Raw genomic sequence first — 69767 nt, 5'->3', positions numbered from 1 at the left:
AAAGCAGCCAGAGGAAAGGTAGCATTTTCACTCAGCCGTGAAGGACCCCAGCCAAGGAGAACAGCATGAACACAGCCTGGAGAAAGGCAGGATCTGCATTTTTAAGGAACTGGACCAAAAGCCTGGGGTTGGTCAGATATGGGGGTTGGAAGACACTGGAGGTGGGCCAGAAAAAGCTGGTGGCGGGCAGGTGCTGAAAGTCCCTAAGTGGCTGTGACTTCACAGAAAGAGGAGCCATCAGGCATTCAGAAGCAAGGCTGAGGGTGGATGGGCTGGCAGGAGGAGGAGAAGAGAGGTTGGAGACCAGGGAGAAAGCAGGTGCAGACATCCCGGAGAGGGGTGATGGAGTCCTGGGTTGGGGACAGTGGAGCAGCAGCACTGGGAACAGACATTGTTGACTCCTGGCCTGAGGGAGGAGGAGGGAGAGAGAGGGGTCCATATGCCCTGAAGTTCCCAGCTTGGCCACAGGGATGTGCCAGCGCCGGGACCTGTATCACATGGCCCCGCCCTATTTCCTCAGCCACAGTTGGTTGGTCCATGTCCAGGCACCTGATCCAATTAGGTGACGAATCCGGGGGTGAGAGGGGCAGCACTGAGATTCTGCCAGAGGTCTGCTCTAGAAGATTTTTTGCAAAATATGTATAACTAAGGCCTCAGCCTTGATACCTGCACCCTCTTGGTCCCAGCACGGGACTGGGGACTCAGCCCTGTAGTCAGAGGAAAGGAGGGCAGAAAGGGCTAGTGCAATCCAGGAGGACCTCCTAGAGGAGCCAGCTGGATTTGGATGGGCAGAAGGAAAAGCAGAAGCCATGCAGGAGCACAGGACCAGACAGGCCCTCAAAGTCCATCTCTTCCTTTCCAGTCCTCTTGGGGGAGGAGCCCCAGTGCAGACCAGCACCTCCGGGAAGGGGCTCCAACTCCCTCCTCCTCACCCTTCTAGCCTGGGGTCCCAAGAGTAGCTCTGGTAGGGAGTGTATGGCCTCTCAGCAGATGGGGAAATGAGCCCAGAGAGAGCAGTATCTTAGTTCATTGTGTGTTGCTATAACAGAATACCACAGACAGGGTAATTGATAAACAATAGAAGTTTATATGGTTCACTGTTCTAGAGGCCAAGAAGTCCAATATCAAGGTGCCAGCATCTGGTGAGGGCCTCCATGCTGTGTCATCCCATGGCCAAAGATGGAAGGGCAAGAGGGCACAAGACAGAAAGGGTAAGAGGTGGCTGATCTTGCCTTTATAACAAGCCCACTCCCGAAATAACTAACCCACTCCTTCAATAATGATATTAATCCATTCACGAGGGCAGAGCCTTCATGGCCTAAGCACCTCTTAAAGGTCCCACCTTTCAACACTGTTGCATTGGGGATGAAGTTTCCAACACATGAACTGTGGGGGACACATTCAAACCCTAGCAGGCAGCAACTCACCTCAGGTCACATAGCCAGTTAGTGGTCCTACAGGACCCCAAATTCAGGCCTCTTTCTCCTGGGGAGGTGGCCAGGCTAGGCAGACCTCCATGTGGCAAAATCTCCCAACCTATATAGGACATAGAGGACTGGCCCAGAAATGCTGACTGGGAGCCCCGTGTAGACTTCCATGGGCACCGAGTCTGAGAAGCCCTGCACGCCTGGTGCACCCCCTCCTAGAAACTCCTTCAGCTCCAGCCTGGGGTGGGGGTCAGGAGGTTAGCAGCACCGTAGTCTCACAGCATCAGACAAATGCCTTCCTGCTCCCACTTCCAGCTACCTCCCATCTGGCCTGGGGGTGGGTGGCAGGGTTCTCTAAACCCTCCTTCCAGAGTGCCAGCCACAAGCTGCCTGCCACATGGGGAAGAGAGGGAAAGCGGAGAGAAAAGAGGCTCTGCTTGTGCCAGCCCAGGTGCCTGTAGACCACTGCTTGGTGGCAGGGAGCCACTGCTGTGTCACAGTGGAAGTGACAGCAGTGACAGGGACCTAGTCTGATCCATTGGGATGCAGATGGATGGTAGCATGCTGCATTAGAAGAGGACACAGATGCCCCTGCAACTGGAGTCTCCCCAGGTCAGGACCAAGCCCACTCAGGGCCTGGGTGACAGCAGGAAACCCCAGTTCCTCTGTTTCCTGCCTCGCTGTGTACCAATTCTCCCTCCCACCACACACTCTATCCTTCTTTCTTTTCTCTTCCTCCCATCTCTCTCCCACCTCCCTCAGTTCCCCTGCTTCCCTGCCCCCTCCCTCCTCCTCCATGGTTGTTATTCCTTTGGGTTAAGCAATGCCCTCCCCTTGTGTCCTCTTTGTAAATCCTCCTGGAGAAGTCCTCAGGTTTTTTCAGTGACTTCCCTGGAAGGACACAAATAAGAACACAAAATGGGGGGTGAAGAGCATCTCCCTCCATTCTCCCATTTGGCCTCTTGAGCCCTGCCTTGGGACTGCAACGACAGGAGAAGAAGCCAGAAAAAACAAAGGGGAGGCTGGGAAGCGGAGAAAGCGCCAGGACCTGCCCACAGGGAGGAGTGGGGACGGGCAGGGGGAAAACTGGGCCGACCCCAAATTTCAACCCCGGAAGTGCCCAGAGCTCCACTCTAGCAGGGGCAGGGACCTGGGAGAGCCACCTTCCTCCACATCCCTAGCTCTCTCTTGAGCCTGAAGAATATGTGTCACCTGCCTAATGAGGCACAGCAGGTGGAATGGGGTTACGAGGTGTCAATGAAGCCATTCCCCACCATGCACAGCAACCAGATGCGGCAGGTCTGTGGCAGGAACTGGCCCGTGATCCCTGTCACCTCACAGTCCACCTCCTGGGGAGCCTGAGGCCACTGCTGTTCATTCCCCAGTGGGTGCTGTCAGCCGGCACGCCCAGCCCCATCTGACTCGAGAACTGTCAAAGATCTCCTACATCGCACGCCAGCTGAACGCGGCCTGCAGACTGAACGTACTGTCCCACACACTTGCACTGCCATTTTTCAGATGTCTAAAGATGCTCTTGTGATTAATAAAACGCAAATGCATCCAAAACGTTGCTGAACCCATAGTGGATTTTTGTCATTGTGAATTTCATACACAGTGACTGGTACTGAAAGCTCAGTTGAAAGTTTTTATTTTCAAAGTGATGCTGGGTTTTATTCTTTTTTGGTTTTCTTTTTAACTTTTTTATTCTGGAGAATTTAAACAAACACACACACACACACACAAGCAGAGAGAATTGGGGAGCCCCAGATACCCCTTCCCTAGCATCAGCAGCCCTCAGCTCCTGGCCGGTCTCATTGCATCTACGCCCCAGCCATGTCCCCTGCCTAGTTATTTTGAAGTAAACCCCGGACACCGTATCATTTCCTATTTCAATCTTTTACTATAGATCACTAAAAGATAAGGACTTTGTTTTTAAACAGAGTCAAAACACCAATATCACACTCAAAGAAAAAAGCTTAATGGTAATTCTTTCACATCCAGTCGTGTTCAAAGTGGTTGAGACTTTTTTGTCAACCATGGACCTTCATGCTTGAAAAGGCGGGATCCACCGGCCTGTGTGTCCCTCTCGTTTGGTCGTAACTGTGCCTGCCTTTTATTCCTCCCAACCTTCTCCCCATCGTGGCGGGTAAGAACAATCCTGGGCCAGAAACCAAATCAGAATCCTCTTCCCTTCCAAACCCCTAGAGGAGAAGCGAGTCAGGGCCGCTGCTATGGGCTCCACAGTGGCTGTTCCATAAACACGTGTTCAGTCGAATTGAGCTGCATTTTGATGCTGCAACACAGGTATAGATCGAAGGCCTCAGCTCAGAGCATAGTGAAAAGCAGTGGGCATCCCACCACCAGCAGGAGCAGACACTCAGGGAGAGGGTCCAGGTCCAGCACGGGGGTGGGGGCAGTCAGCTTCCCCCTCTAGGTGTCCGGAACAGAGCCCACAGCCTCAACTATTCTACTGAAGGGTCTTGCCTGCCTGACCTCTGTGCCACTCCATCAGGTCCTGTGAAAAGTTGTGCCTAAGCACCCTCCTCTCTGCTCTACATCGAAATGCCACCTCCTCCTGGGAGCCCTCCTGGAGCCCATCTACCATGAAAGGCCCACTGACCTTTATCCTCTGTGTCCTCTGGACTTTGCCTGGCCCGCCCTTTACTGAGGTTGTGAATCATTTGCTTCCCCTTCGATGTAGCTGTGAGCCCCTGAAGGGCAGGGACAGTGCCTTGTCCATCTCCATATCCCCCATGGAAAGCTCTCAGCAACTGCTAACAGCTGAACAAACAGCAGACCATATTTCTACCTGGAGATGTGCCTTCCTTGCTGAGATATTTCCATCCTTATTGATTTTCTCTACCCCTTTGATCATTTTCTCCCTTTTTAAGCCAGAGCTTCTCACACACAAATCCATTTATTTTGCAAGCTCTTAGTAAGCACCATTGTGTCCCAGGTGCAGGGCTAGGCAGTCACTCCACTAACAGTGAGGCCAGCAGGGGTGCAATGACACGAACAGCGTCACGCATGTGTAGGTATGTATGGATGCAGGTGGCTTCTCCAAACCCTCCACACATGGGTTAGATCCTGCAACCCCTGGGTTCACACAACCCCAGGCCTGGCTCTCCTTCACCTTCAGGTGTTGGCAACTCAAACCTAAATCAGACAGCTGGTCCCATCCTTGGTGGAGATGACATTTAAGTTGAAGAAAGATTTTCACATCCATGTCTCATTCAATTCTCAGGTCAACCAGGAAGTGAAGGATTGGAAGAGACAAATATGCCCAGTCATCAGTAGATGAAAGTGAAACACAGAGAGGTTGTTCTTTGCCCAAGAAGCACACAGCACAGCAGGGAGGGAGAGTGCCTGGACCTGAATCCAGCTTCAACACATTTCAGGGTCCACGAAGCCAGCCTCCAGGAGACCCCACGTGCACAGTGCTTGGTCTGGTCCCACCCCCAAGCCCTTTGTCATCACCCAGAAAACTCCCTCCTCCCTGTATCTGGTACTAAGAGAGTTGGGAGGGGCCTCCAAAGTCCCCAGCATGGCCTACCCCCTTCCTTGCATTAATATTACAGTTGAGGTAACCGAGTCAAGATGGGGAAATGCCTCAGCATGGATTGAGCACCTACCAGACACACCAGCCTCTTGGCATCCATTGTCTATTTAATGCTCACCCCACCCCAGCAAGGCAGACCTTGACCCCATGATCTATATGAAAAGGGGCTCCAGCCAAGCCAAGCCCCAATATTTTTGCAACCTCATTGGCCAGAAATGGGAACAAACTTCTATATCAAAGCTGTCAGCACTTCTCTGATTCATGTTGTGGAAAGACAGCTCTTCTGTTCTGAGAAAAATAATTTAGCAGATTTTTTTGTGTAAAAGTGCAGCTAAACTCCTCTTCTGGACTGGAGAGAGTGGATTTGATGAGAAGCACATGATTTTGGAGGCAATGTGGCCTCTCTCACTCTGTCTCTCAGCTCAGCAGAGGTTGGGGATCTGGACCCTGGGTCACAGGGTTAGGGCCAAAGGCGCTTTCACTAAAGGTGTAAGTGGCCGCTTGGTATCGGTCCAACCTAAAGTGAGAGCCACCCAGTGGGAGAAGGGTTGGAGAGGTGCCCGTGGAGGCAGGATCAGGGCACCTGCCAGCCAACTTTTCTTTACACTGGCTAAGCCCTAAGTAAAGCTTGTTTAAACCCCAGAGCCTGGTCTTTGCCAGACTTTGCAAATTAAGGGAATTAGGCTGTGTCCCAGCTTGGAAGGAAGGGGTTGAGGAGGAAGGAATTGACTTGAAAGTGCCCACAGTGAAGACATGGCAGGCAGAGACCAGGAACAGCTGTCAGTGGGAGTGAGATGCTGGCAGAGCTGCCACCACGGATTTTGGGAGATGTGCAAGAATTCCTTAGGGATCCCTAGAACTACTTGGGAGGGAAACCTGAAAAAGACTGGACTTGCCACATGGCGGGAATGGGAGGGGCTCAGAGTATCGTCGCCCTGAAAATCACAGACCCCATAGACCGGAGAAGTCGGACACATCTGGGTCACTACCGATGAGAAAACTGAGGCCCCTGAGGCCAGATGCATTGCCTAACACTCTCCCAAAGCCCCTGCTCTTCTGGCTGGAATACAAATGCAGCTCTTCTGCCTCAGCCCTGCCACTTCCTCAGGAGAACCAGTTTCCCCCAGGCTGAGCGGCTGGTTGGCCCAGTTCCTTTGCTCACCATCTCCTTGCCTCTCAATCAGAGGCTCCTCCACCTCAAGAAGGCAAGGGGTTCTTAGCAGGGGCAGCCCGCCCTGACATGTGTGTTTGCCCTCCACCTTGGCTCTGATTGACTTTTTACTTCCTGCCTGTCCAAGCAATAATTAGGATTCCTTTTTCCATATTAAGCAGCTGCTGTCATCACCACTTCACAGCTCTCCTAATCACATTTCCCCTTCTTCTCTTTATTCTGGAGGCAGGTTTCTGACAAGTCCCGTTTCCATTCCCTGCAAATAAAAAAAAAAAAAAAAAAAAAAAAAAAGAAAGGAGAAGGATGTTGAAGATAGAGACTGGAAAGGTGGGGATGGAGGTGGCAGATCTGGGGGTGGCTTTCTTAGAATATGAACAAGTCCAGCTCTGACTTCCAAGGCAGACTCAGCCTGGATGGAACAAAGATCACATCCTGCAGAGGAACTAGGAGGGACCCTCATGAATCCATGGCCCCCAGACTCACCTGTCCCTGATACCTGAATCTCCTCATTATAGATTTATCCTTTTGAATAGGGCTTGTTAGAAATACAGATACTCCTGGGCCAGGCACGGTGGCTCATGCCTGTAATCCCAGCACTTTGGGAGGCTGAGGCAGGCGGATCACCTGAGGTCAGGAGTTCAAAACCAGCCTGGCCAACATGGTGAAACCCCATCTCCACTAAAAATACAAAAACTAGCCGGGCGTGGTAGCACACACCTGTAATCCCAGCTACTCGGGAGGCTGAGGCAGGAGAATCACTTGAACCCAGGAGCCGGAGGTTGCAGTGAGCCGAGATTGTGCCAGTGCACTCCAGCCTGGTTGACAGAGCTAAACTCTGTCTCAAAAATGAAAATAAAAAATAAAAATAAAAATAATACAGATACTCCTGGAGGAAGACTTGTCAAACTCAGAGTGATTTTTGGTGGCATCTGTGAGGATCCTGTGCGCCTGCCCCCTTCCCCTGCTCTGCAGTGGATCACAGTGTGCTGCCCCCACAAACTACATTTCCCAGGCTCCCTGCCTACTGGCTTCCTGTCAGGTTAGACCAATAGCAGTCACTGGCTGGAGGCTGGTAGGAGGGAGAAGAGGAGAAGCCTGGGTATTTCTTCCCACTCCTCTGATCTGTGGTGTCTCTGCCAGTGGCTGTTTATTGGCTTCCAGAGTTTGTCCCTCCACAATTCCAGTTCCAGTTCCAGCCTGGGAGGCCCCTGGGTAGCCCCTTCTCTGCATCCCAGCTCCCAGTGGGCAGCCCAGCTCCCAGGCTGTCCCTATTCCTCCAACCTAGGGTGGAGCAGATTCCTGCCATTAGCAATCTTCAGATCTTTCTTTCCCCATCTCCTGCTCAGCTCCCCCAGCACCTCTGTAATTTTTTTGCATATTATATTCCCTGATTGAACTGCCTGGCGAAAGCTCCGTTTTCATGCTTGGACCGTCACTGATAGAGCTTCTCACCATTAAAATATTCAACACGGAACTGTGGATGCCACCTCGCCTAACACATATCTCTTCCTTCCTCAGTTTTCTCCAGCTGATTAAATACCACCGCTGTCCACACCACACTCAAGTCAGAAATCTAAATATCACCCTTGATTCTTTCATCACCAAATCTGCTTCCAAGTATATATTCTGAATCTTGGGTTTCCACCATCACCATCCTCCCTCCCCTGGCCTGCGGCCTCCCGACTGAGGTCCCTAATTCTCGTTTCCTCCCACAATCTTCTTTCCACATGGTACCCCGACCCACACCATGTCTTCTCCCCACCGTCTAATGTCCCTCAGTGGCACCCCCTTCAAACTATCCAGGGTCAACCAGGATGTGTGCCCCCTGTGGAACACCCCCTGCTTCTGGCTATCTTAAGAAAAGAAATGGGGGGCTCAGAAGTGATGACAGGAGGCTCTAGATTTGGAAAACAGGTAAGAGGCATCTGTTAGTGGGAACAGCCTATGCAGAACACCCCCAAAGCTCCCCCATTACCACTGAGAGGGAGTCTGACTTTTTTCCATCTTTGGCCACTTGAGACTCAAAGTCCAGGGCAGAAGTGAGCAGTCAGCCAAGCCAGGTTATGTGGCAAATCCTAGCTGAAAGGGAGAGAGAGAAAGGATGAGTCCAGTCCCTCTGGCTCGCTCCCTCTGCCCCCAGATGGGAGGAAGGGTGGCTGCTGATGGTGGTCAGGGAATGATAAGTGTCCTCATGTGGCCCTTGGGGCCTTGTGGGATGGCTTCTCTCTCCTCCTCCCCACAGCTCATCCACCCACCCCACTGCCCCCCCAGGCCCACTCCATACCATGTGGAATGTCAGTTTCTAGAACACAGCCAAACTTCTTCCTGCCTGTACAGTTTCCCGGTAGGGCTGCTCCTGGTAGAGGAGTGGCACCCATGGCCCTGGCTGCCCACAGTCCTCTTGCTCGCTCCACTGCCCCTGCTGGAGGGAGCGGTAGGGAGGGTGGGAGGGCCAGGTCTTGCTCCGGTTGGCTGTGTGGGGTGACCCTCATCCAGCCTTTGGGCCAGTGCGTGTGTGAACCTTCAGTGTTGTCAGGGCAGCGCTCCGGCTGCTCCCCCAAGGGAGCGTCCTCTGGTGCCCGCCACCTTTCCCCAAGGCCTGGGATCTGCAGTTGGGGGGGCTTCTCCCAGAGGCACGGCTCACCTCACTGGGTGTGGAAACCCTGCCTGTCTGTGTGCCATCTCCCAAACACATCCTCTCCCGCCTCCCCCAACCTCCTTTACCACCAACAGCTGCAGAATTTCAGCCGAGAGCATAAAAGACAGGTGATTGTCTTTGCCTTTGTTCTTTTAAGAAGAAAAACAATGAGGAGACAAACCCTAGGAAATCAAGTGGGGGAAAAATCCAATCCTGCTTTCTGAGGAAATGTTAAATCAGCGAACTGAAATGCCGACATGAAAGCAGGAAGGCCGGTGGAACCTGTCACACCCGGGCCAGCAGGTGGGTGGTGGTGGGATGGGGCACAGCTGGGGAAGGGGCCTGCAGCAGCACCAGGCTGAGGCCCCAGAGTTCATACCCCGTGGCTCCCCTTTGGCACTCTCTGGCCCCTGGGCTCTCATAGTCTCTCCCCACCCAGCAATACAGCGTGATTCAGGGAGAACTCTCTTGCTTCAGCCCCTCCCATCACCAAATTATGCTTAAGTCCCCTGCCCCACCCATCGTGGAGGAGAGCACTCCCTCCTGGTGGCCTCAGTGAGTTTGGCCTCCTTGGCCCCCCAGGATTGGCCCCTTAGGCTGCACCTCCTGAGAGAAAGTGGCCCTGTTGCCCTCCGTACCCCCCGAGAGAGTTAGCCCTTGAAGAGAGGACTGCATTCCTGTTTCCTGGGCACCCACCAATGCTCAGTGCCCTGGTCAGCACCTTACAACTTTGGACCTGCTGGACACAGGAGGGATCCGAGTGAAGCACACAGGGGCAGTGAGGAAGGAAAACGTGGCTGCGGTCTGTGAAGAGGGCACATCGGGGGTAGCCACTCAGTGCTAGGCTGTCGGATGGGGTGTGAAGGAGACCAAACGATACTTGGAGAAGAGAACAGCAACCAGGGAGGCAGCACCAAGACGGAGCAGGGTCAATGGGAGGAAGAGGAGGCTGGGGCCCCCTCCCTGGTACTTGAGCTGGGCCCAGGCCTGAAGAGGGCATGCGGGACCTCAGGGATGGCAGCTTGGGGGTGGGAGGGCAAAGGGAAGCCCCTCCGTGTGGTTATCGCCATGCCCAGGCTGTTTTGTCCTCTAACGAGCCATCTCCTCCCCATGCAGCATTGGTCCGTGTGGTTCTGTGTAGAGCTGGCCTCTGTGGGAGCCTCCACACACTAAGCCGGCTGGGGGTCTTTTAGGAGTCCTGGCCCTGTCATCATGAGCTTTTTGGAAAAACACTGGGGGGACAAACTGGACCCCTGTAACAACCTGACAAAGCCAGTGGCTGAGGGGAGGGCTGGACTCGCCATTTCAGCAGCCCCTTCCCTTGGGAGCTAACAGCAAGCCCCCGCCCCCCGCCCCCCCAGAGGGAGGCTGAGCCCGCCCACGCTCCTCTCTCCAGCTTCCTGAATCTCTTGTTTTCCTGAGTACCCTTGAATGAGGGTAATCATTCCAGAGACTCAGCAGGCGACGTTTGGCTGCCCTTAGGGAAAAGGGAAATATGTCCAAGTCTATTTGTTTAAATTATTCAGCCCTCCAAGTTTCAAAGCTGCGTGAAGGGTGGCCAGGGCCATCAGCACCACGGACAGCGCACTTGGGCCCAAGAGGCCACCAGGTGCCTGCAGGCTGGAAGCTGGGGAGGGGGTGGCTTCTAGGCCTAAGAAAACCTCACTGTCGAGGCCCCGAGAGCACATCCCTTTGACTGCAGCTTGAAGGGACATCGGATAGGGAATGTCACCGGCGGGCCCAGTTGCCTGGTAATCAACCATCCTCAGTGCCCTGCATGGAAAGGCAATTTAGGCAAGAATTTAAAAGCCATCGCATCATTTAAAATCCAATAACACAGCTGGCCTGAAATGTGTCCCCAGTCTCTGGGGAGGGTGGAGGTGGGGTGTGGGAGATGCTGAGGGCAGAGGGATGTGACAGCGAGGGAAGAGAGAGGCGGATGGGGAGAAGAGGATGGCATGGGCATGGAGGTTCTTGAGGCTGCACACCTTCTCACCAGCCAGCTGAAGTCTGCTCACCCACCCCCTCTTAAGAACCCTTTCTGATGACTCCAGCCTTAAAGATATTCTCTTCTCTGGAGTCCTTCAGAGCTGGCTGCCCATGCTAAGTGCCGTCTCCTTGTATTCAGCATTGGTTCCTGGCTGTTCATCTTTCCTTCTCGAGCAGAACAAGTTCTCCTGCAGGGCTAGGCTGTGCTTACAACATCCGTGTGCACACCCTCACCCAGTGCCAAGCACAGAGCTCAACACTAGGTAGTAATTATTCACCACTCACCAGTGGGTCCATTGCTGCACCTTTTACATACTGCTCTGAACTGAACATAGTCCTGACCCACTCTGCATTACCTCTCTGCAACCCAGCAAGGCCATCCCCAAATGAAAATAATAAAACTTGTGTTAATCACAAGTCTGTGTGTTAAATGCAAAACAAGTAAGGGAATTTCCCCGTTTCATTGCCAGTGTCTAAAAAGGGTTCATGCACATTCCTTCAGGTAAAAGCTCTGAATTCACTTATCCCTCCTAAGAGAGCCAGAGAATTCCTAATCTACTAAGACGATGTTAACCCTTTTCACATCAAATAAAGCCCTCCTGCAGGTAATCTTCCTGTCACAAGCTGACTGCCTTGATGTGACTTGGAAGTGAGTGGGGATACTCCATTCCCTTTCATATTCCATCCTCCTTGGTAAAACCTGAAAGCAGGAGGATTCAGGTTTGATTGGATCTGTTCTTGCAATTTATGCCTTCAGTCCCTCGAGGGCTTACACGTGTCTATTTTAAATAAACTCCCCTTTTTTATCTCCTTTTTACAAAGAACAACTCAAATCTTCTCTGAGGAGAGCTTTACTTTGGGATGGATTTCAGTTCTGACAGTCCAACATTCATGAGACAGGCCCTGGGTGAATAATGATTGAATGAATCATCTCTGTGATGGAGTCTTGCTTGAGAGCGGGGGATATTCTCTCAAGGTCCTGCAGCGTTTTTGGCTGTAATTTCCTAATAACTTGGTTGCTCTTTCAAGGAAAATCTTATTCTAAGAAGTGGAGAAGGGAGAAAAGGGATGGATGGTGTCAAGGGAGGGAAGGGTGAGCTCTAATGCCCCTGTCTTCAGAAGTGCTTTGGACAGCTCTTTCTTGTTTTAGATCTAGGTAAGAGGAGCTGAGGCTTGCCACTATCTAAACTGCTGTCTCCAAATTCATCCTGCCTGCGTCCTGGATGCTGCAGTGTGAACACAAGATCATGCCTCTGGCTCACCCTACTATCCTGCCTGAGATTTCCGGACCTGCCCATTTGCTGCATAGTTAGATGTGGCACACACGAGGCCACAAGGATTAGGAATGGAGGATTGTGGTCATTTATGGTGGCAGATCTGGCCTCTACTTAGCCAGACATCTGTGAAGGGGTTTGGGGCCTGAGGTCCCCAGGGAATGGAAGGTGAGACTGGCCCCTTATACCAGACCTGACCAGCAAACAATTTCACACTCAATTCCTTGGTGAACTCACCCTCCTCCTCCAGCCTCTCACACTTCCCCAGATCTCACCCAGCCACCCAGCCCTATCCCTGGACCCCAGAGGAAACAGAATCCTCCCCTTTCTCCTGCCACTCCAGAGTGGGCTGGTTGAAGGAGACCCATGTGACTGCCACCCACAGCTGTCAACGGCAGAGGCTGCATGTGGCCCGCTGTTTCCATTTGCAGCTGCTGGCAGCCCCCCAAATCCAAAAGTCATCAGCCCAGCAGATGTGGGGAAGTCAACAACTGAGGTTTGCTGATGCAATGGAAGAGAAAAAAATTGGACAGCTTGAGTCTTCTACCTGAATCCACCCTGGATAAGGCTGACATTTGAAACAACTTTGGCTCCCATCTTCATGGCCTAAAACCTCTACCAAGACTTCTTCCCTTCTTAAACATGAAAGCGCAAACTTTTCTCAACCACAGACTTCAGACTTCCTTAATCATTTATGAAAATGTGTCAGCTGTCCCTGCCTCCTGTTCTAGCGCCTGGTGCCCTCAGGTCAGGGAGCCAGGAGTGCTGCCTGCCCTGAAGGGGTTGAAGAGAAAGAAGAGGCTTTGGCTTACAAGAGGCCAACCTTTCCTTAGAATTAATTCATCACTTCCAAAGAAATCTGCTTTCTCTTCACACACATCCATCACTGCCATAAAAATATTAAAACTCGATTAAAAGGAGATCTGGTACCACAAGCTCAATTCCCAGAAGAAACAGAAAAAAAAAAAAATCCCATAGAAGTCCAGTGCATAGACCCTGCTCTTAGCACCCACACCCCGTCCTTGGAAAAAAAGTTATGTGATCTCTTCTTGAAGTTTTATAGCAGCAGCTTTGGTGATAAGCCCCCATAAATAGAAAGGAAACCCAGAAGCAAGTTGGTAGCGGGACATTTCTAGGAGTATTTTAACCCCCCGGGGAAATATTGACTGGGAAATCGGCAGGGATGCTATTGTAAAACTCAGCCGAGTCCCCAGGTTGTGTGCACACTGTCAATAGTCCTTGAGGCTGAACGAAAAAGAAAAGCATTTTATTGGATTGTTTCGGGTCCAGGTGCACATTGAATGGACTCAACAGGAAATTGGAGATGCAGGAATGTTAATTCAAGTAGCAGATGTAACACACAAACAAGAAGCTCGGAAAATTGGAAATTAATCCTGGCCAGACCCTCTCTGTGTCAGTGTTTTCCTCTCCACTTGCACTGAGTCTGTATCATGGGGCTCTTGGCGTATGGTTTCTGCTGTGTGTCATTTCTCAACAATCATTTGTGAGTTCTGAAAAAAGATCCTGAGCCATAGAAGGAAAAGAATAAAAATACTCCACAGGTCACCAGAGCCTGTGTCCCCTGGGCCAGGACAAAGTCGTTGCCAAAATACATCTCTCAGAGCTTTGCTTGACCCAGTTTTAAACGTCGTCACCATCAACTCGTAATTTTGCTTATGAGTCCAGTTGCACACCTCTGGCTCTGTAAGGGACATCAAGGACTTTAGATGCGAGGGCTCAGCAACAACTCTCTCTCCTCCTGCCCTCCCTCCTACACCTGGGTTGTTTGCCTTGCTTTAGCCTTTGCTTAACATGAGGGATGCACATTTAATTGTTACCAGCGTTCTGGACAAGCCAACCTTTTGAAACCTTTCATTTTTCATTGTTATTCCTTCAGCTTTGGCACTCCTGCAATCCTTAGGCTGTTTTGGCTCCTCTGAACTCTGCCTTTGTCTGGCCGCTGCCCTCTGGCTCATTGAGGAACCCACCTGGAGAACAGGGTGGTGTTCAAGCTGCCCCGCCTGCAGGAGCCCCCAGTTGCACCTTTTCTTCTTGGCTGGTCCCTCCCTGTCACCCATATCCTCCATCCTGTGTCCTCGGGGCCTTGGTGACATATGTCCAGCAGCCCACCTGGCCATTTCCAGCACGCAGTTCTAACTCCCGACGTCTTCTTGTATTAGATCTCTGTCCTCCCTGATGTTTGCTACATCTCCCAATTTAGTATCATCTACAAATTTAATTAACATGCCGTTGCCTCCCTGTTCCAGACCATTAATGAAGATGTTATGGCAGTACCTGGCAAACAATATTTTCAAGGTCATGAGGAGAGGAGAACTAAACTGCTAATACCTCTGCCTGCTGTGGGAGAAAGACGCAATCAAGTGCTCACATGTGGTTTGAGCCATTTCCTCTGAGTTTTGTCAACTTCCTTTCCCAGATTGGGGTTAGGTTTCTACGCCTCCCCTCTGCCTCGGCTGCTGCATATCCGTGGCAATTCCCACTTGGAAAATGAAGAACATCAGATTATGCCTTCCTTTTATTTTTGTCCGGTTTCTAGCAGGAGAGAAACAGCCACTAATTGAGCATTTGTAGGGAGAGCCAAGGTACATGGTAAAGACAAAGTAGTTGTTATTAAGCTTGTTATCTACCCAGCTCCATTTCTAAAGCACTAATCGTGGCAGTGGAAAATGCCCAACGAGGACCAAGGCACAAACAGGGGAGAGAAGACGTATTCCTGGTGAGATGGTTCCCAAAGGGCTGGCTCACACAGCCTGCAGCCCAGAGGAGTGTGAGGGGAGGCTACTGCATCCCAGCAGCTTGTGACCCCAAAGCAGACCTGGAGCCCCCTGTGAGTCTACATTCCCCTTCTGCATTAGCAGGCATAGCTCATTGTGAACCCTGGTTTGCCTTCCTTCCACACCAACCTGCAGATGTCACACTGTAATACTGCAAATTACTTGGGTCAGAAACACTGAATCATGGGAGCGATCCAGGTTAGTGCTATTCACGCCCAGAAAATTGATCCCGGGTTATTTACTGTTTCCCGCACTTCCCTTCTCCCCATCCCTCACTACAGGCCTGTCTTGGGCTTGGAAGCTCCTAATCATTTCTCAGACAGAGTGCCTTGGAGGCATCTCTGGACCAGAGCCCAGACTGGCCCAGCAGAGGCAGGGCACGGATCTCAGAGCTCCAGTGTGGAGGGGCCCTGGGAAAGTGGCCTCAGATGTCTCCTTGTGCTCAGTGGATAGGCCTGGTCCACCAATCTGCAGTCCTCCTCCCAGCCCAAGCCTGGCATCTCCAAGCCTAAGGACACACAGCACAAGCGGCACTTGTTCCGGTTGGTCAGCTCAGGTTGCCTCATGCTCAGAGACCTCGCAGGGGATGGCTTAAGGAGAGAGTGACAGGTTTGTAGAATTGGTACCAGGCCACTGTTTTGTGTCTTCCCCAGCTATAAACATCCCTATGCACACTCACCAAACAATGAGGGGCAGGAGAACACAGTTATTTAATAAAAAAATAAAAACTTGATTCTGAAGCCAGACTCCCTGAGTTTGAATCCTGGCCTGGCCATTTGAATAGCTGTGTGACCTTGGGTCCGTTGTTCCACCTCAGTTTCCCCACATGTAAGTTGGGATAATAACCACATGAACCTCAGGGCTGTTGTAAGGTTTTAAAAAGCAGATACGTGTAACATCTGGCTGTTATTTATCACATGCTCCAGACACTGTTGAGGTCAGGACCAGCAAACGTTTTCCATAAAGGTCCACACAACAAATATGTTCAGCTTTGTAAGCCATAGGTCTCTGCTACAGCTACTTAAACTCTGCTGTTACAGCCCCAAAGCAGCCATAGGTAACCCAGAAATGAATGAGTGGACCTGTTCCAATAAAACTGTATTTATGAACATGGAAATTAAATTTGCATGTCACTAAATATTCTTTTGATATTTTAATTATTAAAAATATAAAAACAGTTTTTAGCTCACAGACTATAAAAAGAAGTGGCAGGCCGGTTTGGCCCATTTTGCCTGTCCTGGTCTAGGTGCTAGAGATGCAGGTGTGATGTGTCCCATCACAGCAGCCCGTGCTTATGGATGGAGCTCCCCAGAGCATCCCAGAGCCTGAGAAGCTGATAGACTACTTCCCAACTCTCAAGGGACTACTTTGCCCCCCTCCAAGGTCTGTGACCTTGTCTTTCGGTTTTGTTTTGTTTTTTTTTTCAGACACAGGGTCTCACTCTGTTTCCCAGGAGCGCAGTGGCATGATCATGGCTCACTCTATCCTCCATCTCCCAGGCTCAAATGATCCTCCCACTTCAGCCTGCCGAGTAGCTGAGACCACAGCGCATGCCATCATATCTAGCTAATTGTTTTTATTTTTTGCAGAGATGAGGTCTTGCTATGTTTCCCAAGTTGGTCTTGAACTCCTGGGCCTTAAGCAATCCTCCTGCCTCAGCCTCCCAAAAGCTGGGATTACAGGTGTGAGCCACCTTGCCCAGCCTAGCGACCTCTTCCCAAAAGCCCCTCTTGAAACAGGCACAGTCAGACTCCAATGAGGCCCAAGGTTAAGGGATGGTAACTCTGCTGCAAACCCCGGCATTTGGAGCTTTAATTCCTGACGTAAGTCTCAGACTTCAGAGCCACACTGCACATCTCACAACAGCCGCTGGTCCAGTGTGCTGGAGTTCTAATGTGGGTGCTGTACACAGAGACCCTGCTGGCAGGAAGCGAGGACACTGAGCTGCCATCTGTTTTCATTAAGCCTTGCTGAGTAGGGAAGGTAGAAATTATCTGTGTCGGGTTTGAAGCACTGCAAATATTTGTTTCTGAGTGGAAGGGCCAGAGCAGACCCAAGGACTGGCTAGGCAGGGTCTCCTGGGCAAGAAATAGTGCCCCTCTGGATGTGTGGGGCAGCGTCTGGATGTGTGGGGAAGGTGCTACTGGCCAACGTATGTCGCCTGGGAAAATGGCCACTGCCCACCCAGACCCTCAGGATTCCACACCCAGACTGTACCCCACCTCAGCCTCTGCCTGGTCCATGACCGGTACCCAGAAAACTAGACATCTTCCAGAGTGATGTTTTTGCCCTAACATCCCCTTCAAGGTATCATGAAGATGCCCAATATTCCATTTCCTCCATCAAATCTAAATCCTTCTGCTTGGTTGCTAAGGGTCCCTACACTCAGACCCGACTGAGCGGCTCCCAGCCCACACAGGGGACCTCCTGTGACACCATTCTAAGCCTGTGCGTGCCCCAAATCTCCAGAAGCCCTCACTCCTGCCCTCTGCTGCACCTGGCCACGTCTGGCCTTCACCCTAGTATAAAGACACCTTGCAGAGGAGTCACAGATGAGCTATTTAGCAGTGCCTCCGTTTCCTTATCTATTGAATGGGGGAAATAAATGCACCCACCTCACGGGGTTGCTGCGTTTAATCAGAACGTTCGTGTTCAGCATTTCCTGGGTAATGCTGCGCTCTGGAATTGGCCCCGCCCAGCCCCAGCAACAGCGAGCCAGGTCTGACTCCAGATCACATTCACCTCTTCCCTCTTCCCTCTTTGAATCTTTACACATACTGTTTGAATTGCATGATTACCATGAAACATTGCCCAGGTAGGTGTCTTTCTCCCCGTTTAGGCTGCAGCGTGCAGACCTCCTACACTGTCACCCCTCTGCATTTCCTCGGTTCCTTCGCGGCATCTGGCCCCACACAGCCTTGGGTCTGGACTCAGTAGTTTTATTTTCATTAATCCACTGAAATGCTGTCACAAACTCCTGAACACTTTCTTTCATGAGGGGCTTCAGGGGGAAGACTGAAGAGAAGTTATCTTTCTAATACAGCGCTCTGACAGGCCAGCAGAAAATCTGATCACTAGAGCATTGGCCTGTAGACGCTCACCAATGTCATATATTTAAGGAACAAAAAAAGAAAAGGCTTTGTTAAAATGACCTCTGAGAGGCAGCTGAGTTTTCAGTGGACGGGAGAATGCCATCTGGGTGGGGGCTAGCTTCCACCGAACCCTGACTGTTGCTGTTCCTTCCAGGAAAGCCCTGGAAGCCCATAGCGTGGCTAGCCCTGCCTGGAGTTTCCACGAGCTTCAAGAATCCAGGCTCCCCCTCTGAGGGCCCCCAAAGCTGTGGTCAAAGGTTAATGGGCTCCAAGAGCAGCTCCCAGGGTTGGGAGGTATATAAGAACCCGTCAGATCAGCTGGACACCAGAAGACAAGCAGAGAGACTCCTCCAGACCCACTCAGACCACGTGCACGCCGTAAGTAGCCCTTGGAGAAAGTGGGTGGGGAGTGGTCAGCATGAGCCCTAAAGCAGAACGCTGGTGCAAGCCAGAGCCAGCCTGGTCCAGGGCCCTCTGCCACCTTCCAGTGCCCAGCCGGGCTTCGCACTGAGTGCCTGAGCTGATTCCCAGGGCATCAGTGAGCAGAGGCAGGGCTGAGGCACAGACGCTGGAGGCAAGCAGGTGGGTACAACTCCTGGCAAAGCAGAGGCTGTTGTGGGTGGGTCTGGCACATCCACGGTGGGCTGGGAACCCAAGCCAGAGCTCATGATGGGCACAGGGCCCCTCTTGGCATGGTGGCTTTGCTCTGGAAAGGTAAGAAAAATTTGGCCCTGCAGTGGCTCATGCCTGTAATCCCAGCATTTTGGGAGACTGAGGTGGGCGGATCACAAGGTCAGGAGTTTGAGACCAGCCAGGCCAATATGGTGACACCCTGTCTCTACTAAAAATACAAAAATTAGCCATGCGAGGTGGCACATGCCTGTAGTCCCAGCTACTCAGGAAGCTGAGGCAGAAGAATCGCTTGAACCTGGGAGGCAGAGGTTGCAGTGAGCCGAGATCGCGCCACTCACTGCACTCTAGCCTGGGAGACAGAGCGAGACTCCATCTCAGAAAAAAAAAAAAAAAAGAAGAAAAGAAAAGGAAAAGAAAAAGTTGACCCCGAGGGAGAGCACATGGGGAGGCAAGGCTAGCCCGGCCAGCGGTGCTGCAAGGGAGGGCAGACGGTCACCCCCTTCATGCAGAGCTGGACACTTGAAGGTTGAAGCCCCCCATCTCTGATGATGGGAAAGGAAAGTTAGTGCCTCACTGTACAATGAAAAGCTCCTTCTCCCACCTCCAGCTCACCAGAACACATATGAATGTAGGTGACATGCCGACTGCCAGTTGGATCAAGAAAATGAGAAGCAATTGGATTTTGCCTTTTTTTTAATTTAAAGTTTTTATTGATTCCTATGGAGTGAATTAAATACACCAGAATGAAACAGGATCTATAGCCTCTCTGTGAAGGAAATGGGATGCCATAAATGTGACACATCTGTCTCTGATGGGGGGAAAAGCAGGCCCCAGAGACTCTTCAGGGAACGCGCAGGAATGAGAAGGGAAGAACAGTGATGGGTCCCACCCACCTCAACCCATTCTCCGTTCAGCTCAAGCTCCTCTGGGGCTGCACACAAGGCCTCGGCTTCCCGGGAGGTGGTCTTGGGTGGGCGGGTGGTCCTTTCAGCCTGCTGGGAATTTGCATACAGCTGGGATGGGGAGGCTTTCGCTGTCTGAGCTCTGTTGTTCTTGTTCATGGAGTTTGAACAAAATGGAGAGAAAATAGGAAGTGGGAAGAAGAGAGAGCTGGAATAGCAAGAAGGCAGAGGGAGCGTCTGGCGTGGTAGGGTGGTTTCAGATGACTGAGGAGACAGGTCTTGGCTGAGAGGCAGGGTGCAAGCCTGCAGCCTTGGAAGGTTCTGTTCAAAGGGGGAGCCAGGTTGAGACCTGCAGAGGAGCCCCGAGGCCTTTCCAGGGCAGACCCTCTCCTGCCGACAGAATCCAGGCTGCCTGGGGACTGGAGGAGCGCTTTATCTGAAACCTTGTAACTACCTCCACCCCTACCCCTACTGCTGGAGGGGCTGTCCCGGCCTCCCCTCCCTGCTTGGAGGCCTGGCCCCTGCACTCAGCAGTCCACCCAGCGCAGGAACAGTGGTGCCCAAGATGCCTTCAACAGGCCTGCCCCCTGTGCCTTCCTCTGCCTACTATGGGCAGAGGCAACGTAGAGTGGGGTATTGGGAAAAGCACTGGGCCTCAAAAGGCCAAGGTTCCAGCCCCTGCTGCCTTTGAATGAGTCAACCTTGGCTGGCACTCAGCTAGGCCATCCCACTCCCACCCCAGGACCACCCTGTCCCTGCCCAAAGTCTGCCCAGTGGACCCTTTCTCAAGGCTCTGCACCCCTGCAGTCACCATGCCTACCTGCTCCCTGCCAGGACCCGAGCTCCAAAAGCCCACTAAAGCCCAATGTCCTACCAGCCATTCCACACATACCTGCTTCCTGGTCAGCAATCACTGGGTTCCAGGGTGTGAGGAAAGAGGAAGCCTGCTCCCTGCTGTTTCAGGATGGTGGCCAAAGGCAGCTAGATGCACTGGAGCACGGGGCGGGGGGCTTGTTCCCAAGCCATCGCTCCCCCAACGGGGAAGGGGGTGCCCTCTTGGCTCAGGGATACAGCTCCATGCTGAATTTTTCCATCTGGCTCATCCTTTGCAATGGCAGAGGCTCTACAGACCCAGGGTCCTGGCCTGGCACTTCCAGGCAGAGCCCTGGTCATCTGGGCTTGGGTCCACCCCTTTTGTCATTCTAATAGGCACTGGGGCAGGGAGGTCTCTCTGGGTCTTGGGGCACAGTTCTGTTGATAATCTAGGCATTCCTTCTCTGAAAGATGAGGTCCCTCCTGCCTTATGAGTCCAGCTGACCCCAGAAGACCTCACCTGTAACAAAAGAGAAGAGTGGACAAGTGAAATGATTCCTCCCTGGTGTGTGGCAGGGAGCTGGATGGCCTTTCCCAGGAGCTTGGCCAGCTGCCACAGCTCTGGGGCAGAAAGGTGCTCAGAGCTCATCTGCTCAAGCTCTGATACCAGGCCCAAATCCAGACAGGCTGAGCTTTGGCTGAAGATCACACAGCTGGAGGTAGGGCATGGGCCAGAACTGAGGGCCCCTGCCTTGGACACAGCAGTCTGCCACTGTACCCCAAACTTAGTGACAAGAGCTCCTTGTCATTGTCCAGCTCCAAGATGGTATCCCGTAAGGCTGTGGCTGCTCTGCTGGTGGTGCATGCAGCTGCCATGCTGGCCTCCCAGACGGAAGCCTTCGTCCCCATCTTCACCTATGGCGAACTCCAGAGGATGCAGGTAAGAACCCCCTGCTGCCTGCCCTGCTAGCAAGGCTGAGGTCACTATGACCTATGCCGGTGATACCAAGGAAAGTGTAAAGGACCAGGACCCAAGATAACCCCCAGTTCCAGCCGCCTCTCTGGCCACCTTCACGCCTTCACTGGCATCACTCAGATATGTCAGTGGCTCGTATGAGCAACATCTTTCCCACCCCTGCCTATCCTTTGGAGGAAATTTTAAATTAACAAGCCAATAAATATTTACCGAGCTGCTCTGCAGTACAAGAGGCCACCCTGGGCGATGAGCCCGAGCATGCAGAAGAATCTCAGCACCTCCCCATCTCCAGGGAGAAGGCTGGGGTGCCAAGACACGAACATATGAAAAATTAACTAACAGTCGAAGACAAAAGAGAGATGTCACAGGCAGGACATGATGAATTGCCCCATCAGTGGTGCTGATGCTAAGCGCTCAGGTTCAAGGAGGGAGAATCACCAAGGGCTGGAGCGTGCTTGGAAGCCTGCAGGGAAAAGGTGGAACTCAGCTGGGGGCCTTGAGAGATCAAGAGCGAGGGACCAATGGGAGCCAGCGCCCAGAGGCGGGAAACAAGGCTGCGGTCCATGTAGCAGTGGCCAAAGCCTCCTCTTTAGGGCCCAGAAGAAAAAAAGGCAGGCCTCATGGAACTCAGGCAGTGGAGCCTAAGGAAAATGGAACTGCTGGCTCTGCCTCCCTGCTGCCTTTTACTTTAGACTTCAGGGGACGCTGAGTATCTATGCAGATGTTTGGTTCCCTTTAACCTAAGGAGATGAAGAAAGGGACTTTCATGCTCCACCCTGTCTGAAACTGAGACTCCAATAGGGATGAATACATGAGTTAGTGCCCAGGGAGGTCTCGAGGCTCTGGGGCACAGCCTGTCTGCAACTGCCCACTTTATGTGGGGAGGTATGTGGGGATCCACATTCCCAGTGAACAGGGCTCTTTTTAGAGGCAAGGCTGAATCCAGCTCCCCTTCTGCAAGCAGACATGGGAACTGGGTAGGTACTGCAGCAGGCCCCAACACACTTTCCTCCACGCCAGCACGCTCCCCACAGGATGACTGTTTGTTCTAGAATCACCACGTCTCAGGGCAGGCCAACAGCAGAGTCCCAAGAGTGTCATTAGAGAAAGCAAAGGAATGAGGATCTCAGTGCTCAGGGACCTGGCCAGCAGCATGCCGGGCAAGACTGGGGGCTGGACAGGAACAGTCAAACCCAATGGAACATAAACTAGCAAAATAGCAAGCAAAGGACACTGCATTAATCTACTCCATGGCTTTTCTCCTCATAATTGCCAGGCACCAGGATTTTTATGAAGAAGCTACAAACTCCCTCCTCCATAATTTATCTCGTCTTGCCTCTTATAAATCACCTCCCAGGGACTCTGAGTTCCTGGGCCACCCCATGGCACCCTCCCAGGCTAGGCTGTCTCGCTACCTTTTTTATAGGCTCTCTGCTAAGAAAGACACATTTTCACACTTAATATGCATGAAGGGCAGGCATTATTTTCAGCTTTTTAAGTTAATTAACAGTAACAATCTGGGTGCAATGTTTTAACTACAAAGGAATGGATTCCTCTTCAAGTTGACCTTGAAGAGCAAGGCCCTTGGTGGGCAACCTCAAGGGACATCCATGAGCCACTAGTTAGTATCTGAGATTCCTCGTGCAGGAGGCTCCTGGGGGAAAGGGTTCTTTCAGTCTGTAGGGAGCTCAGGGCAGGTAGCACCCTGGGCAGATGGAGACAGGCAAGGGGCCATCAGCGTGGGTTGAGGGAGGGCGGTTTTGTGCAATTTTCTGTTCTGCCCCTAGGAAAAGGAACGGAATAAAGGGCAAAAGAAATCCCTGAGTGTATGGCAGAGGTCTGGGGAGGAAGGTCCTGTAGACCCTGCAGAGCCCATCAAGGAAGAAGAAAACGAAATGATCAAGGTGAGCAGACAACTGGGACAAGGGAGAGAAACTCAGAGCAGGGCATGCATTCCCCTGCCTGGCCTGGAGGCAGAGCCCACAAGCCACAGTGAGCCTCAGAGTGTCCTAGGATATCGCAGTGAGCAAGACATCCAGGCAATGAGCTCCATCCTCGTAGGGAGAGACAGACTCCAGCAACGAGATAAATCAACCATTTCAGGCACCAGATAAGGAAGTAGGAGAGTGACTGAGTGGGGTTTGGGAGACTGCTTTGTCCCTGAGATGGGTCAGGGAAGGCCTCTTGGAGGAGGTGACATTTGATTTGAAACCTGAATGAAGGGAAGGAGCCACCTGTGCAAACAGCTGGAGCAAGGGCCTCCCGGGAGAAGGAACAGTGAGTGCAAAGACTGAGGAGCACTGGTGGGCGACAGGCCCTTGTGGCAGGGGTTAGTCAAGTGGGCGAGAGGTCAGCACGGCCAGCCCAGGCAGGGCCTGCATGCAGCGCCACTGGGGATTCAAAGCAGGGAAGCCACTGGAGCCCTCTTAGAGCTGGGGCAGCATGAGTGGAGGCAGGAGGCCAGGCAGGAGGCGCTACAGTCTTCGGCAAAGAGGTGGCGAGGGTGCCAATTCCTCCCCTCCCAGACAGAAACCCAGGAGCCAGCCACAGGCCTCAACACCCAGGGCCAATTGTTGGGGCTGGGGAGAACCTTGAGCTTGTCCCGTGAGCTCTTTTATTTCACAGACTTGTTTATTTGGGTGATCAATAAATGAGCCCCTACTAGGTCTGAGGCACTGTTCCAGTCACTGGGGACAGGGTAGTGAACAGACAAAATCTCCGCCCTTGTGGAACTCACATTCCATAGGAAAGAAGAAACAAGATCCTAGGACGACTGAAACAGACGACAAACAAGGTAAAGACAGGAAGCAAACTCAGCAGTGTGGCAGGCAATGACATGTGCTATGGAGGGAAACAGAGCCGCAAGGAGACGCGGTGGGTTATGGATCTCAGTGGGCGACAGCAGGTGTCCTAGGAGACGGTAGCAGCACAAAGACCAGAAGAGAGCAAGGCATGAACCACAAGGATTTCTGGAGGAAGAGCCTTCCAGGTGGAAGCAACAGCCAGTGCCAAGGTCCTGAAGCAGGAGAGGGCCTGGTGCATTCAGGAAGAATGAGGAGGCCAGAGAGACTGGTAGAGGGGTAGGGGCAGACTGTGGACTTCACAGGCCACTGGACTCTCCATTCATTCTGCTGAAGTGGAGCCCTTGGGGGTTTTGAGCACAGGAGGGATGGGATCTGATTTACATTTTAAAGGGGTCTCTCCAGCTGCTGAGAACAGACTGAAGGGACCGGACAAAGGCAGATTTAGGGAGGCCACTGAGGAGGCTGCTATAGTCTAAGAGAGACAGAGAAAAAGAGAGAGAGAGAGTTTGGCCTCGGGCGGTCTTGGAGGAGGCAGGGCAAGGAGGTTGGATTTTTAAAATATTTTGGAGGTAGAAGCCCACAGGATTTGCTAAAGAATGGATATAGGATGTAAAGAAAAAGTGAAAATTGACTTCAAGGGTTTGGGCCAGAACAACTGAAAGATGGATTTGCCACTCATGGAGACAGAGTAGCCTGTGGTTGGCTGCAGGATGGCAGGAGGAAGATCAGGGAGTCAGACCAGGCCTGAAAACCGAGATGCTCTTGGGCATCCAGGCAGAGACATGGCCCAGGCAGGTGGACACACAAGTTTGGAGTTCAGAAGAGAGATGAGGGCTGGAGGCTCACATGTAGGAGTCATCCGTGGTTAGAGGGAATTTCAAGCTAGGCCTGGGTGAGCCATTTGAGGGGACAGGTGTGGATGGAGAAGAAGAGGCCCAGACCTGAGTGTGGGTCGCTACCACATAAAGGCGCCTGAGGGGCGAGAAGACTGACATCCAGAGAGAGCAGGGGCCTTGTCGTGGTCACACAGGAGTCAGGGCAGAATCCAGCTGGACTCCCACCTCCCACTGGACACAGGCCAGTGATCTTTCCCGGTGCTGTTGGGCCCAGAAAACAACCTGGGTGCTGTTGCCGCACTCGGCACTCAGCAAGGTGGGGCCCCTTTCCCCCCACATCCACTCCGAACTCCCTGGGCTCCTGAGGAGGGAGCTGGGAGGGAATCCAGCAGCTGGTGAGCAGGGAGCACACTCAGAATCACCTCCTAAATGCAGCTGAGTCGGAGTTTGAGGCACTAACTCCAAGGTTGCCCGGGGTCATCGTATGTCCATGAAGCCTTCTTGGGGAGGCTTGGGTGGGGCACCTCTCACCTCTTTCCATCTCCTACAACCACAACATACAGAGCTGAGAGGGCCCTTTGGGATTGTCCAGTCCAGCCTCCTTGTGTTAAGTAAGGACCCTGCTGGAGGGTCTAGAGGGAGAGGCATAACCACAGCTGGGAATGGCACAGGCAGAACTGGACTGGGGCCCTTCAGATGCCCTTCAGGCACCCTGAGCCCCCAAGCATCTAGGAGACCCATTTCTGGAACCCAGGGAGCCCGGTGGGAGGCAGGGGAGCCGGTGCTGGGACTCCTCCAGGGCAACTCTCCCGAGAGGCCAGGAGTCTCCCAGTCTGCTGGCTAGTTTGTGCAGCAAGAGCATTGATCCAGGAAGCTCTGCGGGGGGCGACGTGGAGATCAATCAGCGCCCTAGGCTCTGCCTCAAGGCTGCAACTACCTCTTTGGTGGAGAGTCTCCAGACAACAAGAGGAAAGGTAGCCTGGTGGTCGTAGGCACAGACCGTGGAGCCAGGCCCCTTGGGTGTACCATCTTCTTCCTCTGCTCCTTACCATCTGTGCGGCCTTGAGCAAGTTACTCAATCTCATTGTCCTCAGTTTCCTCATCTGCAAAATGGGAACACTAACCATCCCTACCCCACAGAGCTATTGAGAGGTTAACATACATAAAGCACTTAGAATAAGCGTAAAGCTTAGAATAAGCGTAAGACTCCACAATGTTGGCTATAATTGTTGAGGGGGGAGTGAATTCCCTCCCCATGAGAAAAGCCTGCTGGGGTTCCTGCTGACCCCACCCCTCCTGTCCCAGCTTCCCCATTATGGAAGGTGTATTGATCCCCTCAGCAGGACTCAGTGACCTTCAGGATCCAGCCCTCTGGTTAGAATTAGGGGAAGGTGGCAGAATTCCCAGCCATCCCTAGAGGCTCTAGTGGGGTCTGCAGGGTGGTGTGGCTCCCAAGGGTCCCTCCTGCCACCTGTAGTGCACCCAGGGGTTAAGGGCCTTCTCCACCTCTCCCTCGTTGTTAACGCTGCCTTATTTCACAGCTGACTGCTCCTCTGGAAATCGGAATGAGGATGAACTCCAGACAGCTGGAAAAGTACCCGGCCACCCTGGAAGGGCTGCTGAGTGAGATGCTTCCCCAGCACGGTACGGGGAGGGCGGGCATCTCTGTGGCTTGGCCGGCCTCCGCCCACCCTGGCGTTAATACTCCAGAGGCAGGGTTTCAGGGTGGCAATTTGTTTGGCTGCTTTGCACTTGAGAATGTGGAGCCGTCTTCTCCCTGGGCTATGCTGTGATACCTGCTGGTGGCTGCAGCAGTTCTCCAGGGAGGCGGGTCTCAGGCTGGGTTCCCAGCTACCCACCCCACTCCCCTGCTCCAGATATTTTCACTCCCTTCCACAACATCACCACATGGCGGCTGCTCCGAAGGAAACCTTGGTGCGGCTTTCCCTTCCCCCATTCATTCTGCAGATTAAAGTCCTGAGCCCCATTTGGCCTTGCCCAGTTCAAGGTCTGCCCGAGTTACCTGAGCAAAGCTACATCTCCTCTGACAAACAGCCACTAATTACTTCTCATAGTCCCCAGGAGGAGAGGAGAGACTCGAGGAAGTGCTGTTAGTGATGGAGAAACTGGGAGGTTAAATGACTTGCCCCAGGCTACAGACAGCTTGCAGGCTCCTTGCAAAACCTCCCACCTTCCCACCCAGCCTGCCCTGGTGCCCCCTCCTCCCTCCGACCTGCAGGCAAGTTTTAGAGGGCAGTTTCATAAGCAGACCTGATGATGGTACTGAGCGCAAACCTCTGCTTTTCTCCAGCAGCCAAGTGATGGTCACGCTGGGGAGAAGGTGGACAGATTTGGGAGGCCCCTCCTGCCCAAGTGAGGCCCTGGGAATTTACACAGCCTGCCAGCTGGGCTTGGAAGGAAAACACCCTTTCCAAAGCAAATTCCCCTCCAGCAAATAAAGCATGAAATATACAGAAATGACTCTTATTTAATATTTTAATTCCCAAAGGGCAAACTCAGGTCGCAAGAAAAAGGGGGGGAAAGTAAAGCTCAGAGAAAGTTGGCCATAAATGATGCTTACATTAGCATTGTGTGCCTTTTGTGAGGTCTAAGTTCAAATATTAACTCAGATCCAAATAAGTGGAAGAGTACCACTGGCCCTTCCATTATAGGTGAGGAAACTGATCATTTTTTGCCCACACACTGAGTCAGTGACAGAGTGAGGACTGGAATTCAGGTCTCCTGGGTCTCGGTCCATTTCTAGTTTACTGACTCGCTCAAGGTCTAATGGGCCAGAGAATTTTAGGGCCTCTGCACTCAACCCCTTGCCAAGTAACTTCCAACCAGCCCTTTAACCTCAATGAGCCTGTGCAAAACCAAGGTGGTAATATCTGCCTCGAGATCTGGGATGGAGGCACAAGCAAAGAGCAAATTACTATTAGCACCTTGTGACTACCAACTCCAGCATCTGCAGCAAAATTACACAGCCAACCCACTTATTTCTGCCTTCTAAACAAAACTGGATGGGAAATTTCATTCTAATTTAATTTTACATTAATGAATGTTCATTTATTTATAAACTGGGGCCACACTGGAACTGCAGCTCCCTCCATCCATAGGTTACCAGCAATTAGATACAGTGTCCATTCTGCATTTCCACCCAGGCTTAGCCACAGAAAGTAGTTACCAGAACAAGAACTCCACTGCTGAACAAGGCACCCTCATTTGAGGCACTCTGAATTCTCCTGAGAAACACTCAAACCATCCATGGGCTCCCACCCCCGCCACGCTGAACATTCACACGCATTTCCAGCACATATACCGATGAGCCCCAGAGCAGGTGCAGGTTCCCGGGAAATGCTGCCAAGATGCCCGGTAATAGAGAGAGAGGGCTGCAGCAGAAGGGCATGCGGGGGGCAGCGGGGGAGACACAGAAATCTATAAAGCCTGCTGCTGGGAAGATCTGTATCCAAGGCTCTTCCTTGCCCTTCCGAGCTCCACCACGCCAGTTCACCCCATTTTCTGTAACACACTCCAAGAAGCAGAGAAACGAGATGCTCATTGTGGTCCCTTTCCCTGTAGAAAATGCATTTTGTGTCCTTCCCTCACCCTGTGCTGGAATCTGCCCCTGTAGGGAGACCGCCTTCCCCTATCACCAGAGGGGGTGCCCAATTCTGGCAGGGGGGTGCCCAGCACTGGCTGGGGAATTTTCCCTGAGATTCTGGGTGTTGAAGAGCCTCTCGCTGAAATAGACACCCACCATGGAGGGACATGGGGCCCCCAGGAGACTCTGCCCAGGAGGTCTGCACTGTTTAGGTGGGAATTGTTTCAGCAACTACAGCACTGGGGAAGGGAGGGGGTGCTGTCCGTTCTGCAGAAAAACCCCATTCAAAGCTCAGCGCTGCCGCCCGGCAGCCCCAACCCTCACCCCGCGGCTTCTGATGTGCTTCTCAGTAACGAGCCGCAACAGGGACCCAGCTACCACCTACATCTGTATGCACAGTGCCCTGGCTGCTTGTTTAGATGTGTCGGCTCCTTTCTTCTCTCGTTTTCCTCCTCCTGCCACTGTTCGATTTCTCACAATCGGCTCAAATAATTCTTTTTTCACCAACAAGCTCCTCCAGTTTCCAGGACAGCCGACTTGATTGCTTATGGGATATCCACAGCTTTGGAAGAAATTAAAATTGGGAGGAGGTTGGGGAGGATTCTGTGAGCTGAGTGAAGAGAAAATGACTATGTTTTCACAAAACAGAAGAAAAGGAGACATGCTCCTGGTTAAAGCAATAGAATGAGTAGGACCAGAGACCAACCAGGATCAGAGACAGGGAGGGTAGCCAGAGTAACCAGGAGAGCAAAGATGCCATTCCTCTTCACACCTCACCCAGGCTTATCCAGCAACATCTGCAAGAATCTTTCCAGATATCTGGCAATTACAGAGAGGTACGGATTACCCCGTGTTCATCTGGAATGTACTTTACACTTAACAGGACTACAGGTCATTACAGTGCAACTTGAACCTAGCTTCACAAAATGGAGATGATGAGGTATTTTCTTGGTAACCACATCGGTGTGATTTTAGCATTACTGAGCTATGTGGATTTGCCATGAAATTGAATAGTTAAAAGCAAAGAGTAATTGCCTGGTATCTGTATGCTGTAATTTAGTGTAATCTAATCATGGACAAAGCCCAAAAGAAAATATTCTCAAAGCATTACATTTTTCTTCATACACAATTTGTTATTGACATTTGGTAATATATTCCATGCCTTTGAAGGAACCCTTACTCATGGATATCGAAGTGTGAGAGCAGTCAAAAGAGTGAGAGATTTGTTTAATTTTCAACAGATTATGAAATACCATTCTGGCATTTCTCTGTGACTCCATTTTCCCCCTTAGCTGATGCACTCTCAGACCTAGAGAGAGGAAAAGAGTGCCCTCCTCTTCCATAAGGCACTGAGATGGAGCAGTGAGAAGCTGGGTGTTCCTGGGTCATTCCAGTCAAAATCTGAGCCCCAAATGGCCCCCACTTTTCAACCACAATCTCCCGGTGCCCTGCCCCCACTGTAATGCCACCTATGATGTAGTTTGAAGGAAGCCCTGAATAGCTGAGGCAATAATACGTGAGGCCCTCCATGAGGTGGATCAAGGACGAGTCCGTGGTCCCTGAGTATCTTTGAGGACCTGATAAATGTGTGCAGGGCTTTTTGCAGGAGGACGAGGAGAATGGAACCCACTAAAAGATTTATGGCTGTGATTATTATAATGCTCTGCCAAGACAGAGAGAGGTCAACGGGACGGAAGGGAGTATGGCAGCCCCCCGGGAATCCAGAGCGTGCTCAGAGCAGCCCTTCACCTCTGCTAAATGTGTGCATGTGGTTACTAAGTAGATTTAGATATTGGAGCTTGTTTTTCCTCTTCTGCCTTTAATACATCAGGAAGACTGACCACAGCCTGAGCTGCTGCTCACCTTAAAAAAAAAACCCACAGCAAAGTGATGAGAAAGGAGGGCATGCAGAGCAGCCTCTGACTTTGCAATATTGCCCTTTTCTTTACAATAAGCCTTCCTGCCACGGACAGGCCCAGCAGGAGAGCCAGGCTGAAGGCACAGAAAGGCTGGCTGCCAGAAGCCCTGGCGGGTTTCGTGGGTAGCTCCCGAAGGGGCAGCAGTGGCAAAGAAGAGCTGAGGTCGAGCCCTTCCAAGTGGAGGGCAGCATGTGGATGGTTGTGTGGAGGAAAGCAAAAAGCAACACGCCAACTTCACTAAACCAAAGAGGGGCTATAAATCTGGGCAGGAACGTGACTGGAGCTGGGAATTCAGGATGAAATGGAAAGGCCCCAAAACTGGGAGGAACGCCTGACTAACTTGTGAGGTTCCTTCTCAGAGGGGGTGGGGAAGGGGAGCATTGATCAGCAAATTCGCAGTTAAGTGGTCACTGGGTGCCCCTTGGTGCACACCCAAAGCCCTGCCTGTAAGATCCTGCAAGACAAGGCCATCCACAGCCAGAAGCCACCATGGAGGTAGAAGGGCTGACCATGGGTGGCCAAAGGCCACAACTCCAAGCACAGTGGGTTCTACACCACAGGGAAGACAACAGGGTTCTGGGGGAGGGGCTGTGGGCCACTTGACCCTACGTGCGTGGAGCGGCAGCAGTGTCCCCAAACACAAGGAAGCTGACAAAGCCCACATTGCGTGCCACCACTGGGGGTGGCTCCAGTTCAGTCCATATTTTTAAATCGCCCTGAGATCCATTGTTATAAAACAGACCATAACTCTGTGAAATGCTGTAACGATAACTTTGTTTAAGCATTAGTTTCAAGCCCTCTTAGAATACATGGGGCCAGTACTGATGCCGAAAGGCTCATTCTTTATATATTGAACCGCACAGCTGCAAGGAGTTGCACAAATGTTACCAACTCATTTGTCATGCAAACAGTGCTTCAGAAAGAAATAAAATACTATTATGTGGTATATGTGTTAGGCAATCACTATATCAAATTCATGGCATTCCGTGCAAACACAGGCAGGGAAAAGGAAAACAACACTTGGTGAGAGAAATCACACCACATGGGAGCAGCTAAGTCAGGGGAGATGGGGAGGCTAACAGTGGAAGCTGACCAAGCCGAGGCTGTCATTTTCCCAGCAATTGTGGCCAGTGTTGAATACCCCTGAGGTGGAGCAAGTGGCAGGAATGCAAAACCCAGACAGAGGAGCATAGCATTGCCCAGGGTGTCAGGGAGGGAAGGGAATAAAGTGGGGAATGGGCAAGGGGGCTGCTGGGACAGATACGGGGCAGTTCCAGGGAGGAGGGGCCTGGGGGGAAGGGGAGAATGGAATGGCAGGGGTAGAAATGGATGGAACCTATTGGGCCGGCAATAAATGTTTGGGAATGGGAGTTGAGGGATGTGGAAGGAAGATTATAAACTGGTTCTATTTCCAGTTGCCACATTCCCTTGCTTCCCTTAGGGGTTTCCTGCTAAGAGCCTTCATGTAACCAAATCACCTGCCCTGTGGGAGGCTCTACACAGCACTGACACTGCAAAGATGTGGGTTAAGTATAAACACGCATGAACGTGTGCCAGGCACTGTCCCAAGCACCTTAGCCAAACTACCTCTTCTAATCCTCACAGCAATTCTATTGAGGTTTACTGGCAAATAGGCTAACAATGTTAATTGAATATGATCACACATCTAATAGTTGTGAGTAGGGATTTGAAATCGAACTGTCTGGCTCCAAAGCCCACAACCTAAACCACCAGTGAGGCTGCAAGACCGTGTATCTCTGGAGTCTTCTCTCTCCCATGTCTCCTTGTAAAAATCCCATTACGCAGACACAGGCCCTCCGCAGAGAAGCCTCAACTGCCCACTGGAACCCAAGGGCATTTTGCTCCTCTGCCTCCACCATGGATGCTGCGTCTCCTCCAGGCTGGCGCTCCTTGGGGGCCAGTGTCTGTCCTAAGGCAGGGATCGCACCTACTTGGTGCTCAGTGTTGCCCAGTTAACAAGCCCGAAGTCGGGACAGGGTCTTGGAGCATGCCTGGAGTGTACTCTAAGGCCCAAATAAAACCAGATCACATATCAGTCCCCAAGCCCAGAGAGGCAAATCATCCTGTCTCTCCATTCGTGGCAGTGGCTTCGTTCACCATTAACCAATTCATCTATTAAATCAACGCTGACTTTACTGAACGCTTACCACCTGCCAGAGGCAGAGCTAGGGTTGGAGGACTCAGAGATTAATACTGCTTGATCTAACAAACAAAGGGAAGTGGGAGAGCGGAGAGAGAGAGAAAAACAAAACAAAACAAAACAAAAAATTTAATCCCCCTTGGACCTTCCCACCATGGCGGCTCTAAGAGCCACGTCAGACCGCCTCATCATGGCCGACCAAAGGCCAAGTGCAGACCTTCCCAACATGGCGACCGACCTTCCCATCATGGCGCGTGGCCCCGCCCGCTCCGCCGCGCCTGCGGGAGGGAGCAGTTCCGGGTGCGGTGCGCGCCAGGGGCGGGCGGGGGGCGGCGTCCTGGCCATGGCCGGCCTGTCGGACCTGGAACTGCGGCGGGAGCTGCAGGCCCTGGGCTTCCAGCCAGGACCCATCACCGACACCACCCGGGATGTCTACCGCAACAAGCTGCGCCGCCTGCGGGGCGAGGCCCGGCTGCGCGACGAGGAGCGGCTGCGGGAGGAGGCCCGGCCGCGGGGCGAGGAGCGGTTACGGGAAGAGGCCCGGCTACGCGAGGATGCGCCGCTGCGCGCCCGGCCCGCCGCGGCCTCTCCGCGGGCGGAGCCCTGGCTCTCCCAGCCGACCTCGGGCTCGGCCTATGCGACCCCTGGGGCCTACGGTGATATCCGGCCCTCCGCGGCTTCCTGGGTAGGGAGCCGCGGCCTCGCCTATCCTGCCCGCCCGGCGCAACTCAGGCGCCGCGCCTCGGTCCGGGGCAGCTCCGAGGAGGACGAGGACGCCCGGACGCCCGACAGGGCCACGCAGGGCCCGGGTCTCGCGGCCCGCCGCTGGTGGGCAGCGTCTCCCGCCCCGGCGCGGCTGCCTTCCTCCCTCCTCGGTCCCGACCCGCGCCCGGGCCTGCGGGCGACTCGAGCGGGCCCTGCTGGCGCGGCGCGGGCCCGACCTGAGGTGGGGCGCCGGCTGGAGCGCTGGCTCTCTCGGCTTCTGCTCTGGGCCAGCCTAGGGCTACTGCTCGTCTTCCTGGGCATCCTTTGGGTGAAGATGGGCAAGCCCTCAGCGCCGCAGGAGGCGGAGGACAACAGTACGTCCTGGGCCGGCGCAGGGGAGGGCCCTGGGCGCGCGTGTGTCCGCCGGAGGATCCCCCGTTCCTGTCGGCGCCAGGCCGCGCACTTCCGGCCTTGTCAGCTGCCTCTGACTGTCTTCTCATTTCCAGGCCCGCCTTCTTCCAGCTGTGGGAAGAGAGGGCCAAGGCTCCTGCATCTGCAATAATTTCTGCCTTCACTTTCTCCTGTTCTCCTTTTCTGCCCCAGCCCTCCCTTCTAACGTCTCCCTTTCAATCACAAGCTGTAGTCACTGCTCCTCCAACCTCTGGTTTTCTCCCTGGAGAGGAAGCCACACCCCCCTCTAACAGATTCACCCCATCCGTTTGGGTTCTTCCCTTTTGACCTCTGGCTTACACATTTAGTGCCTGTTTGAAGGCATTCCAGATTTCAGTGGCCCACAGATAGGATCTGGTTGGGGGTCCCAGATTTGTAGAACCAAAAAGTCCACTCTCCACTTCTTTGAATCACAGGGCCGCCGCTTTGTCAACAGGAGAATCTACCAGCCTTGCTTGCCAGACAGGTTAAACTGATCGCAACTGGAGGCCCTTATCATTGCTTGTAGCACCCTCATGGAGTGTGTTAAGAGAGAGACTATGACTCAAGGATGCTCACAGCCATCCTTCTGGCCACATTTAAGTTACATGGTTAGATATGCCAATGAGAGGTCTGCAGGATACAGTATGTATCCGGAATAGCTGAGGATTGTGTGTTTTCTGAAAGGAAACATAGAGATCATTTCATTATACATTTAGGTATAAAGGGCCACTGTAGTTCACCAACTTTTAATACTCTTTACAAAGCACGAATGTGACTAATACTGTTCCCAGCTTCCAGCCAAGGCCACATCCTTTCATGCCTAGCAGGAACTGCCAAAATACAGGAAAAAGCTAAAGTATGTCTTAGCTGGCGTGGCAGATGGATGTTTGGGAGTGTACAAGTCTGTGGGCAAGGGTATTAACAGACTCGTGTGCAAACACCCAAATGATTTCCCCACTATGAGAGCATTTATCAACTATGTGAATAGTTTGTCGACCTGCTAGAGAAATTAAGGAGACCTGGGAGTGTCATGGTACTATAACTACACTGGTGATGTCAAACAGTATCACACTGGTACTCACTGCTGAGATGCTTTAAGACAACAGCGCTAGAATGTATGCTGGTATTTACCTGGACTTCCCCTCCGATTATGGTGTTAATCTCTGTTTAACATATCATTGTTTACAAAACTCCTATATTTTGTTTTGTTTGGGCCTAACTCCCTGAGTTAAGCAGGGAAGGCCCATTTGATCCCATTTTACAGACGAGGAGACAGAGGTTCAGAGTGGTTGAGTTGCCCAAGAAACTTGAGCTAATCATTTTCAGCTGGGACAAGGACCCAGCTATCGTAATTCCTAATCCAGGATTTGGATACCCTTACATTTTGCTGTCTGCATTTTAAAAGTGCCTTCCTTAGATGACATCTTTCTAATCCCCACCCTTGGCTTGGTAATGCTTTACTCCCTCCGAATGTTGTGAGTAGTCTCTTTTTGTATTCCTTTCTCAACCCACACTTAATTTCCTCTGTGTTTCTTTTCTTGGTCTCAGTGAAGTTATTGCCAGTGGACTGTGAGAGAAAAACAGATGAGGTGAGTTTGAGTTTCTCTGGTTTTTATTATTCTTCCTGAGGATATTAGCCTCCATCAGGAGGTAAACTTCCCCAGAAAAAGAATAGGATCATTTTCAGGGAGTGCTTCCTGTAATGTACCAGAGTCACATTGTGTTCTGTGATGTTCATGTCAGGCTCAATTGTGGCAGTGAAGGAATACTTGAAATAGAATTGACCTCCCAAAATCCAACCCTGGGCTTGTTATGGACACTTTCCCATCAAATGTAGCATCGGGGACTTTGATCTGCCTGAGTCAATCTAGGGGGATGCAGTAAGTTGTTGTTGAAGGACCCTCAAGCTCCCTGGCACTGGGAGGAAGGGCCGGCGTTTCTAAGCATCAGGAGGCCAAGTTCTCAATTCCACATTCTCTGTCTCCAGTGGTGCAGCTGTGGCTCTGAAAATGCTGTTCTGATTTGAAACATAGGGAGTTTGTTTGGAACACATCTTAAGTGGAATTAGCCCTCTTAGTCTACATTTAGATTTGTTTTATGAAGCTCTAATATTCCCTACAAATAATATTTGGGGAAGGCGAGCAGCCCCATCCATTTATGAATCATGAAAGCAGCATTATCAAGGAGCTGGGATGCTGCTTCTGGTGACAGTCTGGAGAAGATATGGGGCAGTAAATTTTCAGGTCTTAAATTGTACCAGGAGGAGTCTTGTGCTGCCAGAGGGCATGACTTAGTAGTCTAATTAAGTGTGCAATGCCTGGCCTCCCAAGTCCTTAGTTAACATCTCTAGTAGCCCAGGGGCTGGGAAAGAAAATGACGCATGGTCCTCTGGCCGCCCCTGCATTGACTGTCTTACTCATGTAAATGAGGGGGCATCCTGGTGCAGATAACGGCTTTTATTTCTCTTTGGCTTCGGGTGTGTCATAGTTGGGGGTGTTTTATTACATCCATTTATTGCATTCATCCACCAAATATCTTTGCTTCCCAATTGTTTTGTAAAAACAGATTCATAGTAAGTTTAATCTGCCTTCTATCATAAAAACTGTAGTTGATGATGAGAGGAAGTGGCCCAGAAACACAGGCAGCCAGAGGGGAAACTGGAATTTGAAGACTTAAAACAAAAACAGGAAAAAATAACTTTCTGTAAGACTTCTCAGTGATGTTAGTTTTGTTTGTCTTTTAATTAGAAAAAAGTTCCATGGTTTCTATTTCTTGGTCCTTCACATCTCTAAATGAATCAGACCCACAAGTGAATGGCACATTTGTTCCCTGGCCTTCTCTGATCTGGACGCACTCAGGCTCCACTTGAGTGAGCCCAGACAGGTACCCTCCAGGTCCTAGCTACAGATGCGCTCCGTGGGCAGACGGCATTCAGCACCTGCCAGCGAGGGCTTCAGATGCAGATATCCTTATTTGTAACCATTCAGACCTTCATCAGAGCATCAGAAAGCAGGGGCTGGGCCATCTCAATGCAGGCTTTGTGGAGCTAAGATTTCATGGGGCACCCTTGGCCTTTCTGGAGGGTGGACACAGGAACAAGCAGGTGGGGACGTGTTTCTTGGCTTTGGTGAGGCTCTTGCTGAAAGTCTTATTCTTTGCATGGCTCCAGGCTTACCGAGATCACAGACGGGCATTTGAATTTCAGATTCATGTTCTTTCCCTTTTCGGTCGTTGAAGACGGTGACACTTTGTGTTTTTCTTTCTGCCTTTGTGCTGCTGAAAACGTGGGGACAGGCTGGGAGTGGGTGTGTTGTCTTAATCAGGCCGTCTCGTTGTCTGGTACCGTCTGTCCTCCTGTTTCCTTTAGGTGGTAGCAGCCTCTGCTGAGTGGTTTGTGTGAGTTCGCACTGAATCCTACCACAATCCTTACTCAGATGAGGGCTCTGAGATTCCACCTAACGGGAGACGAGATGGCAGCTGCTGACATTCTGCCCTGTCTGCAAGCTCTCCTAGCTCTTCCAGCTCTCCCATCTCTGCAAACTCTGACGGCAGTTGCTCTTCTGTCTGAGGAAGCGGAGCGACTGCATCATCCCCCGACCACGTCGCCTCTGCTCAGCCCTCTTAATGGCCGTCATTCCAAGGGAAAGGCAGGAGCCAGGAGCCTCTGGGATGCAGCCCCTTGGTTACAGTGTCTGCTTTCAGCTTTGCCTCTGCTTCTCCAGGGTCTTTCTCAGGCAGTTAACCCAATATTTATCAACTCTCTCCCTAGGCCCAGCACTTGGCAGAATTTTTTTCTATTTTGTAAAAGTATGAGATATTCCTTGCTGTTTAGTATTTGACAGTGTGGCTGGAGAAGTAAAGATGGGACAGACGGACCCCTCCCACCCACCCCTCCTTGCTGACCACTTGTCCCGTGCCTTTCCAGTTCTGTCAGGCCAAGCAGAAGGCAGCCTTGCTGGAGCTGCTGCATGAACTCTACAATTTCCTGGCCATCCAAGCTGGTGAGTAAGTCACGTAAGTCCTGAGATTCCTCTTGTGAGAGCTATGGGCGGCTGACCCGGTTCATCAGGCTTAGTTACACTGCTGCTGGCCAGCGAGACACTCCCTGGCTGTCTCCCAGAAGGCATATTCAGAAGCCGAGTCTCACCTTCTCGCCTCCTCACTCAGGCACATCTTTTATAAGCCTTGTGTTTGAACAAAACATATTTGATTCTTGCTCCTCTTTAAGGGAGGTCCTGGCATGTGAACAGGCCTTCCTGCAGGTGTTCTTCCTTCTTGGGGATGCCCACTACCTAATGCTTTGGGGGTCTCTGTTGGCATGGGAAGGGGCCAAGCCCCAGGTGTTGTCAGAATTTGTGTCCTCCACCCTAGAGGGACCCTCTGAACCAGGTGGTTGGCTGGGCCCGGGAGAGGCCTCTTGCCTGTGCAAGTAGCAGATAGTCTGTGTAGTGGGCCCTGGTGTCACATCTGGTCCTGATCACCATGTGGCTGTGGGACCTCAGACAAAGTCCCTGATCCTCTCAGGGTCTTCATCTCCCTGTCTGACCAAGGGCTCTTGGGTCTATCTGTTCTCTACAAATGAGAGTCAAGTGCTGTCCTCTAAAGGAGGGCATTCTCAGCACCTCTGTGAAATGCCCCTGAAAATGCATCCAGAAGATGCATCCCCTACTGTTTTATTTGGTGAAGTTATTCCTTGAGGCCAGAGATATCACCTGCATTATTATGTCCTGCCCGACGCCTGGCATCCAGGAGGCTCTCAAAATCACTTGCAGTTGACATAGGTGAATATCAGCATGTGCGCCTTGTGTTAAATGCGCTGGACACAAGAACCAGACAGAGCAGTTCTATCTTAAGGGATATTCAAGAGGCGCCTCTTACCTGTGGGGTCAGAGGACAGGTCTTAGGATTGTGAGGTCAACCCTTGTCTAAGGTTTCACTGGGAAATTAGGGTCAGGTGGACTTCTCCTGGGCCCTCAGTCCTCAGGGTCAATCTCATGAGCATCAGCTCTTCTGCCTCCTCCCTCTTGAAAGTGAGAGATGAGATGGTAGGGGAGGCATCCATGAGCACTTGGAGGAGAAACAGGTACTGGGGCTCCTGCTCACAGCATCATAGGAATTCCTCTGTACGGCCCAGGTGCTTGGGATGTCAATTCTGACCTAAGAGAGTGTTCCAAACCTTTGTGTCTCAATTGTGGTCCAAGGACCCATAGCATCTGCATCACGTGGGAGCTCACTAGAAATTCAGAATCTCAGGTCTCATGCCAAACCCAGTGAATCAGAGTCTGTATCTTAAGATCCCCAGGGGATTTGAGTGCACCCTAAAGTTGAGAAGCACTGCTCGAAATTGGGTCCTAGTAGATATTTCTCCTTCATCCTACCCTCCATATGTGGTCTTGCCTTGTGCCCTCAAGGGCCCTGGCACCTGTTGCCCTCCGACAAGCCTGGGGGGCCGCCTTGAAGGTACATATCTCATTGAGACAGGAGTGTGCCTCACAGAGGCTCCCTAGTAGTCCTCAACCCCTTCCAGGCCTCTCCTGTTAGGGATCCGCTGTGGGCTGGGCACTGTGCAGGCCCTTGCAGTGAGATGACTCAGCTCCAGGTCCTGCCTGCAGGGCCCAACCCCTGCTTGGGGTCTACTAGAAGAGACAGGCCACCTACCTCCCTGACCACTGGGTGATATAAAATGTGATTAGACAAGAACCAAGAGGCCAGAAGTTCTGGGAGGCACAATGCCTTTTAGCTGGAGCAGTCAGGAGAGCGTCACAGGAGGTAGCATCTGTGCCAGGCCCTGAAGCCCAGGTAAGACTGGTTACATGTATGTGGGGAAGGACAAGGCAAAGCGGCAGGAAATTACATCTTGGGTGGGAAGCAGCACCTTCATGGAGGAAGGGGAAGATGAGGGAATGAAGTTTGGAAGTGTTGGTTGGGCCCTACCATAGATGGCCTTGGATGCCAGGCCACCAGAGCTTGATCTGGCAGGCAGTGAGGGCCAGAGAGGCTTTGAGCAAGGGAGTATCATGCTGAGAGCCAGGTGCCAGGAAGGCGAATGCGGCAGCAGCTTGAGTAGCGCAGTTAAGCAGAATCATTTTCAAGTGTTATTGACAAAACAACTGGATTGGGAAAGGGAGAGGAGGAACCGAATCGAGAGGCTATCTACGTGGTCCAGGCAGGCCTGGCAAGGGCAGGAAGAGTCCTAGTGGGAAAAGGAGGATGCTAGAAGCCACCTGTCTCTCAGGGGACCCCTGGGGTCAAGATCAACTTTGAAGTAGGAGGATCTGGCTGTGTTAGGGGAAGGGGACAGGCTTCAGTTCAGTTTCAAAGTTTTAAAATATGACCTTCAGCTGCTCCCTTCCCCAGCACGCAGAAACACACTCACTGGCCACCCGAAGTCCCCCAGGCTGTGCTGGGTCAGGGCAGTCAGGCCACGCACACGTGTTAAATAGCGTATGCGTGCCTGGCCCTGCACCCTCCCTGCTCTCGGGGAGTCAGGCAAACCACAGCACAGGAGCGAGGACCAAGGGCTATGGCAGGTCACCAAATCTGGGGCCATTTCATTAAACAAAAGGCCCCCAGGGGCTGAGGGCTTCCCAGGGGAGATGGCCCCTGGGCTGGACCGGGGAGGTTGGGCAGGACTAAGTGGGAGGCTGCCAGCTCCATCCTATGGGAGCAGGCCTCCAAAGCCACTCGGGGGAGCTGCCCCTTGGCGTGCTGTGCTGAGGCCCCACTGCCCAGCACACAGACATCCTCTTCCTCCAAGGGGCCCCTCAAGACAATAGACCTGGCATTCCAGGTCGCCTGCCTGTGTCATGAGTCAGAATCCCCGTGGTGCCCATGGCCTCCCTGCCTTTCTTTTTTCTCAGGCTGTGTTTATTTATAGTGCCATTCCGGTACCTTCCGAAGCTATCTGTCTGATCCTTTTAGGGATCAATTGCAAAGAGACCTTGCTATTGGGCAGCTTTTTAGTCATTTAATACAAATCGCCACACTGCTTTGCAGGTCAGGTTTTAATGATCTGGAATCGATCCAAGCTAAGTGGCTTTTGATCTTTGTGCAGAGTGAAGATGCCCCACAGAAGCCAGGAGCCACTGGGCAACATGCTCCTTATTAGAGCTGATGGCTTGATTCTTGCTGCATTTTTTAGTCTGTTTCAGGGTGATTTTTCCTTTGTGTTTGAGCATGTGTGGTTTTTTTCTCCTAGGTAATTTTGAGTGTGGAAATCCAGAGAATCTAAAAAGCAAATGCATTCCTGTTATGGAAGCCCAAGAATATATAGCCGTAAGTAGGCTTCAGTGCTTATCCATTCCTGGGAGGGCCTGGTGCTTTCCTATTGGTCTTTCAAGCCCTGTTGGGGTTTTTGTTTTTTGTTTGCTTTGTGGCTTTTGTACTAGGCTACCTTAAGTTAGGGTTTGGTTTATGGCTTTTTGTGCTAGACTACCTTCAGTTAAGGCAGCCATGGTAGTGACTGCCCCAGAGCCAGGCCACCATGTGCAGTGGGGCGGCTCACTCCTGACTGCTGCACTGTAGGTGTGCCTGTTACCTGCTTCTCCCTTGGTTCACTTTGCTCGTCTTGCCTTCGGCTTTCAGGAGAAACATGCTGTCCCTTCTCCCCCGTATGATTAACATTCAGACTGCCCAGGGGCCGTCTGATTTCCTGTGTGGCCTCAGGATGGTAGATTATAGAACTATGGAGCTGGTATTCCAGGTCGCCTGCCTGTCCAGGAACTTAGGGGTCATCTGGTTCCATTTGCATTTCACAGATGAAGAAACTGAGGCCTGGAGAGGGTCAGGGACTTGCCTGAGGCCAGACCACTTGCACCGGCCACTGGGCTCACCCACCCCCAGCCACAATGCTGTTATTCGCTTTACCCTAAGATGAGCTGCCAGCTCTCTGGCCTGATGCTTCCATCCTCGAGAGAATCATATTCTTTTGGCCGCCTCAGACCCGCACTGTTTTCCTGCTTGTGCTTCCGCATCACCTCCTCTGGTTATAGCCTCTTCCTTGGCTTTCATCAACCCCCGATTTCCTTCCTGCCAGTTTGCTGTGCTTTTAGCAGAACAGGGTTTTGGGGCTGTGGAGGACACGGGAGAGGGCTTCCTTAATCCAGCAGCAGAATAATGTTCCAGCTGCTCCGCCCAGACGCCGAACTAACGTTCTCCCGCGCCCTCCCACAGAATGTGACCAGCAGCTCCTCCACCAAGTTTGAAGCCGCACTGACCTGGATACTGAGCAGTAACAAGGACGTGGGCATCTGGTGAGTGTGGGCAGGGTGGCGACGCAGCATGGGTGCCTGCAACCACTGTCCTCGCTCGTCAGCTAACACCCGTGCTCCAACAGAGCTGTCTCAGGTCTGAAGCTGGAGGCTGGGTCTCCCAGCAGAATCATGTGGGTTAGGATGGAAGTGGGGCAACAAAAGCAAGAAGCATTTGGAATGCAGTGTAAGGAGCAGCTTCAAGATGAGACACAAAATCCAGGTGTTAGGATGTTAGCCTGGTGTTCCAGCTAAATCCTGTCTCAGGTAACTCAGTCTGTGCCTTTCTCATTCATCAACAACACCACATGGTTTGTTGGGGAAGGCATTTTTCTGCACTTCCCCTCCTCGGGAGCTAGTTTTTATTTGTAGATGAAATTATTCTTTCTGTATGTTGGTTTTACTTACTATGGAAATCGCATAAGGAAATACTGGATTTTATTCTGACCAGGCAGTTTCTGCCTCATTTTTATCACTGGTGAGCACTGTTAGAAAAGGTAGCAAACCCTTTCATGAGGCTGAAAGGCTGTATCTGGCGGCTCAGCCCACGGGGAGGGGCGTGTCAGCCAACAGCCAGGCAGCCTCGAGAGACCTGTCCCTTGCTGGCAGAGCAGCATCACTTCCCCACTTCCCACTCTCGGTGTTTGTGGGGGTCTCTGTTCAGGTTATAGCTCTTGATATTAAAACGTCCTCTAGAGTTTTGTTCTTTTCCTCTCTAATCCACCCAAATTACTAATTCCATCAGCACTGCATCCAGCAGAAGCCCCTCGGGCAGTTCCACCTCAAGGTGGATAACTGGATGCATGGCACGATTAAAATTTGTTGGCTTAAAAAAAAAAAAAAAAAAAGCTGCCCTGAGTAGCTGAGCAATTTTCCTGTGTTAGAAAAGGCGGAGGAGAATACGGATTTTATCCTCAGCAGCAGCGCTCACTGAAGCTGCTAACACAGAAGAATGATGACACTCACCTTTTCATGTTGGGGAAGGCAGCCTGGAGGGTGGCAGAGCCGCTCAGGATGACCATATTGAAAGTGGGTCCTGAGAAATCAGGACACTTGGGATGCCAGCCATTCCAGCATGCAGCCTTAAGAGCATGACATTCTCGCCCTGGGTCACCTAGCTGGAAGAAGGCTCTGGTGTCCCCACCTCTGCAGGTCCTGACACCTCCTGGCCAGAGACCATGGTGGAGGCGCGGTGGCTGGGGTCTGGCCTCGGAGAGCCTGGTGGTTTTCATTCCCCATGAGCGTCACGGATTCCCCATGAGCCTCATGGATGCCCCATGATCTTTACGCTTAAACAGCTTATGTGCCTCCTCGTCACCGAGGAAAAGTGCAACCTCCCAGATTCTGTCTTTCAGTTCTTGCCATGCAATTGCAAAGCTAGTGATTCAGTAAACATTTCCATTTCTCTATGCTGGGAGGTGGGAATCCAATTTACAGTTTAATCTCCTACACGCTGAGAGAGGCTGTCAAAGACCTGACAGAGGGGGACGTCGCTTTAGCGGTAGGGGTTCAAGCCTGCTGCCGTCTTTAAAGCTTTATTCATTCTAAGTAGCCAATGTGGGAAATTTCTGGAAAGAATGCAGCCAGGATACCAAGCCTATTCTATAAGCAAGTAGAGGCCTTGCGTCCCCACTTTCCTTCGCTTCCTCCTGTTTGAAGTGGGGCTTGCACTGCCTCTCCTTGGAGCTTTCCAACATGTTTAGAGCCCTGTGTCCTCTTTCAGGTTGAAAGGAGAAGACCAGTCTGAATTGGTGACGACCGTGGACAAGGTGGTCTGCCTGGAATCTGCCCACCCCCGCATGGGTGTTGGCTGCCGCCTGAGCCGGGCCCTGCTCACTGCTGTCACCAATGTGCTCATCTTCTTCTGGTGTAAGTCCTCGGCCGCCTTCCCTCCCCTTCTGTGCAGTCAAGCATACTCCTAGGCATGAATGATGAGCTATAGAAATTCCAGGCCCGGAGGGTTCATTTCTGTCTAGTGAACCTGAGGTCTGTCTCATAAAACAGAGGAGATGAACAAGTCAGCCTCTGCCCTGGGTTGTATTTACCTTTGGAGATTGGTGGCAGGAATCCGTGAGGATAACTAGAAAATGTCCTTGATTCAGGGCAGGGGACTGTCAGATTTCCTGAGCGGGAGCCTGGCCTGAGCAGGAGCTGGGCCCCACCCCTTCTGGGCTCTGCAGGGATCCCAGTGTGGACCAGCTTCGAGCAGGAGGCACAGCAGGGGCTTGGCCTACTTTTACTCCCTGAAAAATATAAATATCTCCTGGAGAGCTACAGATACCTGATGAAAGCAAGAAGGACTCAGGGTGCTGCACTGAAAGGAGGGCACCAGTCTTATCCCCTGACATCGGGGGCCGCCTTTGAGCAGAGACCTCAGGGCATCTCTGAAGGCGAAAGGCCAAGTCACAGAAACCACGGCTTTCCAGAGATAGTTGGAGCTACAAATCACAGACCGCCTCAGTGTGCACACAGCTCCCTCCCCCGTGCCATCAGGCACAGAAATCATTATCGGCAGCAGCATCTCGGAATACAAAGGGCCCTGGCATGTATATATGTATGAAACACTGTGTTCTGGTTCACAAGGGAGGAGATGAAAGCCCCAGAATGAGGTTGGGAGGAGCCGAGAGCTGGACGGCTGGGGATGCCGCTATGGTGACAGCCGGTGGGAGGAAGATGATCACTTAATAATCTGTCGTCCCTCTGCATTTCTGTATCTTTTGTTTCTCGCATGCTGGCCCTGAGCCTGACACATAGTAGGTACCCAAACCCATGTGGCGGATCCCCCACAGCATCCATCACAGCATCTTGTCCATGGTGAGACCCACTGCCAAATGAAGTGTGAGGGATTAACAGTGTTTTGTTCCCTCACAGGCTTGGCTTTTTTGTGGGGGCTCCTAATTCTCCTAAAATATCGGTGGCGAAAGTTAGAAGAGGAGGAACAAGCCATGTATGAGATGGTGAAGAAGATTATAGGTGCGTGGCCCCCTGGTGAATAAAGGGTTGCCGACACCAGCCAGAGGGTCCTTGCCCTAAATGGTGTGCTCTCTCCTGCAGACGTGGTCCAGGACCATTATGTGGACTGGGAGCAGGACATGGAGCGCTATCCATATGTAGGCATCCTGCACGTGCGCGACAGCTTGATCCCTCCACAGAGCCGGTGAGTCCCTGGCTGGGGCGCTGGGTGTGAGGTAAGATGGGGTCCGACCCCACTGAGCTCCCCAGAAGGAAACCCGGAGCCTTGCATCAGATGTCAGCTGAGGGCAGTGCAGACCCCAGGGCCAAGAGTGGCTCTGCTCCCACTCCTGCTGCTCCCCAGCATGCTCGGCTCTTTATGGCAGGATGAGCTAGAAAAGACATATGAAAGCACAATCCCACACCTCTGTAGAGAGAACACTGGCAGTGGTGATACCAGTTAGGAGGCCTTGGGCTCCAAGTAATAGCAGCTCCCTCCCCCAGGGCACAAGTAGTGAAGGATCTCCTCAGTCTCTGTAAGTGGAAGTTCAGAGCTGCATGGGCTCCAGGCACAGAACAGTCAGGTCTCCGGTTCCATTGCTCTTGTGATTCTCGTGGTCCCACACTCCTCCATGGATGTTATCAACAGACTGGGGTCCCTCATGGTTGCAGATGGTGGCCAACAGCAGCTGGGGCACTGTCTGCCTTGTCACAGCCAGCAGGGGAAAAGTAGGCCTATTGTTGTCTTATAAGCAAGAGAACATGTTCCCAGTAGCCTCCAGTGACACACTCCTTGAGGCTTTATTGACCAGAATCTCTTACATGTCTGTTTATGAATCAGTCACTGGCAAGGAGGAGGAAATTGTTTTTCAAACTTTTTAAACCATGACCTGCAGTCAAAAACACCTGTTACCTGCAACATCATGGTCCAGTTCCCACACACGCATGCGTACACTCATGCATATACATGTAATTGAAAGCAAAGTTTCACAACATGAATGGGGTCAGCTTCCAGGGCACATAGCTTCATGGGAAGGGGTGGCAGGGCCACTGTCATGTGCAGCTGCAGGGCACCTTCCACATGGGCTGTGACTGCTGGAGTTGTACACTGGGGTCCTGACAGAACCAGGGTGGGGGAGGGCAGAGTCCCAGGAGACAGCCAGCAGGGCCCCCCCAGTGTTGGCTCTGGTTGTGGTCCCTCCCCAGCAGACACTTGCTGTGGTTTCTGGCCAGATGCTGTCATCTGCTGGGTGATGCTGAGAGCTCACCCTTGCTGAGTGCTCGCTGGGAGCCGGGCACTACTTGGAGCTCTCCACAGATGCAAACTCACTCACTTGGTCCTCACCATGGCTCACGCACACAACAGAAGTGGCCCCATTTTACATATAAGGTAACTGAGGCACAGGGAAGTAGAGGAATGTGCTCAAGAGTCCCATGGCTAGTGGCATTTCTGTGCTCCCGCCACCAGGCTCTACTGTCAACATCATCCCTATCTGCAACCCAAGAGGAATCAGAAAAATAGAGCCGTTAGCAGTCCACTTTAAGTCAGGCACAGTGGCTCACACCTGTAATCCCAGCATTTTGGGAGGCCAAAGTGGGAGGATTGCTTGAGCCCATGAGTTCAAGACCAGCCTGGACAACATAGCAAAACCCCATCTCTACAAAAAATAAATATTAGTGGGCATGGTGACACATGCCTGTAGTCCCAGCTACTCAGGAGGCTGAGGCAGGAGGATCACTCGAGCCCAGGAGGTCGAGGCGACGGTGAGCTATAACTATGCCACTGCACATCAGCCTGGACAACAGAGCAAGACCCTATCTCTTAAAAAAATAAAAAAAGGTCCATCTTAAACATGAAGGTGCTTGGTGCCTGTCATGCTCACCTCACCCCTGGAAAGGTGGCAGGCAGGAAGTTTAGGGTGAGCAGACTCACAGCAGCATGGGCTGTGCTTGCTCTGAGGAGCGCTTGCTGTTGGTTTCAGCGTGAGGCCCTCTACCTCCCAGGGAGGGTGACTTGGGGTACTCAAACTCCTACCCAATTCCTGGCCCTGGCAGGAGTATCGTGACAATGAGCATCTCAGTCAACCTGTGCCACAGTTTCCTTATCCTAAAATGCAGGTGATCCTGCTGCTTTGCACAGGGCTGTGACGAAGAGACTATCATTCATTCATTCATTCATTCATTCAGTTCCTCCACAAATGTTTATTGAGCACCTACTACATGCCATACACTCTACTGGGTCACAGGGAGACAGCAGGAAGTGGAAGAAACAAAAATCCCTGTCCAGCTGGAGCATTTGTTCTCAGGAAGGAGACAGATGACAAGATGCATAAGGAAAAGATGTGATATTAGGTAGTGACAAACCCTAAGGGAAGGGGGGTTGGTATCAGGGTGGTGGCCTCAAAGTTCATTAAGTCACTGCCTAGTAGCCAGGCACGGTGGCTCATGCCTGTAATCCCAGTACTTTGGGAGGCCAAGGTGGGTGGGCCACCTCAGGTCAGGAGTTCGAGACCAGCCTGGGCAACATAGTGAAACCCCCATCTTTACTAAAAATACAAAAATTAGCCAGGCATGGTGGCATGCACCTGTAATCCCAGCTACTCGGGAGGCTGAGGCATGAGAATCACTTGAACCCAAGAGGTGGAGGTTGCAGTAAGCCGAGATCACGCCATTGCACACCAGCCCGGGTGACAGAGCAAGACCCTGTCTCAAAAAAAAAAAAAAAAAAAGGGAGACCAAGGCGGGCAGATCACAAGGTCAGGAGTTTGAGACCAGCCTGGCCAATGTGGTGAAACCCCGTCTCTACTAAAAATACAAAAATTAGCCGGGCATGGTGGCGGTCACCTGTAGTCCCAGCTACTCAGGAGGCTGAGTCAGGAGAATCACTTGAACCCAGGAGGCGGAAGTTGCAGTGAGCTGAGATCACACCACTGCACTCCAGCCTGGGTGACACAGTGAGACTCCATCTCAAAAAAAAAAAAAAAAAAAAAAAAAGTCAGTGCCTAGCACGTGGGCATCATCCAAGGGTAGCCATTATGCCTTGGGCTTAAATGATATTCCACACACATATTCGCTTAAATAAGAGCATGAGACGGCACTGCAGCTTGCCTGCAGCCGGAGCTACCACCCAAGCCTTCGTGCATTAGCATAGATACCCAGAGCTGCTGCCACTCAGCCGGCCCTCAGGGTCAGAGCCATGTGAACCCCAGACGCCCATGCCCTGTTTGCTCTCTTGACTTACCTCCCAAGCCACCCAGTCAGTCCAGGCCAAGCTCCCCACGTCAGGAGACATTGGCTAGCCAGTCAGGTCTGCCCTGTAGATGAGGGCCTGCTTGGGAAAGACTGAGGGAGATGAGAAGAACTGGCCTGGGAAGGAGGGGCTGGAGTGAGGCACTGCCCACTCAACACTGGCCGCTTCCTGCTCAGGGACCCAGCACCTTGGAGCTCAGTCCCCAGGGAATGCGTGGCCTCGGCCAGACCAGCCAAGTTGGGGCTGCTGAATAGGCCCATGGGGTTTGGTTGGTGGCAGGTCCTGACCCCTGGGGAAGCCCTAGCCGCCCCCCTCCGCCTCCTGACTCACTGGCCACCTCCGTTTGTCCTCCCCTTCTGCTCCCATGCGTACACACTCACAGTCACTGTCTTTCCACGCGTGGTGTCATGGGGAGGTGGTCTGCAGTGATGAGAAAAGGCTGGGGGCTGTGCAATACCATGCTTCACAAAGGGAAAAGATCAAAGTGACCCTCCCCCATGGCTTTGGAACCTTCTTGTCCAGTCTGGAAGGGGGGAAGAAGAGATGAGGGGAAGGCTGTCCAGGGGGGTGCAAGGCCCTAGAGACCCAGCAGAGAAGGGACTCTGGCCACTGAAGGGGCCCTCCGTTGTGGCTCTGGTTCCCTAGAGCAGCTCCAGCTTCTTGGCCTCCCCCGTCTGATGCTTAGCTCATCCCATCCCCTGGAGTGCTGTGGAGCTTAGATGAAACAGCCCAGTGCTCACTCTTCAATGAGCCCACCCAGAGCAGCATTAAGATGCAGTTGGCGGGGTACTGGAACTGGCTTGGCAAGGGCTGCGCAGGCAACAGGTCCCAGCAAGAGTCAGCTAGCCTAGCACAGCCCTGCACACCTGGAGACCTGGGGGTGCTCCAGACACCTCGGCCCTTTAGCTCCCTTTAATTGAATGTGTTTGGATCAGTGAAGGTTGAGGAATCATTTCTCTATGGCCCAAGACGTTTTTCTCCTCTGCAGTTGTCATGTTAGTACCTGCCAGCTTTTCCTCTCTTACATAAATTCCATGCCAGAGCCTGGAAATGTGTCCCCTTTGTAGGAGGGGCATCCACAGGCCGGCTCACCTCAGCAGTGCCAGGCAGAGCCCCGTCCCTCTCATTGCAGGAGGCGCATGAAGCGCGTCTGGGACCGAGCTGTGGAGTTCCTGGCCTCCAACGAATCCCGGATCCAGACGGAGTCCCACCGCGTTGCAGGAGAGGACATGCTGGTGTGGAGATGGACTAAGCCCTCTTCCTTCTCCGACTCAGAGCGATAAGCCCTGGGCGGGGACTTGTTCCCGGTCAGCCTGTCCCAGGACAGCCCACTCCAGAGGCACAGGAGGGTCACCAGGCCTGCTGGTGCTGAATTCACACTTGCCTTGACTTTCAGTCTCGTCCTGACACGATTCCAAAGGTCTGCCATACTCTTCAGAGGAGTTCGGCTCGCAGGAAAATGTGGGCTTCCTTTAAAGGGAGGGGGAGAAGCCAGGGTGACAGCCCAGACTCTGCCCTGTTTTGCTGGCAGAAACGGGGAGAAGGGTTTAGTTTTCATGAATAGAAAACAAGAGCAGCAGCTGTCAGGCCCAGCCGACAAGCGTGGGCATGGCCACGCCAGGGAGTCTGTCACCTGGGAGGTGGGGCAGGGATGGCGTTTCGGGTGGCGGGATGGGGAGCAGCTTGGTCCATGTGCCTTCAGGGGGGTGTTACCTGAGAGCTCAAGGGTGAAGGGAGAAAGCCTGTGCTCTGGCTGGCTGGGCCTCTATCCTGAAGAGGGAAGGTGCTAGAAATTAGAACAAGTGACTGTAGGGGGGACCGTCTAGAAACACCAGGCCCAGACACACGGTCCCTCAGGTCAGGAGGAGTGAGCAGCCGGCACAGCCTCCTGGGAGGATCCCGAAGTAGGGACTGGGGCTGAGAGCAGAGAGGAGGGTCGGGCAGCCCCAGGGCGGGCGGGCCCGCCTCAGTGTTGCTTCTCACAGAAGCTGCGACTCTAGACCAGGCCTGCAGCCAGAACGCCGATTCCGGGAGCTTGGGAGCCCTGCGTCAGGGCCCAGAGCCTCGCACTTGCTGTGTGCGAAGATCGCCTTGCTTTACTGTGACCACAGCCCCGACGCGGGGCTGTTTAACAAGAACTTCAGCGCAGCCGGCGTTTCTGTTACCCCGGCCGCGGCTCTTGGCGGCGGGAGAGGCGCAGTGGCTGCAGGCTGCCCCCTGCCGGCCACAAGGGAGCAGCGTCCGCGCCGCCGCCCACCGGCCCTCCCGCCAGCTCCTCAGCCTGCTCCCTGGGAGGCAGGCTCCAGAAGCACCCCGACGGGGGGCCTTATTAAGTGCGAGAAGCCTCTCCAGCGAGTCTTCCCCGTGTGTCCTCATCTGCGGCAGGCAGGAGAAGGGGAGCAAACAGGAAATTCCACAGCTGCCTCCAGAAACATTAACCACCCCTCTCTAGTCTTACTGGTATTTTTTGTTTCCTTAATAAAGCTCCAGTCTCCCTCATTTGAGCAATACTCTCATTTCCTCTGATGTCTGGATGATCGGCAGGGCAGGAATCTGAGCGCTGGCCCCGTGGTGAGGCCATGTTCTCATAATCAGGCTCCAGCCAGAAAAATAAGAAACACCGCAACAGGCTTCAGTATCAGGGCTGAAACTGCTGGATGAATAAACTATTTATTAAAAACGGATGTTTCTTGCCCATGGTTCTTTCCCTTCCCCCAAAGCTATGTCTAAGGAATGGCAATGTGTGGACTTCTTAAGCACCAGCTCTGGGAGGTGGCTGGAAGGGAAGGTGGGAGAGACAGCAGGACGTGGGCTCTGCAGTTCCTCCCAGACCTCTGGCCTCTGCCACCCAGTGACCACTTCTCGAGTAAGCTGCATAACTCTCACAGCCTCAGTTTCCACATTTGTAACGTGTGATGACCCTGTCTTACGGAGTGGCTATGAGGATTGCAGCATGCAGGGTGCCTCCTTGGTCCCAGTGGGTGGCCAGAAGTGGGGGCTAGTGGGGCCTTTTTCCTTTGGCTCCATTTCTGCCTCCCCTCAAGACCCAGAGGTTCCCCTCAGGTGCTCAGCACCAGTCCCGGGAGGAGGAGGAAGAAAGAACAGGGTGAGGTTGGATGGGGCTTCCCAGCAGCTGGTAGCGTCCCTTCATGAGGCCGACTTCTTTGTCTCCTCTGAGGCCCAACCATAGGGAAGACCACTCATTGCCCACCCATGCGGTCTGGCAGGCACGTGAGGGTTCCCTTGCCAGGGCTGCTGAGTGTGCTTCTGGATCTCACTGCTGTCCTTCCTTTTGCAGAGGCCCCAAGGTCAGTCACCCCAAGAAGGCAGCCAGTCCTGCCATGCCCCATGGGGCTTGTAGACTGTTGTGGTCACCTTTCCCGTTCACAGTGAGCACCAGCCTGTTATCCTCGTCACTAGAGTCACACAGTTGGGTCCATAGTCAAAGGACCTGGAAACGCAACTCGGGAAAAAATGAGCCTGTCTTTCCCTTTTCTGTTCCTCATGAAAGACTTTCCCTCTGCCACGTTTTGTTTTAAGCCGAGAAGGGAGCTAATGCAGGGCTCTATTTCTGTGAAGCTGTTTGGAGAGCAGGAGCGAGATCAAAATAAACTAAATAACAAAAGGCCCCTGCCAGCCCAGCTTCTTCCTTTCTGGAACACAGAGCGCCTTGGCACAGAGGCCCCAAGGTGTGTCCTCGGCCTCACTCAGGCTGCAGACATTTCAGAGCAGGCTTTCCACCTTCCTCAGCTTCTCAGGGCCAAGTCCCCTTTCAAGCAGCTCTTATTTCACAAGGGACAGTATGGGGCAGTGGGTTTGTCCAAGGGCATCTGTGGGCTGGAGTGATTGCTGAGAAGTCCCAGTTTCTCTGCCCAAATCCCTTCTGAGAGCTCCCTGGGCTGCAGACCTGTCTTTTCTCGGTGACAGACGGCCCTCTCGGGCCACAGTGGACACCGATAAAGAAGCTTCAGGGGCAGGGAAGGGGAGGCTGTACCCCACAAATCTCAGCCATGGACATCCACCAAGGAGCTCCAGGCCACCTTCCGGAGTCTCGACTCAAGAAGATGGTAAACATGGCCATTTGTCACTGACTTATCATAAGAGCTGCGGTAGCAGCTGTTCCCCCTTAATTAATACACCATTGACTTTGAGCCTCAAAAAAAAAAAAAAAATCCCTTTGCTGAGGCAGGTGTGTGGACTCAAATCCATTATCCTGTCGGTCTCCCCCAAAAGGAAGGCGCGGGAGAGCGGTTATACAGTTAAGTCACCCAACTGTTCCAAAACAGTCCTCCCCGGGCAGCCAGGCCAGCCTCTCCACCCATCCCCAGAGAAAGTTCTAGACACAAGCAGAGAGTCTGAACAGAGGGTCCCATGATGTGCAGGGACACAGAGGCAAGGGATGAGGGCAGGTGGGAGGACCCCGTGGGCACCATGCCACCTGGCGCCCCCATGTTTTCCCAGGAGTGACGCTGCACGCGGGTGGGGGTGGAGGCCTAGGGCTCAGCATCCTCAGGACCAGCTCTGGCCTTCAGTGGCTGGGATCTTGGGCAAATCACTTTATCCCTGTATCTAGGTGAGTTACTACACAAGCCTCTGTCTGGCTCATTCACTGCTGTGTCCCCAGCAATCAGAACACTGCCAGGCCCACAGGAGGCACTCAATAAATATTCAAGAAATAGATTAATGGAAACCTCGATCCCAGAAGGAGAAGAACCTGGCAATGAGGTTTTTTTGTTTTGTTTTTGAGACAGACTCGCTCTGTTGCCCAGGCTGGAGTGCAATGGTGCAATCACAGCTCACTGCAGCCTCCGTCACTCAAGCAATCCTCCTACCTCAGCCTCCCGGGTAGCTGGGACCACAGGCACAGCTGGGACCACAGGCACATGCCACCATGCTTGATTAATTTTGTCTTTTTGTAGAGACAGGGTTTTAATACGTTGCCCAGGCTGGTCTCAAACTCCAGGGCTCAAGCAATCCTCCTGCCTTGGCCTCTCCAAGTGCTGGAATTGCAGGCATAAGCCACCGCGCCCAACCTGGCACTGAGTTTCTAACGTCTGGATTCCTCCAGTTTCCTTTCAGGCTGGTTTTGTTTACTCGTGTTTCTTTTTCCAATCTGAGTGACTCTGATCTGCCACAGCCCCAGCCCTCCCACTGCCTTGCAGCACACACCCCGCCCCCTGCAGGCTATCTCTGGGAAGGCAGCCTTGTTCTGACCACAGAGGGGACCAGGCTGGACTGTATGAGATGGGACAAGTCTCCCAGACTAGCCAGACAAATTGGCCAGGAGCAGCTGTGTTTACTTGCATTTCCTTGAGTGGAACAGCCAGGGGAGCCCCGAGGACCTGCCTAGCCCCCAGCACCACATGACAGAAGAAGCCGTGGTGAAGATGGTCTAGAGGCCGGGCACAGAACCACACAAACTCCAGGATTTGTATAAGATGCTGGCCAGGAAGGCCCTCTAAAACATGACTTCTCACCAGCCCTGTGAGTGAGAGCTTGAAGCAGGTTTAACTTGGTTTCTAAAGAAAGTGATGGGATGTTTCTTCCTGCCAAGAGTGTGGCCCAGTTCATCACTGAGGCTCCTCCATGAAGTCAGGGTGATTGTCTCAGCATCGTGAAGGTGTGGTGAGATTCCAGGGACGGATGGCTATATTGCAAACCATGAAAGCGTTACCCACTAAGGGACCAGGACTGGGCTGCCCTGGCCGGGCAGATAAGCAGGAACAGTCCCGAGTACAGTCTTGGAACAGGGAAAGAGCTGAACAACAACCTCTGAGAAGAAAGGGTAAGGAGGTATCACTGATGATTACAGCCCAATTTCTAAGCTGCTTCTGTTTAGTAAGGAGACAGAGGAAAGTACAGTAATTTTCTTCAATGAAAACAGGCAACAGAATTCCCTTTGCCTCGTTCCCCTTGCAATTAAGCCCTTCTCTGCAAATGAAATGATTTGGTTTTCATGGGGACTAATTTAAGCACACTGGAAGGACCGCTGAACTTTCTGATTGCAAACACCAACATGTGCAAAACAGAATCCAGCAGCTATGCCAGGCTGGTGAGGCTGTCCCACCCATGGAGCTGAGGGCTTGGATGGGGTGAGGGTGGATGAGCCCTGGCTGGAAGTCCAGCTCTGTCCCTAAGTCCATGACACTTCCCATGTGGCTGACCCTCTTCCTGTCTCCAGCTGCCATCTCCTCATCCCAAGTGAGAAAGTTGGACTAGATCTGAGCTGACAAACTCAGAAGTCTCTGTCATATTTGGCAATGGCGGTGGGTTGAAGATGCCACACGTTCCTTGCCACTCCTTTCATCAAGAAGTGGAGTCTATTTTGTCTCCCCTGAATCTGTGCTGGCCCCATGACTGCACTGACCAGTGGAATGTGGTGAGAAGGACACTGGCCAGCTCCAGTCTGAGGCCTCAGGAGGCCTCGTTGCCTCCCCTTTTGCCCTCTTAGGCCTTGAGTCTCCATAGAAAGAGGTCCAGCTGCCCAGCTGGAGATGCCTTGTGGGGAGAGATGCCTGGCCAGCCCCACCGTTCCAGCATCCCAGCTGACACAACAGATGCGTGAGTGCAGCTACTCTGTACCAGCCCAGATGCACCAGGTGAAAAGATAAGCTGTTCCCACCACACACTGCCCAAAGGGTGGAAGCATAAGTAAATAATGGTTGTCTTATGCCACCAAATTCCTATTATTACTTTTTAACTTGAAATAGTTTAAGACTCACAAGATGATGCAAAAATAGTACAGAGAGTTTGTGTGTACCCTTCACCCAGCTTCCCCCAATGATAATATCCCACATAACCACAACATACTATCAAAACAAGGAAACTGACCTTGATACAATCCTATTAACTTAGGTGCAGGCCGTATTTGGGTTTCAACAATTTTGTGTGTGTGTGTGTGCATGTGTGCGTGTGTGTGTGCAGTTTTTATGAAATGTTATACCATGAAGCTACTAAGTTTGGGGGTAGACTGTTACTCCCAATAGATAATTAACACAAGAATGGACAAGATCCCCCAGAAACACAACTCAGACAAACTTCAGCACAAGGTGAATGTGCTGGCTGACGTAAACCAATCCACTAGAGGCAGGGTGGCAGGCCTCAGAGAAGCTCCACCCAGGGGCAGGGGAAGTATCAAGTCCTGGGCATGAGCCACATTTTCTAGAGGTCCCTTCTAGAGGACACATATGAGACGAAGGAGGGACCCACTTCCCAACCAATCCCTGGGAGGGAGCACCATGGTGGGGCACGGGCGGGGGAGGACCGAGCCCCGTGCCTCCATTGGGTCAGGGCACAGAACCATGCTTGGCGGCTGGTCAGAATCATAAGGGCACAGGGAAGAGGAGCAACCCTCAAAGGAAGGGATGGGCACTGGGAGCAGAAGAGGAGAGGGGAGATATGCATTGCAGAGTAAAGGAGAGCACCCAGGACAAACCCTGGGTACGCAGGCCCCAGGTGGGAGGGGAAGGACATTCTACACTGGACCCAGAATGAGCATCCAAGAGGTATTGTGGGAACTGGGGGCAACCCTGAGAGATAGGAACAGCTCATATACAGAGTAGTCACTGAAGCCATTTGCCAAAATTCTGGCACCAGAAAAGATTAGATTTCCCCACCCCTTTGAAAGTAGGCATGGCCATATGACTTGCTTTAGCCAAAGAAATGTGAATGGAAGCGACAAATGGCACTTCAAGACACAACCTCTAGAGCCCCTTCTTTTCCTCTGTCAGGGTGTGGTGCTGCAGCTGGGGGCTGCCCCTCAGCCTGGGTCCCAGAGCAACAGCGACTGGGAGCAGGAGCTCTAGCTGCCCCATAATGTACAGTGTGATCAAGAAACCAACCGATGTTGTCATAAGCCACCAAGAATCCAGGGTTTGTTACTGCAGCATCCGATGGCCTGTGATAGCCGGCACAGGTAACTGGCTATCGCCATCTTCCGTGAGGGGAGGACACACACTCGCATTGCAGTAGGGGAGGCAGGGGAACACCTGAGTCCTCTACCCACCAACATACAGTGCCTGGAAGGTGGGGAATGGATGTGAAGACTCCGGAAGGCGTATCCAGGCCGTAGGATGTTTTGGCTCTGCTAAGCCTTGGTGCAGAGACCAGGGCAGTGTCTGGCAGATTCTGTAGTGAGGCACTGCAGCCAATCCCTCCAAGCTGGCTACCCTCGCTGTGCAATTACCACCTACACAAGGTCTGGAGTCCCCTGAAGAGAAGAATGAAAGAAGCGGCGCCCAGTAGGTGCATAGGCAAGGAGTCCTCATGCCACGCAGCCATGCCAGCTCCACCAGCAGCAGCCAGAGCCACAGCAGAGAGGATGAGGCTGCACGTTTGGGTGCTGCACAGGCAGGTTAGCAGTGAAGGGAGGGCCACACAGCAGTCCCAGGAGAGCCGGGGCCCATGCCAGCCAGTCAGCTTTGACCAAAGCTTGGTGGAAGAAGCCAGCAGGGCCCAACCAGGTCAGTCAGTGGAAGTGGAAGTGAGGTAGGGTGGACATCTCAGAGCGTCCCATCCCACGCAGGGACTCATGTGCACAGCATGCTGCTGCTCAATGCAGGCCCTGTGTGGAGCAGGTGCCCACGATCCCCACCAGGATCTTTTTTTTTTTTTTTGAGACAGTCTCGCTCTGTCACCCAGGCTGGAGTGCAGTGGCGCGATCTCAGCTCACTGCAAGCTCCGCCTCCCGGGTTCACACCATTCTCCTGCCTCAGTCTCCCGAGTAGCTGGGACTACAGGCGCCCATCACCACGCCCGGCTAATTTTTTGTATTTTTAGTAGAGATGGGGTTTCACCGTGTTAGCCAGGATGGTCTTGATCTCCTGACCTTGTGATCCGCCCACCTCGGCCTGCCAAAGTACTGCGATTACAGGCCCCACCAGGATCTTGAAGGTGACTGGACAGGAGTGAGGAGCCCGGGCCAGAGAGAGGGAAGTGTGTGCGTGTGCGTGTGTGTGTATGCTCGCATGTGGGCACACTGACACACACGCGCACGCCTATGCTCCAGCCACCCAGTGGGGGGAGGGGCTTCCTCTGAGACAAACATGCTCCATGTACTTTATCAAATTTGCAGATGCCACACAGCTGGAGGGAACGATGGCAAATATGCCAGATGACAGAGCTGGGATCTAAAGAGAAGCTGACAGGCCGGAGTGATGAGGTAGATCTAATGAGATGAAACTTAACAGGGACAAACATGTTTATTTCACCTTATTTATTTATTTGTGTCCTGCCTCCATGTGCTGAGGAATTGGGAGGAATGAGGCTCACAGGAGGAAAAAAATGAAACACCCGCCACCGTTGGGGCCACAGACCTGACTGCACAGGCCTGAGGTGGGGAGTGGGTGGGGGGCTGAGGTTGGTGTGGGCTTGGGGGTTTAATGATGATGGTCAGTTCTATGGGCAACAGTGGCTGGCAGGGGCTGGCAGGGGCAGGGTTGGTCTGCGGCTGCATCAATAAAGGTATAGCATCCAGGCTGGGGAGGGCAGTGGGGGCTCAGGAGTCAGGGCACCTGGGTTTGAAGCCCAGGATCTGTTGGGCAGGGACACAGCTTCCTCCACACCCTGTCTCTCCTTCCCTGTGGCCCAGGCACCACCAGCCCTCTCTCTCTTTACACATCTCCCTTGCAAGTCTGGCCTGGGCCTCTGAGATCCCCCAAAGTGCAGGGAAAACAGGTCAGTTTTACAAGAACTTTCTCTCCACTCTCCCACCAAAGCTGACAAGGCCGGGCTTGGAGTTTCAGCAGCAGCTGAGGGTTGGGAGTTAGTTACGTTAGATACCTCTCTCCCTTCTGGAGGGCACCTCCCAGTTCTCCAAGGGGGTTCTTACTGGCCCTGTCTCTTGGCTCTGGTTGGGAAGAAGGTTCAGCAGGAAGATGGTCACTTGTTCTAAACATTATAGGAGGGAGGGTTAGGCTGGTTCTGAGGACACCTAAGGGGGCAGGGCTGGGCTTTGTGAGTGAACACCTCTGAAAACAAACCCCAGCTCTACAGGAGGAGGAAGGCTTTGGGCTGCCCTAAGAGGTAGTGAGGCTTAGGTCACTGGAGGTATGTAAGCAGAGTTACATGGTCACTCAGCAGGGACGCTAGCCCTGAATGGATGGATAGAGCTGGATGCATGCACTGAGGTCTTGCCCTACACTGAGATGGTGTGATTCCAGGCAAGCTTTTGATGAAAGCTGGGCCGAGTTTCTCACCCACAGGAATCCAAATCCTCCTGAATGTGGTACCTCTCCCTGGGGAGCTGTTTGCCTGGTCTCCGTGTTAAATTGAGAAATGGAAGGGGTTTGAGGTGGCAGCCAGGGCTGAAGTTCCTGAGCATGACTGCAGAACTGTGGCCCTGGAGTGTGGCCAAGGGTCACAAAAGGAAGCGGGACTCCAGACCTCTGGGAACCAGAACTGCCCGGAGTCCCACCCCTCATGCTCCCACACAGCTCCTCATTCCGCATGTGACCTTGTGCTCCAGGGAGGCTGGAACCTAGAAAGCCCCTCCATGCCCTTCCCTGTTCCTTGTCCTCTGAGGGGCAATGAAGTCTGTACCCCAGCCCTGCCCTCTCCGCACTACTGAGACCCCAAAAGAACCTAGTGTCTGCTGGGCAGGGCCAGGGCACGAACCTGTAGGAAGATGTCACCCCCATTGCCGCAGCCATGGTCATCTTGCCAAGGGTCAGTGTGAGAGCAGGCCCAGACCAGCCCACCAAATGCAGACTCCTGGGGCCCTGCCAGGCTCTGAGTGAGGACCTCAGGTCTGGAGGAGAGGGGAGCAGTAGGATCAGACCCCTCTTCACTGAAGACCCACTAACACCACATGCAGATATGACCCCATTATCCCCTTCCCTCCTTTCCCCTCCCTGTCAGAAGATAAGGAGGGAGGGGGCAGGTGGCTCACTCCTCACTCTTTGCTGTCTCTGGAGGGCTTCCAGGAGGCAGAGTCAATCCAGCTGCAAGGTCTGGAGGAGGAGGAGGAGTGAGTTCATGTTGGGGCCACAGGGCCTGGTGGGGAAATAAGAACCAGCCAGAGAGGGACAAGCAGATGGTGGGTGTGGGATGGCAGTGCCGTCCACAGCACAGCTGGCAAGGCCTGGGCCCTGGATTCCAATTCCAAGTTCAGTGGCTTCCTGACTTCATGGCTGGGTGGCCTTAGACGACACGCTCTCTCTGGGCCTCACGTTCCCATCTGTATAATGGGAATGACACAGGCACCAATCTCACAGCTGTTGAATGGATTAAATGACATAGTGGACGGCGCCTGGCACACAGACAGTATCTGTTGTTGTTATTGTTATTATGAAAATATGTGACTACAGACAGTATAACTAAGAATAACAGATAGAAGTAACTAATATTCAGACTTCAGCTAATGATAAAGAACTTTTCAGAGAGGCAGAAGCGTCTCTCACTGGAGCAGGCTGTGCAAGGTGCTGAGCCCCCTGTGCTGGGAGCATTCAAGCAGCAGATCCTTGTGGAGAAATGCCTGTGTGGGGAGGGTGTGCGAGGGTGGCCAGCAGGGGTCAGCAGTGCAGCAGGAGGGGAGGAAGGCCAACCTCCCTACCAGTTCTGGGGACAGGAGTGACACCGGGGTCAGGCTGCCTTGCTTCAGGGCAGAGTCCCCAGTCACTGGCCCTAAGCCCAGGCTGACAGCTTCTCACAAGTGTCATGCAGGGGCCAGGCCAGGGCAAGGACAGCAGCCAGGCTGGGCTGGGGCCACGGGAGAGGGGAGCTCTGAGGCCTCCAGTGAGGAGCCCCAGGCTGAACACACAAGGGCTCCGGGCAGGCTGTGGGGCTGGAGCAGGGTTGCTGGCGTCCCAGGAGACAGAGCTCTGGGTTCAGGCCCCCAGAAGGGTCACTCGTGTGGCCAACATGGGGCCTGCTGACCAGGCTCTCTGTGCCTGAGCCTCCCAGCCCTCTGTGCTAGGGCTGAGATCTTCTTCCCCTTCTGAGTGCCACAGAGCAGGCTGCCAGGGTCCGTCGAGCCCCATCCCCAGCACTGAGCCCTCTCAGCTCCACTGGGGGTCTCCTGGGGCCAGGAGACTGAGGATGAGGAGACTGGGCCCTGGGAAGGCCAGGGATGCAACCCTGTCCCCAGACCCTCATCCCAGCTGGCTCGGCCAGACAGAGACACCCAGGCTTCTCCCTCTTTGGCCCTGCAGGCCTGCAGAGCATGGGGCCTGAGACAAGGCTGCCCTGGAGAGAAGGTGGCAGGCAGAGTATGAAACTGTCCCCCACTCTGGAGAGGAGGGGAGAGCCTGATACATCCCTGCAGCCTGCCCTGGTGCACAAAGCCCCCAGAGCCTACTACTGGGGGCCCCAGCAGAAGATGAGGGGCTTATTGCTGCATCTGACTCTTGGAGGCTCCCATTCAGAGAGAGCAGCTGCATCCCCAGCGACTGAGGTGGGCTAAGTCCAGGTAAGAGCTGGCACTGTCTCACAGCTGTGGAGTCAGATGCAGAGGTGGCTGGGATGCCCTCTGCCCACTGCGGCCTGGCCAGCCCCGGCCCCTCAGGAGTGGGGGTGGATCTTTCCTGGCCTCCCCTCGGGGAGGCTGTATCAGAGCAGGGCAGGCAGGAGAGAAGGGGACGGGCTGAAGGCTCAGCAGAGAGGGCATGGGTCCCTGGCAGGTGGGCTACTTTGGAGCTTAAGGAAGCTGATGTCCCCCACCTCGACTCCCACCCCAGGAAATGCTCTGTCGAAAGGGGAGAGTGACCCAGCTGACAGTTCCAGGAGGGATCTGAGGGCTTCAGGGTGGCTCCAGGGACACAGGGGAGGTTCCCTGCCAAAACCAAGCCAGAGTCAAAACAAATAAAACCTCCCCTAAGAGGAAGAGGCCTGAAATCCCACCGTTAAAGATTCATTCCTTTAGCTTAACACTTTGTCCTTTTTAAAAATGCAAACCTCTCAGAGTCTCACCTACAAGTAGGTTTGTCAAAGGAGAGAAGAGGATGCATAGTCTCGTGGTGAAGAAGAATGGCAGAGGCCCATCGAGAGAGCAGGCGGGGGCTCCCAGGACTTCCTTTGTGGGCTACACAGCTCTGGCTAACGGCCAGCTCTAAAAACATCTGCAGGGGCCCAGGCGCAATGGCTCACTCCTGTAATCCCAGCACTTTGAGAGGCCGAGGTGGGCAGATCGTGAGGTTAAGAGATCGAGACCATCCTGGCCAACGTGGCGAAACCCTGTCTCTACTAAAAATACAAAAATTAGCCGGGCATTGTGGTGGGCACCTGTAGTCCCAGCTACTTGGGAGGCTGAGGCAGGAGAATCGCTTGAACCCAGAAGACAAAGGTTGCAGTGAGCTGAGATTGCGCCACTGCTCTCCAGCCTGGCAACAGAGCAAGACTCCATCTCAAACAAAACAAAACAGACAGGAGAAGGAGGCTCTGAGTCTCCCCATTATGTTCCTGTGTGCAGGGAGTGAACAGACTCATGCCCCTCCACTGAAGACACCATTCACACAGGCACATGCAGGCACATGCCCTCACATACATGTCAACATGTGCACACCTGTGCACACACGTGCATATGAGAAACTATATATGCAAACCTGCACCCTCACCCTTCAGGTCATGCATTCAACATGGAACCTGGGAAACATAAGACCCTGAGCCTGGATGACCCATGGGGGAAGGGAAGGGGTGCAGTCTCCACTGAGCACTCCTAACACCTCTCCAGGGGTGGCTACCATGAGCTACATCCCACCCAAGGGTTGCTTTCTAATGTAGGGTCAAAGCTTCTAGCTAGTGAATATATATGGAGCATCAGCAAGCTGCTGAAGAGCCCTTGTGATAGCTGAGAGGTGGAGCAATTAACCCCTTAGCGCGCATTAGTTTTTCACATCGGCATCTGTCTCTGACCTCCCGCAGGCTCGCAGGCTCAGTCCCTCTCTGAGTCCTTAGCCATGCCACCTGTGCTGATCCACCTGCACTGTGCATCCTTTGGTGCTTCAGCAGGGCAAGGTGGGGGGTCCACATTGGTGCATGGACCCATATACTAGGGGCTTCTGTTTTTCCTTTCCCCTCGTTTTTTTTTTTTTTTTTTTTTAGACGGAGTCTCACTCTGTCACCCCGCCTGGAGTGCAGTGGCGCAATCTTGGCTCACTGCAACCTCCGCCTCCCGGGTTCACGCCATTCTCCTGCCTCAGCCTCCCAAGTAGCTGGGACTACAGGCACCCGCCACCACGCCCAGCTAGTTTGTTGTTGTTGTTGTTGTTATTTTTAGTAGAGACGGGGTTTCACCGTGTTAACCAGGATGGTCTCGATCTCCTGACCTCATGATCCACCTGCCTTGGCCTTCCAAAGTGCTGGGATTATAGGCATGAGCCACCACGCCCGGCCTTCCCCTCTTTTTTTAAAAAGATAAGTTTGTTATAAAAGTGACACATAGCTGGGCACAGTGACTCACGCCTGTAATCCCCACGCTTCGGGAGGCCAAGGCGGGTGGATCGCTTGAGCTCAGGAGTTCGAGACCAGGTCAACATGGCAAAAACCTGTGTATACAAAAAATTAGCCAGGTGTAGTGGTGCGTGCCTGTAGTCTCTCCGCGGGAGGCAGAGGTTGCGGTGAGCCAAGATCGCGCCACTGCACTCCAGCCTGGGTGACAGAGCGAGACTCTGTCTCAAAAAAGAAAAAAGTGACATGGACATAACTTTTAAAAGTCAAATAGGACTTCATGGCTATGAAGAAAGAACATCTGTCCCTGCCCCAGCCCCAGGCTTACTTCCACCTCTGTTGGCCCACTCAGTTCTATGTAATATGCATACACGACAAATTTATGGCTCTTTTATTTTCGATTTTATCTATTGACTTAGCAAAGATTGTATTTTAACTTCCCATTAGGAGGATTTAACGGGCCCACTGCCCACTCCTCCTCCCCCATCCTGCCTCTGTACTTACACTACAGTTTTTATTAACTCAGCATCCCATGTTTACATTAGTGTTACAACATGTAAATATTATTCTAGCTGAGCCATACAGCATATTAGGATTATATTTCCTTTAATGTAAAACTTTTTGGGCAGGGCACAGTGGTTCATGCCTGTAATCCCAGCACTTTGGGAGGCCAAGGCAGGTGGATCCCTTGAGGTCAGGAGTTCAAGACCAGCCTGGCCAACATGGTGAAACATCGTCTCTACTAAAAACACAAAAATTAGCCAGGTGTGGTGGCACACACCTGTAATCCCAGCTACTTGAGAAGCTGAGGCAGGAGAATGGCTTGAACCTGGGAGGCAGAGGTTGCAGTTAGCCAGGTTCGCGTCACTGCACTCCAGCCTGGAGAACAGAGTGAGACTCTATTTCAAAAATAAAAACAACAACAACAACAAAAAACTTTTTGGTTCCTAAAGTTTAATTTTCCTGTTGGTTGTTGTTTATTCCCTGAGGTTTTTGTTTTTGCTTTTGAGACAGGGTCTCACCCAGGCTGGAGTGCAGTGGCACCATCATGGCTCACTACAGCCTCAACCTCCCGGGCTCAAGAGATTCTCCCAAGTAGCTGGGAGTACAGGACTACAGGCACACGCCACCACACCTGGCCAGTTTTTTTGTTTGTTTTGTGTGTTTGTTTGTTTTTTGAAGAGATGGGTCTCCCTAAATTGCCCTGGCTGGTCTCAAACTCCTGGGCTCAAGTGACCCTCCCACCTTGGCCTCCCAAAGCGCTGGGATTTACAGTCCTGAGCCACCAAGCCCCGGCCCCTGAGCTTTCTATGCATCTTCATCAGTTTATCCCCAAACTCTCTGACCAGACTTTAAACCTCCTCTCCAGGCAGTCACATACCTCCGGTAATCTGATCAGTCTGTTGTTCCTTTGGCGGCACCTTCCCTCCCTGGAGCGCTCTCCAGGCCTGCAGAGCCCTGAGGCCCTGCGACTCGCCTCCACCACTCTCCAGAATTGGACTTCCTGCCTCCCAGACGCCACGCCATTCTCTTTCTTGGCTTCTGTCCTCATTTTGGTGGAGGGCATTATCTGAGAGCTTTCAGCTGATCCCCCCTGCCTCGGATGTATGTGAGGCTTCCAGTTTGAGAGACTTTTACCTTGTTTCTTGTTGGATCCCTTGATGGCCGGCCCGCCCCAGAGTGGAAAAAGCTGGATGGGAGCTAGTTACCACCTGTCTGTCTCTTTTCACCTCTCTGAGCTGCAGTCTCTCATCTGCAGTCTTCTCTGGCTTATTCTCCCTGTCCTTGCAGGCACACACTTTTTCATCCTTTGCTATCACATTTAGTTGGGTTCTTGGATATAGTACTTAGTTCACGGTGGGGATTAACTGGAAGCATATCTCTGATTTCTTATCATAAATCCCACGAGAACTAGCACAGTGCCTGGTACCTAGCAGGTGCTGCATGGACGGATAAATGAACAAATGAAGGAATGACAAAGAGACAATCCTCTACCTTCAAAAAGCTCACGGCCCAATTGGGTGGAGGATGCAGGTTGGAGGGAACCAAGGCGCCTCTGTACTTACACTACAGTTTTTATTAACTCAGCATCCCATGTTTACATTAGTGTTACGACATGTAAATATTATTCTAGCTGTGGCACCAAGGCGCCTCTGGAACTCAGCAGAGGGCAAGTACATCAGCTGCACAAGCAGGGAGGGCTCCCTGGAGGAGATGGCCTGCTGATCAGGATAAAACATGGGAAGGCCAAGAAGAGGAGAGAGGTGGATGGAGGGAGTCGCTGGACAAGGATATCTGGGCAGCCAAGTTCAGGGAGCAGGTGGGGAGGTGAGGGAGGAGGGGCTCTCAGACTGGGGCCAGACTCACCCCATCACCAGGGGAACTGCCACAGCCTGGGTTGGGGCATGAGGAAGGCTGTGCCTCAGAGAGGCCAGGTGTGCAGAGGATAAGAGTGTCCTCCACGTGAGAGGTGAAGGCTGAGGCAGTGGCCGGAGGGGCCTTGCAGCAGGAGAGCAGCAGTGCAGTGAAGACCAGGACAGAGAAGTTAGAAGAGGAAGACCTGGAGGTACCTGTGGCCCCCGTACTGGGAAGAGTGCAGCCAGCACGAACCTACAAGTGCCCCGCAGGGGGTGGTGGGGCTGCAGACCAAGATGGTGTTGCAAACACAGCAGGGGACACGCCTTGAACTGGGTTTTCTTCCTGGTTTGGTCACTTACTAGCTGTGTGCTCTTAGGCTAGTGACTTACAGCCCCTAGGACTCAGTTTCTCCATCTATAAAATGGGGATAGTCTAGCCACATCTCTCTACCTCCACTGTCTGCACCCCTGTCACCTCCAGCCTGACAAATGCAAAACATCCTCACTGGCCCCATTTCATTCCTTGACCCCAAGGCTGGCTTCATGATACATGAAATAAGTTCCATGCTCAGAAGGGCCCCAAGATTTCATTTTGCACTGAGCTTCACAGATTGTTTAGGATTGACCCCTGTCCACTCAAAGGAGAAGCCAAAGAGTCTCTCTCGCTCTCTCTCTCTCTGTCACACACACACACACACACACACACACACACACACACACACACACACACACACCCCTCTGACCCTCTTCTCTACCTCTCTCCCCTGGCTTCCTCTGCTCCAGCCACACTGGCCTCCTGACTCCTGCCCCTGGGCCTTTGCACTTGCAGCGCCTCTTCCTGGCCTCCTCTTCCCACATCTACACACTGGCAATCCTACCTCCTCAAGTCTCTGCTCAAAAGACACCTTAGCCAGGCCTTCCCTGACCCACTTATTTAACACTGAAACCCCCAATACACCCCATCATTAATTTGCTGCATTTTTTTTCTCTACCACACTACCATCTACTTTCTACTTGTTTTACTTTTTAAAAAAATTTTAGGCTGGGCATGGTGGCTCATGCCTGTAATCCAAGCATTTTGGGAGGCCAGGGCAGGTGGATCACCTGAGGTCAGGAGTTCGAGACCAGCCTGACCAACATGGCAAAACCCTGTCTCTACTAAAAATACAAAATTAGCCAGTCATGATGGCACATGCCTGTAATCCCAGCTACTTTGGAGGCTGAGGCAGAAGAATTGCTTGAACCCAGGAGGTGGAGGTTGCAGTGAGCTGAGATTGCACCATTGCACTCCAGCCTGGGTGACAAGAGCAAGACTCCATCTCAAAAAATAAATAAAATAAAATAATAAAAAATAAAAAAAATTTAGCTGTCTGCCAGTTAACATCAATGGTTTTTATTGGTTTTGTTCCCTGCTTAACTCCACTACCCAGATCTGTGCCTGGCCTGGAGAGGGAGTGCAGCCATGTGTGCGGAATGAGTCGATGTGGCGATGTCTCCCCAGAGCCTCACAGCTGGGGGGGACCCCCAGTGAGTGTGGCAGGCAGCCTGTACATCGGGCTTGACAGGTGAAGAAACAGGCCTGGAGCTGCAGGGAGGGCTGCCACACAAAACACAGGACCCCACTGAAATTTGAGTAGCATGGGATTAAATTCAAATGTGACTGGGTGTCTGGTATTTCTATTTGCTCTCTGGCCACCTTAGCTCTAGGGACTTGCCTGCGGTCACCTCCAATTCAGTCTAGACAATTCAGTCTAGACCCAGCCTCCCACCCCTGCCCCCACACTCTCCATCTGCTCGAGGCTGCCCTTCCCGGCACTGCCTTGGGGACACTGTCACTGCCCCAGTCTGGGAAGGTGAACTGGCTTCTCGCCTTCTAGGCCTAATTTTATCTGCACCTGCAGGGGCTGGAAAGGGCACCAGAGGAGCTCTGGGGGCTGAGCGGGCCCAGGCCTGCAAGTGGCCTCCTCCAGCCTCAGAACTTGGGGTCTGGGTTTCTGCACTGGCCTTGTCCAGGGGTGCAGGCAGTTGGGGCACAGCTAGGCTAAAATAAGAGAGACGTGTGAGGGAGAAAGTCTGCAGGGCCTTAAGGGTCCTCAGGGCTCAAGAGAGCCCCACGACCCTCTGGGACCCTTGTGGCCAGGTCTCACTATGTCTCACCTGATGGCTGCGGCAGCTTCCCAGGGGATTCCCCAGAATCTCAGAACCTCCCAGGGGACTCTCAACCCTGTGTGAGGAGTCAGAAGCCTGTGTCTCAGTTTCCTCATCTGTGCAATCAAGGGATAATAATGGCACTTTCCTCACAAAGTTACTGGAGGATTGACTGAGTTGATACATATTCATGGTTATAACAGTGCCTGGCACATAATAAGGGCTTTATATGTGTCTGCTGACGTTGTCGTTACAGACGTTGTGATCTGAACCCCTGCTCTCGCCACCAGGCTCCAAGCATCCCCTGCCCTCCTGGGTCTTCCCAGTCCCCTCACTGTCTACAGCAGCCTCCGGGGCCTTCCTGGGGCAGAGATGGGGCCATGGGGAGTGGGATGCCCAGAGAACAAATTCCCTGACCACCAACCTGCCCAGGTGCAGGGCCAGCTGCCAGGGGACAGTGTGTGGGCAGGCCAAGGATGGATAGCAGCTTCAGCCCCACCAGCCCAGCTCAGCAGAAACCAGGGCCGACAGTAATGGGCTGGCAGCCCCCAGCTGCAACCAACTTCATTTTCTGCCACAATTAAATGATCGCCCGCATTTGCTCACCCTCATTCAATTACTTTAGTGGCCCTGAAGGACTCTCAAATAAACAGCCATAAATAACACATGTGGCCGCCCCCCAGGCTATCATCCCTGCCCAGCAATCACAGCCCCAGCCCCGCACCTTCCTTCCAGCAGAGAGATGCCGCCTTGCACCTCCCCATTCCCCAAGTTAATCCTCCTCAGCTCCCACCACCCACGTCTGAAAGTCCAACCCCCAGCAGGAGACTCTGCACATCTGGGTCCTCACCTGGCTCTCCCCCGGCCCAGCTGGGTATATCTGGGGGGCCGCTCCCTCTGGGGGCTTCTATGTCCTCATCTGTGGAATCCATGTTATTAAAAATAATAGGCCACCGGGCACGGTGGCTCATGCCTATAATCTCAGCACTTTGGGAGGCCGAGGCAGGCAGATCACGAGGTCAGGAGATCGAGACCATCCTGGCTAACACGGTGAAACCCCGTCTCTACTAAAAAATACAAAAAATTAGCCAGGCATGGTAGCGGGCACCTGTAGTCCCAGCTACTCGGGAGGCTGAGGCAGGAGAATGGCGTGAACCCGGGAGGCAGAGCTTGCAGTGAGCTGAGATCGCGCCACTGCACTCCAGCCTGCACGACACAGCGAGACTCTGTCTCAAAAAATAAAATAAAATAAAATAAAGTAATAGGCCAAGCATGGTGGCTCATGCCTGTAATCCCAGCACTTTGGGAGGCCAGGGCTGGGCAATCCCTGTGGAAAGAGGAAAAGTCCATGTGAGCTATAAAGTGTTGTCTTGGCAAGGGGCTGCAGTCCTGGCTTCAGTTGAAATGGGCACCCCTGGAGAGGGAGGAGAGATGAGGTATCCTATCTGCCTCCATCCCCACTCCCACCCCAGCCACCTTGGAGCCTTCCAGAAATGCCATGCTCTTCCAGGCCTCTGGGCCTTTGTGGATGCTGTTCCCCTTGCTGTTCCCTTCATTCACTTCTCTGCTTGGAGACTACTACAGGAGTCCTTCAAGGCCCAGCTTGGATGCCCTCTCCCCTAGGAGGCCTGCACTCCACCCCCATGGCAAGTAGATTAATCTCTCCTACCCTCTGCTCCCACAGCAATTTATGTGTCTCTTGGATTTGGGGGACAATGCCAGATTCAAATATTCTGAGCCACGACATAACCATGTCAAGACATAATCCAAAATCACAGTTAGAACGTATGACAACCTCATTTCCACTTCCAGAGACCAAGCCCCATGTTATTAAAAATACTAGGTCAAGCATGGTGGCTCATGCCTGTAATTCTAGCACTTTGGGAGGCCAGGGCAGGAAGATCCCTCGAGCCCAGGAGTTCCAGACCAGCCTAGGCAACATTGTGATACCCCCAACTCTACAAAAAAATCCACAGTGGTGCACACCCACAGTCCTATGTCCTTAGATGGCTGAGGCAGGAAGATCACTTGAGCCCTGCAGTGAGCCATGACTGTGCCACTGCAATCCAGCCTGGGCAACAGAACATGAGCCTGTCTCTAAAATATAAAAAAATTAAAAAATAACAATACTCAAGATTTTGGGGAATGCTGTTTGATACACTGTGCTAAATGCTTTTTACTTGCATTATATCATTGAAACATTACAACAGTCCAAAGAAAATTATCCCCATTTTACAGATAAGGAAACTGAGGCCCAGTGAGGTTAAGACGCCCAGCCATAGTCACATCACCAGGAAATGGCAGAGTGAAGAATGGAGCCCAGGTGAGTCCACATCCACAGTCCAGCCTGGATTCTGTGCAGCAGAAGGAACTGGCCATTCTGAGACTGGGGTTTAGTTCTGGCTCATCCACTAGCCAGGGCCTCTCACCTCTTTGCAGCCTAACTTTGTCTCTCCTCTCCTGGAAAATGAAAGGACTGTTATCAGGTGGCCTCTCAGGGCCCCTCCAGCTGTGGTGTTTCAGGATTTTCTTTGTTTCTCTAAAGGACTGCTCTGAGCAGAGCCAACAAAGCTGTCAAACCAACAAGAGTGGCAGGCTCAGGCATGCCCTGGGGAGATGCTCAGGGCAGGGTCCTCCCAGTCTCCCCCTCGTGCCTGGAAGGCAGGTGGCAGCCTGTTCTCTTGAGGAAAGCGGCCCTC

The 69767-nt window shown here is 52.7% G+C and overlaps 2 protein-coding genes and 1 long non-coding RNA gene across 3 annotated transcripts; 2 read left to right on the top strand and 1 right to left on the bottom strand.

The window, feature by feature from the left end:
- Positions 1 to 17837: 17837 nt before the first annotated feature.
- Positions 17838 to 33671, bottom strand: LOC117980571 (uncharacterized). The gene is made up of 3 exons (XR_004671950.3): positions 33535 to 33671; positions 20373 to 20813; positions 17838 to 19899 (listed from the first exon to the last, which is right to left on the bottom strand). It is a non-coding gene; the product is annotated as an uncharacterized LOC117980571 (long non-coding RNA).
- Positions 21117 to 26828, top strand: MLN (motilin). Its single transcript, XM_034961870.4, has 3 exons — positions 21117 to 21233; positions 23057 to 23173; positions 26451 to 26828. Exons 1-3 carry the CDS (start codon positions 21117 to 21119, stop codon positions 26700 to 26702), a joined length of 486 nt encoding a protein of 161 aa, XP_034817761.1. The 3' UTR covers positions 26703 to 26828.
- LEMD2 (LEM domain nuclear envelope protein 2) lies at positions 26828 to 50680 on the top strand. The gene is made up of 9 exons (XM_024929181.4): positions 26828 to 33672; positions 35279 to 35319; positions 37656 to 37731; positions 40929 to 41005; positions 41903 to 41982; positions 43703 to 43848; positions 44851 to 44952; positions 45034 to 45136; positions 49314 to 50680. The coding sequence occupies exons 1-9, from the start codon at positions 32748 to 32750 to the stop codon at positions 49462 to 49464; spliced, it is 1701 nt and encodes a 566-aa protein (XP_024784949.4). The 5' UTR covers positions 26828 to 32747; the 3' UTR covers positions 49465 to 50680.
- Positions 50681 to 69767: the final 19087 nt, after the last annotated feature.

This window comes from Pan paniscus, chromosome 5, assembly GCF_029289425.2.
Source record: "Pan paniscus chromosome 5, NHGRI_mPanPan1-v2.0_pri, whole genome shotgun sequence".
Classification (NCBI taxonomy): Eukaryota; Metazoa; Chordata; class Mammalia; order Primates; family Hominidae; genus Pan; species Pan paniscus.
This window is presented reverse-complemented; position numbering and strand designations above follow the sequence as displayed.

Bases quoted from the DNA above. Each gene is read 5' to 3' on its own strand.
- MLN (XM_034961870.4), top strand. From the start codon at position 21,117: ATGGTATCCCGTAAGGCTGTGGCTGCTCTGCTGGTGGTGCATGCAGCT. The intron at 21,234-23,056 runs GTAAGAACCCCC...TTCTGCCCCTAG, and splicing joins GCGAACTCCAGAGGATGCAG to GAAAAGGAACGGAATAAAGG. The intron at 23,174-26,450 runs GTGAGCAGACAA...CTTATTTCACAG, and splicing joins AAGAAAACGAAATGATCAAG to CTGACTGCTCCTCTGGAAAT.
- LEMD2 (XM_024929181.4), top strand. From the start codon at position 32,748: ATGGCGGCTCTAAGAGCCACGTCAGACCGCCTCATCATGGCCGACCAA. The intron at 41,006-41,902 runs GTAAGTAGGCTT...GCCCTCCCACAG, and splicing joins AAGCCCAAGAATATATAGCC to AATGTGACCAGCAGCTCCTC. The intron at 45,137-49,313 runs GTGAGTCCCTGG...CTCTCATTGCAG, and splicing joins TTGATCCCTCCACAGAGCCG to GAGGCGCATGAAGCGCGTCT.